Consider the following 72,089-nt stretch of genomic DNA (forward strand, 5'->3'; position numbering starts at 1 on the left):
GACACAGAAGTCACCACATTTGTACTGAAGGGCTTCACAGACAATCGTGAACTGCAGATCATCTTATTTTTTCTATTTCTAGCAATCTACCTCTTTACTCTGATTGGAAATTTAGGACTGGTTGTATTGGTCATTGGGGATTCCCGGCTCCACAACCCCATGTACTATTTTCTGAGTGTGTTATTCTTGGACGCCTGCTATTCATCATCTGTTACCCCAAATATGTTAGTAGATTTTATGTCAAAGACTAAACCCATTTCATTCCTTGGATGTGCAACACAAGTGTTTCTGGATATAACTTTTGGGACCACAGAATGCTTTCTTTTGGCAGCCATGGCTTATGATCGCTATGTAGCCATCTACAACCCACTTCTCTATTCAGTTAACATGTCACCCAGAGTCTATGTGCCGCTTATCATTGCTTCATATGTCAGTGGGATTTCACAAGCTACTTTACACACAGTAGCAACTTTTAGCCTCTCCCTCTGTGCATCCAATGAAATTAGACATATCTTTTGTGATATTCCTCCACTTCTTGCTATCTCCTGTTCTGACACTCACATTAACCAGCTTCTACTGTTCTATGCCGTGGGTTCTATGGAGATATTCGCCATCCTGATTGTCCTAATCTCCTATGGCTTAAATTTGTTGGCCATTCTGAAGATGCATTCTGCTGAAGGAAGGCAAAAAGTGTTTTCCACTTGTGGTTCTCACCCAACTGGAGTGTCAGTTTACCACGGAACAATCCTCTTCATGTATATGAGACCAAGTTCCAGCTATGCTTTGGATCATGACATGATAGTGTCTATATTCTACACTATTGTGATTCCCATGGTAAATCCCATTATCTACAGTTTGAGGAACAAAGATGTAAAAGAAGCAATAAAAAAAAGTGTTTGGGAGAAATTGGTTTATCAATAAAGTATATTTTTAGCACTAAAAATTAAATTAAAAAATCAAGAGTCGTAGCCAGTGTCTCAATATAAAGACATAAAAAATTGAAAACTTCAGTTTTAGTTTGTTAGTGTCTTTTCGTTCTTCTTGAATATTTTGAAATAAAGATAATAGTCAACCTGTAACCTCTGCTATGTTAACACGTACAGAAAAACCATGCCATAAATTTGCTTCTTACTTTGTTCATGCGGATATATGTACATATGTGCAGGTGTGTATGGGTATATATACATGCATATGTATACACATACATACAATGATTCTGTTATATATACATGTGCACATATATATGTATACAATCAGTATTTTTTATATTATAAAAAGTACAATCTGTTCTTCTTATACTTTATTTTATATTATATTTCATTTTTATACTTTTATATTATTTATCTCTTGCTTATATTTTGGGAAATGAAAAATTACTAAAGCAATTATTTAGTACAGTGTAGTTTCAGACATTAGAAAATTTGAGAATCAGTATTAATTATTTTAAAAATATGAATCTGGAGCAGATTAAACAGCACATTTTCCTTTTCCTAATGAATTGTATATATCCAGCAATATCAGTGAACAATGTATAGCTAAATGAATCAACTTGGATAATTCTACAAACATTCATCTGAGTGAAAAAAATTGCAGAATGAGACACAGTATTATAAAAGTAATTAAAGACATCATCAAAATTATCATATATTTTGACAATGAATGAGTGAAAATATAGTTAACTTATAACACAAAGCATGTCAATGAAAAATTGTGGATTAGTGTTACCTCTGGTTAAGAAGACACTGGGTGCATAATGGTAAAAGGTTGGTGGTTCGAATTCACCCAGATGGCCCTCTGAAGATCTTCTGAATGACGACAAGCATAGAAAACCACATGGAGGGCATTTCTACTCTCACACACATAGGGGCCACCATTAGTCAGAATTGGCTGGATGGAGACTTGTACCAGACATTACCAAAAAACCGAAAGAATAGTTGTGTCCTGCCCTAAAGCAGGGGAAATTTTAGAGAATGAGATGAAAGTTGTCATGGTTTCTTTGTCAAAGGTAAAATAACATAAACATTGATTGCAGCACTGGAAATAAAATTCCGATCTTTGATTTCAGATTTTAGGATGGATATTGCATTCATTCATTCATCCCATCAGTCAGTGACTTGGTTACCAAATATCTTGTGGACATGTACTCTACCCTTTATATTGTTTTAGAAGCTTGTAATAAAAAGGTAAGATATTTGGACATATCTCTTCCTCTTACAAAGGTTATAGGCTAGAAAACGTCATAGACAGAATAAGAAAAGATTGTTATTGATATTGAATTTCAAGACTTATACATTATTTGAAAAAGTATTGCAGGCTGATGTGAAAAAATACATTTCCACTCAAATCATTTGAATAAAAAAGCTAGAAATGATACAATGTGTCATCTGTAATTTGATAATTATAATCAAAAGATGATATTCAGTCTCTTCACAAACTTCACATTTTCAATTTGGTGTATATCATCTGTTTTTTACAGTAAACACACCAGGGCTTATTCTTCATTCTACAAGGGAGGCTTTGTGTTAAGCTTTATCCTAAGTATTCACATTAAAAATTTTCATTGGGCCAGAATCCTGTGCTTTCCAACTGTAAGATTTTCTTAATCCAATTGCCAGGGCACTACCCAGATCATATAAAGGTACATTAAAAGAAAAAATATGAGTGAATCATTCGATGTATTTGTTATTTGGTGTGATCATCTAAGCAAGTCCCTAGGCTATCTCCACATTTTTAATCTTTGAGTGAAATTCTGAGTGGAGATTTGCCCAAGAAGCATTCTATTTGTCTTTCTTTCCCAGGGGAATCAGACTTTTACCTAGGAACCCTAGTTCTCATGTTCAGATCTTGGCGCCTAGAAACAAACATGTACTAGTGGGAAGGTCTGCAGGGATTTCGGACCTTTTTAAAACTCTATAGCATGCTTCCTGGAGTAAACTTAGGCTTGGATTTCAGCAGATCTCTCTGCGCAGGTGAGCTAAACCAAATGTTTTACCTATTACTAGGGCTAGTTGTGAGAACTAAGTATCTTGAAAGCTCTATCCAATCGCACTCAGAACTGAAATGATTCCTTCTCTGTCCTCTTTTCCAAGTGACTCCAATCCTTGCCCACTGATTGCTAAGTGGTAGTGACAGCCATGTAATGCCATAAATAACAGTCAAACATTCCTCCTGATAAATGAGACTCAGCATTTTTACAGAAGTTCGAAATAAAGATGTGAAAATTAATGATCAGCTCTGAATATCTAAAAGAATGAAGATTTAGCATATTGCTTTTGATGTATGATAATTTGCTATTTTTGTAGAAGCAAGTATTTAGCAGATAGCCTTAATCCAGGCAGAGTTACTGCTAAAAAATATCAGCTGTAATGATTTGTGATACGATTCTGTAGCATCTGGAACGAAAAAATTGAAAGATATTAAACCTCATCTTCTACCAATGAGACTAATGATAACTGGAGAATTTCATATTGTCTCCATGCAGATGTCAATGTTGAAAAATTTTTTTGAGCATTTTGAAATCTTAGTCTTATTATACCGTATGTTTGGCACATTCTTATATTATTAGTTTGGTGTACAAGAATGGAAGTAATTATGTGCCCTAATTTCTTCCATTGTAAACAAAACCATGGAGATGCAATGATATGGGACAAAAGAAGCATAGATTGATTTTATTCACAATCTAGAGAAGTGAATATGATATTAGATAACACAGCAATGACTTCTTGAAATTAAATATATATATACATATGTATATGTATGCACACACAGATATGTGTGTATGTATATAACAACTTTATATTGTACACAATAACTTGTAGGAATTTTATTTAAATAGTAATGAAATATTGCCTATTAAAACATATCTTTCATATAAAAGTAGTTCAAATTAAGGAAATTAAAGAAGAAATAAGAAAATGATAGTACTATGAACATAAAAATATGGCAGAAAATGTAAAGGCATTATCTAAATATTGTAAGTTTGAGAATCCAAGCTCCAGAACAATATAGAATAATGAATCCTCATTCCAAGGAGTATATGTTGCCTTAGTATGAAGAGAAATGCTTTCTGCTTTAGAACTGGCAGAACCGATGGATGTTTTAGGAGGCACTCTATATCACATAAGTGACACAGTGGCTAAGTTCTTGGCTGCTAACAGTTTGAACCCACCAACCACTCTGCAGGAGAAAGATGTAGCAGTCTCCTTCCATAAAGGTCACAGCCTTGGAAACCCTGTGGGACATTTCTACTCTGTCCCATATGGTCTGTGGTTCAAAATCGACTCAATGGCAATGGTTTTGGTTTAATTTTTAGTCTATACCAGATAGGGAAGTACTTCAGTGCCCCTGAAATTTGAAAGTCTACATTTCTGAGAAACAGCTACAATATTACTTAGCCAGAGATTTTTCCCCTTCTTGATTTTCCCATTGTCCAGGGTGATAAACCGTAGGATGAAAAGATTCCCTGGTGCCAACAGTTAGTCTCTTTGTCGTGGTGGCCACAGAGATATCATACTAAGAAGTAATTTTTGTACTTAATGCAACACATCTCCAAATAAAAATTGCTGCAGAGTCAATTCTGACTCGTGGAGACCATATGGGACAGAGTAGAGCTGCCCCATAGGTTTCCAAGAAGTGAGTGGAAACCATGGTGGCTAGTGGTTAAGAGCTAAGGCTGCTTACCAAAAGGCTGGCAATTTGAATCCACCAGGCACTCCTTGGAAGCCCTATGGGACAGTTCTACTCTGTCCTTCAGGGTCACTATGAGTCAGAAACTACTCAAGGGCCTGTTTTTTGTTGTTGCTGTTGTTGTTTTTTTCATTATGTGAGTAGATCTATAAAATATATGCATTCAAAAATGATTTAAAATCAAGATTATTTGGTAGAAAATTAAAATAACTTTTCAGGGATAAATGTTAAATCAGACAAGGTGCAGGGGGAAAAAACACAGGAGAAATAGGGGGTTATTCTACAGAAACTTTATTTTTCTGACATGTACTCTTTGATCAACCCTCCTTGTTCATCAATTGCATTTCAAGAGAGAAGAGAATTAACAATAAGGATATATACAAACCCTCTCCCTCCTCAAAGCTAATTGCACTAATGCACAGTAGATAATCAGTAATTGGTATTCTTGTTGCTGATATTCTCATTCTTGTTAAAGCAAGGATGTATGTATAAACTATATTTCAGAGTGAACAATGTACTGAATAGCATTATATATAGCAACCTGACAGGAAATATTTTGATCCAATTGAATGTTGCTCTGAGGATTTCCAGGGTAAACTTTCCTTGTTATAAAACTTGACATTCTTTTTGGTTTCATGGCAGGATACAAGAGATATGGGATAGTTGGTGCAACAAAATCAGATCAGCTTATCAGATACATATTTGACATATCTTTAAATGAAAAAACCTTGGAAGAGTTGTATGTGGAAGAGCATGTTTCGTTTTGTGAAAGATATAGCTGAGTATCAGGTGGCCCAATGTCTGCATATACCAAAACCAAAAAAACGAACCCATTGCAGTTGAGTTGATCCCAACTCCTAGGGACCCTAAAGGACAGTGGAACTACCTCATAGGGTTTCCGAGGTTGTAAATCTTTAAGGAAGCAGACAGCCACATCTATCTTCCGCAGAGCAGCTGGTGGCTTTGAACGCCCAATATTTCAGTTAGCGGTGGAGAACTTCACCACTGTGCCACCAGGAGCACTTATTTTGCATATAGAAAATTATAATTTTATTGCTATTTCTTTTTCAACTATAAGAGTCTTCAATCAGGTAGAATGTGACACTGATCTTAAAATTAAAAAAAAGAGAAAAAATATTAACATCATTCAAAATAAGCTAATAATAATAGTAATAACTACAGGTAACATCTATTTTGAAATCATTAAGTGCCAAGCTTTGTGCTTACTAACCTATATATGTGTGTTATGCTAGTTAATTTGCACTACACAAAATATGAATATTTGAGCAAAAGCAAAGAACTAGTGTTTGGTAGAATAAAACAACAATATCAACAAGGGCAAACCAAATTAAAAAAAAAAAAAAGAATAAGCCCTAAGTTTAGCCCATGCCTTTATCCAGTCAATATCCTATGTGGCCTGTGAGTGACTTAACTTCGCTGAGCCTCAGATATCTCATCAGGTATGAAAATATTTACATACATCCCCTAAAGCTCCAATGCAGAATAAGAGATAATTATTTCAAAACATTTAGCTTAGTTCTCGGCACATAATGAGAGGCCCCGGGTGGCACAAAAGGTTAAACTGTTGGATCCTAGCAGAAGTGATGGCGGCTCAAACCCACCCAAGGGACACAGGCTGGGTGACTGGCTTCAGAAAGGTCACGGTCTTGATAGCCCCATGAAATAGTTCTGATCTGCACACGTGGGGTCACCATGAGTCAGAATCTGCTAGATGTCAACCAACAACAGCAACGAGAAGCACATAGTGAACACGACATAAAAGTTAACATTCTGTCCCACTCATTTCTCTGCAGAAGTAGAGTAAAATGATTGAACTTTAAAAATCAAAACCGTAAGTAATAAAACTTAACTATAAAAACAATGACAAAACAGGCTTCAAACAGTTTAAGGAAAAGGAGGCTAAACTGGAAAAGGAAGGGAAGCCTGCTAAAAAGTAAAAATACAAAGTAATCTAGAAAACAAATCCAGTGACAGTTCCGGTGTATTTGGCAGAAAAAAGAAAATGTGATTAAGAAGAAGGATGCAGTCTTCTGGCACCTACAGAAGGAACAGTATCGAGATGCAGGTCTATCTGTGCGTAGCGGAAACAGAGGGGTGTGGTAAAAATTGTTAAGGAAAAAGCCACAGTTCTGGAGGGGTTTCCCACAGAGATACTGAAATTTGTTAAATATCCAAGGAGATGAAGCAGCATGGGCTGGAGAGGAGGCCTGTGGCAGCTAAGCTGAAAGATAACTAGAGATCACTCTGGCTCATCAACTCCAACTCTGTAAAGGCAGTTCTTTTTCATCACTTAAAAACCAGTGCTAAAGAAAATATGTACATCTCACCCAATATCAGTGAAAAATATTCATGCATATCTCCAAAGCAAATCCAGTGCCGTCGAGTCAAAGCCGACTCAGAGCGACCCTATAGGACAGAGTAGAACTGCCCCATAGAGTTTCCAATGAGCGCCTGGTAAATTTGAACTGCTGACCCTTTGGTTACCAGTCGTAGCACTTAACCACTATGCCACCAGGGTTTCCATATATATATAAAAAATTATATTCTGCTGTTAGGTGCCATCGATTTGGTTCAGAATCATAGCAACCCTATGTACAACATATATATAAATATGTATATGAAATTCGTTATATATAATTCAATATTTATCCTTCTATGTACAATATAGAAAAACCTGGTTGTGTAGTGGTTAAGAGGTAAGGTTGCTAACCAAAATTTTGGCAGTTCAAATTCACCAGGCACTCCTTGGAAACCTTATGAGTCAGTTCTACTCTGTCCTATAGGGTCCTATGAGTTGGAATCAACTGGAGGTCAATGGGTTTGTTTTTCTTGGTTTGTTTCATTGTATGTACTATATATATATATAATATATATATATATGTAAATACACATATACAATTCAATATCTGAACTATATCCAACAGTAAAGTAAATTGTTTACAAAAACAATCTTAAGAACCAACTTCAGTTGTTTTCTGATAAGGTTATTTTTTTTTTTTTTTTTGAAACTTCTGAAAATGTGGGAGAAAAAAGATCTGAAACTCCTAAGTGTGAACAAAAGTAATCAGATTTTAAATGAAACTGTAACAAAGAATAATCCTCTAACAGCCAAATTAATTTTACCTTTTATTAATTTCTTTCCACTTTCCCTATTTAAAGGCAGAACAACACAATAAATGGCTCCAGGGAATCTCACACAGGTGAATGAGTTCATTCTCATGGGAATCACAGGCCTTCCCGAGCTCCAGATCCCCCTTTTCTTTGTCTTCCTGGTGATCTATGGGCTGACTGTGGTAGGGAACCTGGGCACCATCATCATCACCAGTGTGGACTCCAGACTTCAAACCCCCATGTACTTTTTCCTTTGACATTTGGCTGTCACTAATCTTGGCAATTCTACCACCATTGCCCCTAAAATGTTGGTCAACTTCTTGGTTAAGAAGAAAACCATCTCATACTACTGTTGTGCAGCTCAACTAGGTGGATTCATAATTTTCATGGTGGCTGAAATATTCATACTGGCCACAATGGCCTATGACCGCTATGTGGCCATTTGCAATCCCCTTCTCTACATAGTGGTGGTACCTCGGCGGATCTGCCTTCTGCTAGTATCCCTCATATACCTCTACAGCCTGAGCACAGCACTGACTGCCTCTTCCTGTGTGTTCTCTGTGTCATACTGTTCTTCCAATGTAATCAACCATTTTTATTGTGATAATGTCCCTTTGCTAGCATTGTCCTGTTCTGATACTTACATTCCAGATACAACAGTGTTTATGTTATCGGGTATCGACCTGTTTTTCTCCATGATCATTGTTCTAATATCCTGCTTCAACATTGTCCTCACCGTTTTGAGGATACAGTCCTCAGAAGGGAGACAAAAAGCTTTTTTCCACCTGTGCTTCTCACATGATGGCTGTCACTGTGTTCTGTGGGACCCTCCTTTTCATGTATATGCAACCAACAACCAACCACTCATTAAAAAAAAAAAAAAAAAACCACTCATTAGATACTGATAAAATGGCCTCAGTCTTTTCCACCCTAGTGATACCAATGGTGAATCCCCCCATTTACAGCCTAAGGAACAAGGACCTGAAGGACGCACTGAAGAGATTCCTTAATAACCCATGCAAACCACTCAAACTAATGTAAATATATAACTACAACTGTCTTCTTTTAAGAGCCTTATTTTGCTCCTGACAAAGATGCTGTTAAGTGAAGAAGTATTCTAAAAGGTTAAAAAAAAAAAAAAAACTATTCATTTCAATGAGAAAACTACTGATGCATTTTTTTTCCCAATTTAAAATATCAGTCTCCCTAGAGGGATAAAGTTTTCAATTATACAATGAAAACAAACTTACATATGTAATAAACAACAACTTGAAAATAAACAAATACATAGTATAAATAAATTACAACTTGTTAAAAGGTTTGTGTCTTATACCCTCTAAATATGGCATCTGTTTTTGTTTGGTGCCGTCAAATCGATTCCTACTCATAGTGACATTATGTGCAACAGAAGGAAACACTGCCTGGTGCTGAGCCATCCTCATGATCAATTGTTATGCTTGAGCCCGTTGTTGCAGCCACTGTGTCAATCCATCTCCTTGGGGGTCTTCCACCTAGGCACTGTATTTGTTTGCAAATGAGAAGAAACAGCTGCAAACAAAGGTGTCTAGGTACTGCAAATTGTTTTCACTAACCTACAGTTTGGAGAATGGGACCCATCCAGTGGTACCAGGAAAGAAAAGGCCTTGTGATTCTCTTCCTTTAAGATTACAGCCATCAAAACACTTTGGAGAGTTTCTACCTTGTAACACTTGGGGTCTTCATGAATTGAAATTGACTTGCCGGCAACTAAAAACAACAATGTAGTCTGTAAACAAGGAAGAGAAAGCCTGATAATGGGTGATGGAAGTATATGAGAGTCATTCCTTGAAAGATGATAGAAAGTCAGATCATTCTACTTGATACACTCACTTTTGCCCAAGGACTAAACATTTTATTATAATTTTATATTTTTTTAATACCATATCCTCCATTAAATACTTTTTGCACCTTTTTCTCCATCTATCACATTTGTGAACCCATTGTTGTCTTACACTTAAAATAACCTTATAACACATGAAAGTAAACATGTAGGGGAAAAGAAAAACTAAGCCCAAGAGTGCTTTGAAACATGACCTGTGCCATAGCAGACTGAAATAAATATAAAAGCATTCTGCATTTTTCCTCCTCTCTCATAGACATGTGCACAAAGCAAAAAAAATTCTGTTGAGCTAGTCATAATTTATAATTAAATTATTTCCAAATGATATTTCATACTAAAATCTGTTGTATACTTTATTATCTTTAATATGAAACTGTCAACATTAAACATCACTTCTTCTCACATTTTTATTTAGTGTGGTGAAAGTGTTATTAGACCAAAAAGGTCGTCTTTTAAATGTGGTAACAATTATCAAAAAACTTACTACAAAAAAGAAAAAAAAGTTAACAGTCATGTGAGTTATTGCTGTGTATGTACAATGCTACTAACATGCAATGGCGTGAGGGAGAGTAGGTGTGGCATGTGACGTAAGGGCAGTCTCTGGACATAAAATAAGCTTATGACAATTTCAGGAAGGTCAGACATGAGGCACAACCAGGAACTCTGAGACTCACATACATGAGTCCATTTCTAACTTTGGTCATAAATAAACAGAATAGCTGAAGGCAGGCAAGATAAAATACGTGATGGACATTTCTGACCTCAAAAGACAAAATCAGCTATAATTTAATCCCATTAGTCTATAAACTTTTCATGTTAATTGCTAATGTGTTTCTTAGCTTTTACTTTATTCAGAGTGTGTTTGGCTTCAGCAGTTTACAGTTACAGAAGTGTTTCCCATTGGAAAACTATTTTCTTTGGGTATGGCTCCATGTACAGAATTAGAGCAAAAGGCTAAACTTACTTTACAACATTTCCAAGGCTGTTTAAAATAAATGAATGGATAAATAAATAAACCTGTTGTCTTAGAGTGATTCCTACACATTGCAAACCCATGTGTATCAGAGTCGAACTTTCCCAGAAGGTTTTCAATGACCTTTCAGAAGTAGATCACCAAGTCTTTCTTCTAAGACACCTCTGGGTGGATTCAAACCACCAAATTTTCAGTTAGCAGTCAAGTACTTAACAAATATACAACATCCAGGGACTCTATTCAATGCAATACACTGAAAAACATATACAGTTTGGTTGATTGCTAAACATTTTGCTAAATGAATAAAGATCAAAAACGGGAAGTTCGCTGTTTTCTACCTTATAATTTGGTTCCCATGTATGTATTTCCTAAAAATAATTTTGCTGTTTTTACATTACTTTCTTATTGCTATAACAAATTACCTCAAATTTAATGCCTAAAACCAACACAAATGTATTATCTCAGTTTTGACAGTAAGAAGTCCATAATGAGTCTAATTGCACTAAAAGCAAGGTGTTAGCTAATTGTATTCTTTCTTAGATGCCCTAGAGGAGAATGTTTCCTGCCTTTTTCACCTTGTAGAGGCAGTAAATATTCCTGGGATAGTGACCCCTTCCAGTTATCAATCCTATCACTCTCACTTCTGCTTCCATTAACTTCTTGGGTTCTCCTGCATGCGTTTTGTCTTCTAAGAACTCTTTGGATTACGTTGGGCCCACCTGGACAATCCTGGAACACATTATATCAGTAAAGTCCCTTTTGTCATGTAATATATTCACAGTTTCTGGGAATTAGGATTTGGACATCTTTGAGGGTTCTTCGTGAAACTGTGTTCTACATCACGTTGGAATATTTTGTGAAATTAGACAATGTAAAATCTTGCACCTGTCTCGTACTAGAGCTCAATAAAATAATCCCACTAAAATGTACACAAAATATATCTGTTTTAAATTGTTCAGACACAAAATTTGTTCTGTACAAACTATACATTAAGACTTCCTTGGATTAAGAATGAACAACAACAACAAAATATTTGGCTCAAAGATTGCAGAAAGTGTGTACCCAGATAAACACACACTCACATATCATTTGTTACACTTCTATTGAGAAATTCTGGATCAGGTAAGTTAACCAACCAGGCATATTGGTCAAGCATATATTTTTAATGAAGTAAGATATGAAAAACAATTTATCTCTCAACTCCAGTCTTCTACGGTCAAAATTTTCCCCATGGGGGCAGTAACACCTCCAAACTTCCAGGTTATGCCTATCTGGGTGCCAAGGTGGCCCCCTGGCATCTTGTGCCTGAACAGGTATAGTAAAACCACTGAGGGGATCAGGCAAGATGGGGTGCATGGAAGTTTTGAAGCAAGTCACCACCTGGGCAAAAGTGTAAAAGGTAGGAAAGGCTTCAAACAGCTGCCACAGGAGCCCACAGCCGGTACTGCAGGAGAGGCTAGAGCTCTCATCCAACTCCATAAGGTAGGGCTGTCTGGTCAGACAGCATGGCAAGTGTGTAACTCCTGGGTGGAGCACGTATTGAATCCCTCCAAGAGCCTGAGATTAAAAAATAAGCTATTGATTTTGTTTTAACACTAAGTGCTTGATCAAATAAAAAAAAATTTTTATATGATACGGAGTAAACGTCTATTTCAACCTCATCTGTAGTTCCAATTATATTACCAGTTAATATAATTTCAATAAATTTTAGAAGAATGATTCAGGAGTTGTTTGAGCAGAACTTGTTTTCTTTTTCTAATGAATTTTTTTACGTGCAGCAAAATCAGTGGACAACATATAGCTAAAGAAATCAACATGGGTAAATCCACAAACATACATTTGAGTGAGTAAAAATATTGCAAAATAAGACACTCAGTACTATGTAAAATAATTAAAGATATCTTCAGATTTATGTTTTGTTGGGTGCATAAATATATAGTTAATAACAACAAGAATATCATTAAAAGTTGTGGGTAAGGGTTACCTCTGGGTAAGGAGACTCTGGGTGGATAATGATAAAAGCTGGTGGTTTGAATCCAAGCAGAGGCACCTCGAAAGATCTATTGAAACTTTATAGCCATTGAAAATGGTATGGAGCACAGTTCTACTCTGACACATATGGGGCCACCCTGAGTCAAAACTGGCTGGAGGGAAACTGGTATTAGGTATTAAAAAAAAAAAAAATTTTTTTAGGAATACCAAAATCAAGAAGGAATAGGTGTATCCTGCACTATAGTAGACAGTATCTTAGAGAATGAGACACAACTTGTCATGGTTTCTTTGTCAAAGTTAAAATAATATTACAGATTGATTACAGCATGGGATACAAAATCCTGATGTTTAATTTCACATTTCAGGATGGGTATTTCATTCATTCATTCCATCAGTCACTGAGTTGGTTAGCAAGTGTCTTTTGGACATCTACTCTATCCTGGGTATTATTGTAGAAGATGGTAATAAAAAGAAAAACTAATCAGACACATCCTCTCCTCTTATAAAGGTTATAGGCTGGAAAATAGCCCAAGAAAGTAAGAAAGAATTGGTGATGACATTAAATTGCAATATTTACTAATTATTTGAAAGAAGATTGCACGCTGATGTGAAAAAATACATTTTTTACTTAAGTTAATTGAATACAAAAGCTGCAAATGATACCAGATATGATTTAGACTTTAATAATTTTAATAAAAAGTTGATATTTAGCCTCTTTACAAACTTCACATTTTGAATTTGGTGTATATCATCTGGTTTTCACAGCAAATATACCAGAGTTTGATATTGGAAGGGAGGTTTTGTGTTATCCCCAATATTCACATTAAATTTATCCATTGGGGTAGAATTCTGTATTTTCCAACTGCTGGATTTTCTTCATCCATAACCCAGGAGCATGGGCCAGAGTATTGAAGGGTATATTAAAAATAATAATAATAACGATACAGAAATGCAGCATGTGTTTCTTATTCAATGTACTCATTTAAACAAGTCCCTAGGCTCTCTCCATATTCTCATTGTTTGGGTGAAATTTTGAGTGGAGCTTTGCTTAATGAACTTTCAATTTGTCTTTCTTTCCCTGGGGAATCAGACCTTTATCCAGGAATTCTAGTCCTCATGTTCAGGGACTGGGGCCTAGACACAAACTTATATTAGTGTTAGCGTCTTCAGGAACTTCAGATCTTTGTAAAACTCTCCAGCATGCTTCGTGGAATAAACTTAGAAGTGGATCTAGGCAGATCTTCATGCACAGGTAGGTTAAACCAAATGTTTCCCTATTACTAGGTCTAGATGTGAGGACTAAGGATCTTAAAAGCTCTATCATTTCAAATCAAACTCAGAACAGAAATGGTTTCTTCTGTCTCTTTTCCAAGTGGAAACCCTGGTGGCATAGTGGTTAAGTGCTATAGTAATTAACCGAGAGGTCAGCAGTTCAAATCCACCAGATGCTCCTTGGAAACTCTATGGGGCAGTTCTACTCTGTCCTCTAGGGTCACTATGAGTTGGAATTGCCTCGATGGCAGTGGGTTTGGTTTGGTTTTTGGTCTTTTCCAAGTGACAGCAATCCTTGCCCACTGATAGCTAAGTGGAAGTGACGGCTGTGTAATGACTGAAGTAACTGTCTTTAATGACTTAAGTAAATATCTTAATAAATTAATAACAGTCTTCATGACTACTGAAAAATGAGACTGAGCATTATTAAAGAAGATGTGAAAAAAATAAAATCAATGGTCAGTGTTGATTATCTAAGAGAATGGAGAAGATTTAGCATATTGCTTTTTACATAGTTACTGCTAAAAGTATCAGCTGTAATGAATTGTAACAGGGTCATGGAGCATTTGGAGCACAAAAATGTAAAGTACTAAACCTTATCATCTTCCAGTGAGATTAACAATAAATTGAGAATTTCACATTTTCTCTATGCAGATGTCAAAGTTGAAGAATTTCTTGAGCATTTTTGAAATTCTAGTTATTGATATCCTACTTTAGCCACAATCTTACACTTCTATTATTAGCAGTTAGGGATACAAAGAATGGAAGTAATTATGTGCCCTTATTTTTTCCATTGTGAATGAAAGCCAGGGAAATATGATGATATGATATAGAAAAAATCATAAACTTGATTCTTATTCACAATCTAAAGCAGTGAATATGATGCCAATTGATAACACAGTGATAACTTTTTGAAATTAAATATATATGTAAATATATGTAAAATCTAATATTGAAACTCTGTTTAACAGTTAAAAAATAAACAATTTAGGCAAACAATTCAAAGAAACAACCTCAGTCCTCAGTTGTTCTCTGATGACTTTGTACTTCTGAAATTTGTGAAAAAACAGGGAGAAAACTAAGATCTGGAACTTTTAACTGTTTTTGAATGGAAGTAAAATGACTTTAAACAAAACTTTGACAAGAAATAACCTTCTAAGAGCAAAATTTTTTTTTGCCATCCATTAATCTCTTTCCATTTTTCCCATTTAAAGACAAAAGCAACACTATACATGGCTCCAGGAAATCTCACATGGGTGACTGAGTTCATTCTCATGGGACTCTCAGACCATCCTGAGCTCCAGGTCCCCCTTTTCTTTGTCTTCCTGGTGATCTATGGGCTGACTCTGGCAGGGAACCTGTGCATCAACACCCTCACCAGTGTCGACTCTCGACTTCAAACCCCAATATACTTTTTCCTCCGACACTTGGCTATTGTCGATCTCAACAGTTCTACTGTCATTGCAGCCAAAATGCTGGCCAACTTCTTGTTTAAGACGAAAACTATCTCTTACTACTGTTGTGCAGCTCAGCTTGGTGGATTTGTAGTTTTCATTGTGGCAGAGATTTTCATACTGGCCACAATGGCCTATGACCGCTATGTGGCCATATGCAACCCCCTTCTCTACATGGTGGTGGTATCTCAGCAAATCTGCCTTCTGCTAGTGTCTCTCATATGCCTCTACAGTCTGACCACAGCACTGACTGTCTCTTCCTGTGTGTTCTCTGTATCATACTGTTCTTGCAACGTAATCAACCATTTTTACTATGATAATGTCCCTTTGCTAGCCTTATCCTGTTCTGACACTTACATTCCAGAAATACCAGCGTTTACCTTTTCAGGGATCAATTTGTTTTTCTCCATGATCATTTTTCTAATATCCTACTTTAACATTATCCTTGCCATTTTGAAAATACAGTCCTCAAAGGAGAGACAAAAAGCTTTTTCCACCTGTGCTTCTCACATGATGGCGGTCACTGTGTTCTATGGGACTCTCCTTTTCATGTATTTACAACCCAGGACCAACCACTCATTAGACACTGATAAAATGGCCTCAGTCTTTTACACCCTCGTGATACCAATGCTGAATCCCCTCATTTACAGCCTAAGGAACGACGATGTGAAGAACGCACTGAAGAGATTCCTTAATAACCCATGCAAATCACTCAAACTAATGTAAATATATAACTACAACTGTCTTCTTTTAACGTCTTAATTTGCTCCTGAAAAATCTGCTGTTAAGTAAAGAGGCATTAAATAGCTAAAAAAAAAAAAAAAAAAAAAACTATTAATTTCAAAGGGGAAAATATTGATGCATTTTTATCCCAATTCAAAATACCCGCTATTCCTAGACAGAAAAATGCTTCAATAATGCAATGAAAAAAAAAAAACTTAAAAGCAGTGCCCACTTTGACAACACATACACTAAAATTGGAATGATAGAGAGAATATTAGCATGGCCCCTGGGCAAGGACGACACTCAAATTTGTGAAGTATTCCATATTTTTTGGATTTGTAAATTTTCATTAGAAGCACAACAAAAATTTTTTTTAAACTTACATTTGTAAAGAACAATTTGAAAGGAAAAAATATGCATTATAAATAGAATACAAGTTATTAAAAGATTTGTTTCTTATTCTGTCTAAATAAGATATCTAGGTGGTGCAAAATGTTTGCCCTAACCTAAAGCTTTCTAGATTGAACCCCCTGTGGTGCCAAGGAAGAAAATGCCTGCTGATTTTTTTCTTTTAAGATTACAGCCATTAAAACCACATGAAAAAGTTCTACTATGTACACATGGGGTTGTCAAGAGTTAGAATTGACTTGATGTCAATTAACAACAACATCATAGTCTCTAAACAAGGAAGAGAAAGCCTGATAAAGGGTGGTGAGATATATAAGAATCATTGCTTGTAAGATGATAGAAAGCCTGATCATTCTCCCTGGTACACCCACCTTTTGTCCAAGGGCTAGACATTTTATTTTAAGTTTACTTTTTTTTTAATACCATATTCTCCATTCATAAACTTTGGCACCATTTTCTCCATCTATCACATTTTTTGTTCATCCATTGTTGTCTTGCACTTAAAATAAATTTATAACCCAGAGAAGTAAACAGGCATTAAGCCTAGGGTGCTTTGAAAGGCCACATGTGCCACAGCAGACAGAAATAAACATAGAAGCATTCTACCATTTTCCTCCTCTCTCTCAACACCAGTACACAAAGCAAAAATTTATGTTCAGCTAATCATGACAAAATTAAGTTTTCCATAGGATGCTCTGATACTAAAAACTATTGTGTAGAGTTTATTATCTTTGTAATAAACCATAACATTAAACACAACTTCCTAGCACATTTTATTTAGTGTGTTTGTGGGTGAAAATATTATTAGATCAAAAACGTCACCTCTTAAAGGTAACAATTCTCGGGAAACCGATAGCAAAAGAAAAAAATTAAAACTCATAGGAGCTGTATCTATATATGTACAATGCTACTAAGATGTGGTGGAGTAAGGCATTGTGGGTAAGACATATGAGGTAAAGACAGGGTCTGGGAATAAAGCTATGACATTTTCAGGAAAGTCAGACATAATTCAAAACCAGGAATTGTGAGATTTACATAAGTAAATCAATTTGTAACCTTAGCCACACATATTCATAATTTGTATTCCTTCTGCATCTTTAAAAAAAAAATTATAAGACAGGTTTAAAGAGTTCTGCCTTCATCATCAGATATAAAACTTGGATTAAGCTGCTGTAGACAATTCTGAATATTACAGCAATTTATGGAAAATTGAAGCATGTACTCAACAAATAGTGTACCTCAATCCAGGTTTTTGAGTGTAGGCAATAAAAAAATTACAGTGAAAGCTGGGGAATTGCACATCCAAGGTTTCCTCAATAGGGAAATCAAACGTATCCTGGAAAATTAACAAACACCCGATGGTATTGCTCCCTGTTCTCAAATACTTCAGGATTGATGAAAATTTGTGTTCAAGCTCCATGGGGAGTATCTCAAGGGGAGAAAAACAACAACAACAAAAAACCCAGTGCTGTTAAGTCAATTCTAAATTCTTCTTATGATTGCAGTAAGATTAGGAAGCACTTGGGGGAACAAGAACTTATTTCTCATCTTAGGCGAGTAGATGGCACTGATCTGCATGTTTATCAATGAGCTCCAGTCATTATTCTTGACCCTTGGTTTCAATTTAAATTATACTCATGAGTATAGTCAGCAAAGTCAGACTCAAGATGCTATACTGTGTCTACTAATAATGTCTTAACTATGTTATCATGTGTTTTTACCACCATTATTATGTTTTTTGAGGAAAGCAAAAAACTTCATTTCTATTTGTTATGATTTCCATATTGATTCTGGAATTTTCTGTGTATGTGTGTTAGTTGCCATCAAATTGGTCCCCACTCATAGAGACTCTATGTAGAACAGAAAGAAACACTGCCCGGTCCTGTACCATCCTCACAATCCTTGCTGTGCTTAAGCCCATCATTGCAGTCACTGTGTCAGTGCATCTCCTTGAGCTTCTTCCTCTCTTTCGTTGACCCTCTGCTTTACCAAACATGATGTCCTTCTCCAGGGACTGATCTGGTCTGATAATATGTCCAAAGTATGTGAGATAAAGCCTAGCCATCTTGCTTCCAAACAGTGAATATTCTGAGGGCAGATAAGCATTGTTTGAAAGCTTCGCCTAGAATGTTGTTTAGACCAAGACTCCATTGGTCAGGTTGAGGATAATGATGCTGAGTGAGTGTTCATGTCTCAAATACTATTAGTTTTATGATAGGGATTCCTGTTATTCAACAATGCAATAGTATCATCATATCCTGTTTTCATCCATTTACACAATTTCCTTTGTGATGAGAATATTTCATTTGTGGTTGCATCCAAAAATATTACACAAGAGACAGAGATTGTCAGGGTTTAAATGTCCCCATAAGCAGATCCTGGGCTGAAGACTAGATTATGTGTTTATTTGGCAGGGGATTCCAGGAATCGTAAATGAGGAAACGGAGAATAAGAGACAGAGAAGGGAGAAAATCTAATGGTGTAAAAAGCAGATTGCTGTTGTAAGCAACTGTGTCAATCGCTTGAGATATTTTGAGATGTTCTACAAAACCCTCCTTGGAATTGTCCTAAGACAGGAAAGCCAGGGATTTGGGGTATTTATTCACTGATTCTTGTAACTTATTAGTTGAGAATTGCTCTTCGACATATGAAATGCTGGGAACTTCCGCATTGCCTTTCGTATGGTCTGAGCAAGCTCCCAAGGCACTGACAAAAGCCCCGCAGGCAAAGGAGTAAAACACTTGAAGTGGAAAACTGCCAGCAAGCCAGAAAATATCTACAAGGGCTACAGTCAGAGGTAGCCAAGGTGATGGGGGTGAGGAAGTACACATTTTTCTCTGTGGTGACATTTGCCATTGAAAGTTGATGGCAAAGCCAAAATAAAATATTAGACATCTTGCCTTAATATACTCATCTTGCTGCAGTAATAGCATGCCTGGCACCTACTGTCTGTCTTTGTATTACAGTCCCAGGTTCTTATTCATAAAGCAGTGAGGCTAAGGCTTAGAAGCATCTCCAAATATATTTTTAATTAAGGCTGAGTTTTAAATCAGCACAATTAAAAGTCCAGGGATTGTCAATCCTTGGAAGAACTATAAATCAGATATATGCATTCAACTTTCAGTATTGTTGACCTTCCAAAACCCCGTGTATCCAGGCTTGGGGATTTCTTTTCTCCTCTCATTCACTGAGGGAAGTTTTCATCCTGATCTGTTCTCATCTCAAAGGTGAATTGGGAAAACTATTTTTGAAGGATGGAAACAGGAGGGTAAGAGACCTTCTCATGCCTCACATTAGTGCCAGTTATAATGCACAGGTATAATGCAAAGCATGAATCTACTCAGTCCATAAGGTTTTTTCCATGTATTTGATTCTCTGGCACGATGGGATAAAATTATATTCAAGAAGTACAGTTTAAAAAAAAACTCAAGGATCATAACAAGCCACAAAATAGAGGTTTGGGGATTGACATTGAAGATCAAATTGGTGAGTACCTTTTCTTAAGTTACGAAAAATTGATACTTGCTAAGTCGGATTCTTCAAGGGCTCATTCTGTCTGATTTCAAAGTTTTAATGAGAAAAGGTTTACGTTGATTTTATTTCATTCATGGGTATCCTTCTATTTCAGAGTGAGTATTTCCCTATTGAGATGGTGCAGTATATTTTACACAGTAAAGTGTGGGAACATAAACAAGGGCTCATGTCCCTGTTAATTGTGTTGGATGAGAGGAATATGAGTATTTGTCCCTTTTGCTTTATTGTTTTAAATAATTGGCATGTGTACATGTCTCTGTTATATTAACTCACCCAAAGACAGCAGGACCTGATGTATTTTTAGAAAAAAAAAAATTCTCCCTTCCTTCTTTTCTTTCTCTTTTTCTTTCCTTCCCTCCCTCCTTTGGATGAGAACAGAATGCTCTCAATTTCACAGACAGACACATTTACCTTAGTTGGGACTAGTTTCTATATTTTATAGAAAACTTAGTTGAAATTGGAGGTTCCATTTGCTTAAGATGGTTTCCTTGGGCTTCGGGTCCATTCCCCGATTCCCAATACTGCCCTGGAATTTGTGCTGCCATGAGATCAGGATCAGCCCTGCTGCTCAGTTTTTCCATTTCTTCCAATCATAACCAGGAAAGAAAAATAAGGACATCAACTCAGAAAGAGAGCCATAGACCTGTGTGTATGACAGAGCTCCATGTTACAACAGGACAGTGAAGGGAGCTGGAAAATATGATTTTCTGTATAAAAGAGGAAGAAAAGTGATAATTAATTCATACCATATAAAATCAGTCCTAGATTGTTTCTTTTACCACATGGAAGGTTTCAGAACTCCAGAAACTTGTAAAATTTCAATAGAATGGATCTTGAGGTGAAGAGGCTTGCCGAACTGTACAAATTTTGGGGATTATTTCTATTTTTGGATATAACTTTTTGTAGCTTAAAGCATTAGGCTTTGCCATTTTCTTTGCTCGGTTGCTGCTAGGTAATTTTTTTTTTTTTACCTTTTCTGCATGTTTTGTTACTTTTATGTAGATCTTTAAATAGAGGGGATTTTTATAAGGTAGGGGTATTCTGCCAATTAACCTAGAATTTTTATTCTGATTTTCTGGAATCTTTTGTATAGGGAAATCCAGAGGTCTAGTTACTGAAGAACTTGTTTTGTTTTGTTTAATAAACGAGAGCAATTAAGTTAAATGTGGTTAGCTCTATTAATTTTTTTATTGTTAATTTTTGGGAGTCTGTTTTAAAAATGTTCATCTCAAGATCTAAAAGATACTGACTTTATGCTCTTTAGAGTTTGAATATTTTGTTTTGACAATAAGTGCTTTGAAAAACTAAAATTGATTTATTTATCTGTGGGAAAAAAATCCATTTTAACCTTCCTTTAGAAATAATTATATTATTCAGCTCCATTTATTGGATAGAATTGTTTCACCTCACTGTCTTAGCACACCACTTCTGGTATGCAGCACAGCTCCGTAAGTATATTGGTTTCTTTCTGGGTTCTCTATTCTGTTACACTGATACACTTGCTTTGTCTTATGCCATTGCCACATTGTATCCATAACTGTAGCTCTGTAAGTCTTGATATCTGACAACACAGGTCATCCTCAAGGGTGTCTTGCTTTTCCTTTACCATTTGCATTTTTTATACACATTTTAGAGCCCAAGCCCAGGCCCGTTGCGGCCAAGTCTATTTCGACATGTAGCGACCCTATAGGACAGAATAGAACTGCCCCATGGTTTCCAAGGAGCACCTGGTGAATACAACCTGATGACCTTTTTGATTAGGAGCGGGAACATTTAACCACTATTCCCCCAGGGTTCCCACACATTTCAGAGGCAGTGTCAAATTCCACAAAATCCTCTGGTAAGACTTTGATTCTATTGACGCTGGAAAAACAGATCAATTTGGGCAGAATTGACATGATTATGACATTGAGTTGTGTAATTTAGGAATGAGAATTTCCATGAGTTTATTTAAGATTTCTATAATTTCTCTTGGTAAAGTTTTAATTTCTCTCATTTTTAGAGTTGGATTATTTGGGCATTTTTTAAAATCATTCTACCAAGTTGTGGAATTTTCCTTCTATTCCTAATTTGTGAGGTTTTTGTCCATTCTAAAGGAAAGTTGGTTATTATGCAGTGTTATTTGCCTATTCAAATGCTGATAATATTTTGTTTTTATTTTAATTAGTTAATACGGTCAATTATATTTATGAATTTTCCAGAATTAAATTATCCAGATCAACCTGGGATCATTCAGTTTGGAAATAAGCCAAAACCCAGACTCCTTGCCATTGAGTCAATTCCAACTCATAGTGACCCTATAGGACAGAGTCAGACTGCCCCGTAAGGTTTCCCAGTCTGTAATCTATACAGGAGCAGACGGCCATGTCTTTCTCACGCAGAGCAGCTGGTGAGTTCCACCAATCTTTCATTAGTGTTCAAGCGCTTTAACCACTGTCCCACCAGGGCTCTTCAGTTTGGTCAGAGGGAGTTACATTCCTCCACACTGTAAAGTCTGTAATATTGTATAGGATTTTTGCACCTACATAATTGAAATTGTGGACCTTTAAATATTTTTAATTATATGTTTAATTTTATTCAGTGTTATAATGACCTTTAACATTAGTTTCGGGGTAGTATTTGTTGTTTGTAATCTGCCTAGTTTCTATGAAATTTGGAGAGATCTCTTCCTTAAAAATACAGAAGTACCTGTCTTTAAAACAATCTGAAATAGAAGTTGGGAAAATAAAGGTCGAGGAAACACAATCCTCAAAATAAAATTTATTAATTCAAAATATTTGATGTATAGTTAATAGAAGAGGATATAAAGATATAAACCTAGTATCCAAACTTAAATTATAACAAACTACTCTACTCCTTTCAGCATTATGTGGTAAAAATAAATTAAGCATCTCGTCCATGCACATTTCGATGAGTAAATCTTGGGTATTTTAGATGAGGCAGGCAATATTCAGTTCTCCTGCTTCCTTGCTGCTTTCTTTACTTCATACCAGGATACTACATACAGTACTATGTCCCCATCCCTGAAGCGTTTCAGATAGCAGTGCCAGCTTTAGAACCTTGTTTTCACTTTGTGGAATATTTATAGCAGTTTACTAGATAATTTTAGCTGTTGCATTAACAAATACATTTTATGAAGGTACATTTGTGTTAGAAAATTCTAACTAGAGATGTTAATATTTAGATCAAAGCATATGTGAGAATGTCTGCTAATCTTTCTTTTTCAGACTGAATACATTACTCATGCAGCACTGACTTGATATTCAGCATAGTGAAAACCAGAAAGGTGGTACCCATTTCCTGAAATGTGGGATACGCTGCTGTAGAGGAAAGGAAAAAAAGTGGTTTAAGTGCATTAGGGTAGGTAGGCATGCTGGAAACTCCTGCAAGCTACCAAACTTCTTATCTATCATCATAGATTTAAGGAAAAAAAGTTTAAAACATATAGATGCTTAGAGGAGTAGGAATACTTCTCTTTTTTTTAACAGAACAAGTTAGCTTCTTACTAAAGGGTGAGTACACATATTGTTTTGTGACATTGGTTACCAAACCCAAGATATGTCAACACTCTCTCTTCTAGGCCTTGTGTTCCCTATTACCAGCTTTCCTGTCTTCTTCTGCCTTATAGTCCTTGCCTTTGGACTGGTGTGCCCCTTCAGTCTCCTTTTGTGTTATGAGTCTGTGTAATCTTTTCCTAAAGTGTGAACTTCAGGAGTGACTTCATCACTGAGCTAAAATGGTGTCCAGAGGCCATACCCTAAGGTGTTTCTCCAATCTCTGCCAGGCCAGTAAGTCTGTTCTTTTTTTGTGAGTTAGAATTTTGTTCTACGTTTTTCTCCAGCTCTGTCTGGGACCCTTTGTGACCCCTGTCAGAGCAGTCAATGGTGGTAGCTGGGCACCACCTAGTTGTACTGGGCTCAGTCTGGTGGAGGTTGTGGTAGTTGTGGTTCATTAGTCCTTTGGACTAATCTTCCCCTTGTGTCTTTAGTTTTCTTCCTTCTCCCTTGCTCCTGATGTGGTGGGCCAGCATAGTACCTTAGATGGATGCTCACAAGCTTTTAAGATCCCCAGGCACTACTCACCAAAGTAGAATGTAGAACATTTTCATATAAACTGTGTCATGACAATTGAGCTAGATGTTCCCCGAGACCACGGTCCCCACAGCCCTCAGCCCAGTAATTTGATCCCTCAGGGAGTTTGAATGTGCCTGTGGAACTTCCATGACCTTGCCTTGTACAAGTTGTGCTGGCTTCCCCAGTATTGTGTACTGTCTTACACTTCATCAAAGTTACCACTTAGCTATTTTCTATTTAGTGTTTTTCCATCCCCACCACTTGTAACCATCAAGGATTGTTTCTTTTTGTGTGTAAAGCTTTTCATGAGTTTTTATAGTAGTGGTCTCATACAATATTTATCCTTTTGTAATTGGCTTATTTCACTCAGCATAATGCCCTCCAGATTGATGCGTGTTGTGAGATGGTTTGCAGATTCATCATTGTTTCTTATGATTGCATAGTACTCCATTGTGTGTATGTACTGTCCTTTATTCATTCATCTGTTGATGGGCATCTAGGCTGTGTCCATCTTTTTGCTATTGTGAACAATGTTGCAATGAACATGGGTGTGCAGGTGTCTATTCACATGACTGTTCTTATTTCTCTAGATATATTCCTAGGAGTGGGGCTGCTGGGTCATGTGGTACTCCTGTCTTTGTAAGGAAGCATCGTATCATTTTCCAAAATGGTTGTACCATTTTGCATTCCCACTAGCAGTGCATAAGAGTTACAATCTCTCCTCAGCTTCTGTAATATTTGTTATCTTCTGTTTTTTTTTTTTGATTCTTGCCAATAATGCCAGGGTGAGATGGTATTTCATCGTGGTTTCAACTTGCATTTCTCTAATGTCTAGTGATCTCGAGCATTTCCTCAGGTGTCTGTTAGCTGCTTGAATGTCTTCTTGAGTGAAGTGTCTCTTCAATTCCTTTGCCCATTTTTTAATTAGATGATTTGTCTTTATTTTGTAGAGGGTTGGATTTTCCTGTAGCTTTTAGAGATTAGATCTTTGTCGTATTTGTAATAATCAAAAATATTTTCCCAGACTGTGGGAAATTCTACTTGGTCATGGTGTATTATTTTTTTGATATGATGCTGAATTCTATTGGCTAGAATTTTGCTGAGAATTTTTGCATCCATATTTATGTGAGATGTTGGTTTGCAATTTGCTTTTTTTGTGGTGTCTTTGCTTGGTTATCCTGGTTTCATAAAATGAATTTGGAAGTATCCCTTCCTTTTCTATGTTCTGAAATAGTAGTACTGGTGTAAGCTCATCTCCGAATGTTTGGTAGAATTCTCCAGTGAAGCCATCTGGGCCAGGGCTTTTTGGTTCAGAGTTTTTTTTTTTTTTTCTTTTTTTACATTTTCAATCTCTTGTTATGGGTCTGTTCAGATTTTCAACATCATTTTGCATTAGTTTGGGTAGGTATTGTGTTTCTAGAAATTTGTCCATTTAATCTAGGCTGTCAAATTTGTTACAGTTTTTCATAATATGCTGTTATAATCCTTTTTATTTCATTTGGGTCTGTTGTATTGTCCCCATTTCATTTCTTATTTGGGTTATTTGAGTCCTCTCCTGTTTTTCCCTTTTTTCCAATTTGGTCAGTGGTTTGTCGATTTTTTTGACCCTTTCAAAGAACCAGCTTTTTGTTTTGCTGATTCTTTCTATTCTTTATTTCATTTATTTCTGCCATGATCTTTACTATTTCTGTTCTTCTGGTGGCTGTGGGCTCTATTTTCTTTTTTTTGCTGTTTTTTTTTCTGGCTGTAAGCCAATATTTTGATTTTGTCCCTTTCTTCTTTTTTTGATGTTTGCATCTATTCCTGTGCATTGACCTCTGAGCACTGCCTTTGCTGTGTCCCAAAAGTTTTGGTAGGATGTGTTTTCATTCTCATTTGATTCTATAAATTTTAGTTCCCATCTTTGCTTTCTGCTATAACCCAGTGGTTTTTAAGCAGGTTGTTATTCAGGATGTTATTCAGTTTCCATGTAATGGATTTTTTTTTCCTTCCTCTCACTGGTTTTAATTTCTACTTTGATGGTATTGTGATTAGAGAAGATACTCTGTATTATCTCATTTTTTTGGAATTTGTTGAGTGTTGCTTTGTGCTCTAAGATGTGGCCTATTCTGAAGAACGTTCAATGTGTCTTTGAAAGGAATGTGTATTTTGCAGCTGTTGGGTGGAGTGTTCTATATATGTCTATATGGTCAAGTTGGCTGATTGTGTCCTTTAGATCTCCTGCCTTTGTTGAGTTTTTTCCTAGATGCTCTGTCCCTTACTGAGAGTGGTGTGTTGAAATGTATAACTATTATTGTGGAACTGTCAATTTCTCTTTTCAGCTCTGTTAGAGTTTGTTTTATGTATTTTGGAGCCCTGTCATTGGGTGCATAGATATTTGTTATGGTTATGTCTTCATGATGGATTGTTCCTTTAATAATTACATAGTGTCATTCTTTCTTTTATGGTGGATTTGTTTTAAAGCCTGTTTTATCTGAGATTAGTATTGCCACTCCAGTTTTCTTTTATTTTTAATTTTCCCGGGGGGGGGGTAACTGTTTGCTTAATATGTTTTTTTCAGTCCTTTGATTTTTAATAAATTTATGTCTTTGTTTCTAAGATAGGTCTCTTTTAGACAGCACGTTGTTCTTTTTTTTTTTTTTTAATCCAGGCTTGCACTCTCTGTCTATTTATGGGTGCATTTAGGTCATATATATTTGAGGGCACTGGGGGTTGTGTATGTTCATTGTAAGTATTGATAGATGTGAGTTTATTGCTCTCATTTTGTAGCTTTTTTTTTGGTGGTGTTGATGTTTTCTTTGTTCCTCTTTCTCTCCTGTGCTGAATTCCTTTTGTGTGTGTGTGTGTTTTTTTATTTCTTTTGTTTTTGTAGATTTTGTGTTTACTGAAGCTTTATGTTTTTCTTCTTTTTTTGATGAATAGGTTTGTTAATTTTCTTTGTGGTTACCTTGAAATTTACCCTTAACTTCCTAAGTTTCAACCAGTCTTTAATAGCTTCATATTGCCTTGCCTTCTTTTCCATTGAAAAGTTCTATACCTACGCCATTTATTCCCTCTTTCATTGTTCTGAAGTTTTGTCATTGTCTCTTGTCCCCTGTTATAAATCTTTTAGGCTTGATGAATCCTCAAGTGTTCATTTCCTAGGTTGGTATCTAGGTCTTGAGTCCTAGATTCATGCTGTCTTCTGATGTTGTTTGTCCTCAAATTGACGGACTCCCTTTAATCATTCTTGTAATTTGATTTGTTTTTTACATATTCCCTTAATTCCTGTTTATCTGGAAATGTCCTAATATCACCATCATATCTGAATGAGAGTTTGGCAGAATTTATTATCCTTGTTGGCATTTATTTTTTCTTTCAAGGATTTATGTATATCATCCAGCTTCCTTCTTCGTTGCATAGTTTCTGCCAAGTAATCAGAGCTTAATCATATTGTCTCCATAGTGTGACTTTTCAGTTATCTCGAGCTGCTTTCTGGATTCATTCTTTGTCTTTCATCTTAGTGAGCATGAGTATGACATGCCTTGGTGATTTTATTTTTGGCTCTCTCCTATATGGGGTTTGTTGAGCTTCCTGAATGGTCAGCTTTTCATCTTTCATGATATTAGGGAAGTTTCTGTCAGCAATTCTTCAATGATCCTCTCTGGGTTTTCTGTTTTCTTCACTTTTTGTGGAACTCTGATCACTCATAAATTTTTGCTTTTTACTGAATCTCACATCATTCTTGTGGTTTCTTCATTTGTCTGATTTTCTTCAAACACAGCAGTATTCAAATATTTCTCTTCAATTTCACTGATCGTATCTCCCACTGTTTCAAACCTCTTCCTCAAACCATCTATGACACTGTCCATTGCTGAAATCTTGTTTTTTATCCTTTAAATTTCTAATTGCTGTTTTTGTATGATTTCTAGTTGTGAATTTATTTGGGCATTTTGGTCCTGTATTATTTTTCTAAATTCTTCCATTGTTTTGTCTGTCTTTTCCATGATCTTGCCTATTTTTTTCCTCATTTTTGTCTGCTTTTCCCTTCAACTCTTGAATAGTCCTGAATATTAGAGATTTGAAGTCCCTATGATGTAGTTCCAGTGCCTTTTCTTCTGCTGAAAGGTAATCTGGTGTTTTATTTTGGACATCTACTGGAACAATTCTGTCCACTTTTTTTTTTTAATGTGTTTTGATATTTTCTGTTGTCTTCAGGGCTTTCAGTAGTTATTTTCCTTCTTTATTAATTGTAGATTTGTTTGTTTTGTTCTGCTTTTTTGTTTTATTTAGTTATATCTGAGCACATAGGCTGTCCTTCTTTGTTGTTTGCTTATCTGCCAGCACAATATTTCTTATCATGTTGTCCAATGGGCATGGCTAGTTGCTCAGCTGTGGTGCAGTTATGGTACTCTGCCTTCTGCTGGGAGCTCCATGAAGCCATTCTCCTGCACTCCCTGTCCACTGATCTTGAAAAGTTGTCCAAGATAGAGAATCTGTAGTGCGTTAGCTGAAACAGATCTCCAATTTATATCTCTCCGTGCTGCTATCTGGCAGTTTCTTATTACGTCTGATGCTTTGTTGAGTTCTTTTTCTCTTCATTTGATGTGTAAGGCTCCAGACTGATGTTTGTCTCTGTTTTACTTAGTTTTTCTGGGTATTTGCTGTTAAGGAATGATGAGGTACTTCTGTCTATAACATCATGTTGGCTCTGCCTCCAAGGATATACTTTTTAAAATCAAATACTTATTGGATAAGAATGTCATTTAGAAATGTTGTTGATCACAAGGAAAAGAAAATCAAATTCTGCTAAATGAATTAATAATGGTTTTCTCTGGGTATTGGGGCTAAAGATGCAGGAGCAAAGAGCAGAGACTTATACATTTTTATTATAATTCCTTCTAAACTTTGATGTTTTTACGAATTATATGTATTTTAAAATTAAAAAAAATTAATAGATTATTAGCTTTTCCAATCTAGTCCAAATGTATCTTATGTTCTACTGCTAACAGAACTGTATACTTTGCAATGATAACCAGTATATAACACAAAAATAAAGTTATTTTAACATGTCAACACTCCTTGCAAACCCTATGGGATAGTTATACTCTCTCTGGTAGGGCCACTAAGAGTTGGAATCAACTCTACAGCAACAGTTTTCTTTATGCTATAATGGTTTCTAAATTTCGTTCTAGCTTCAGTGAAAAAGATGGGTTTTGTTTGAATTACTTCATCTGAAAAAAAGCAATTTATCTCACACATAATGGCTTTGTATACTAAAGTTTTACCTGGTGATAACTTCGGAAACTTGATAACTATTCTGATGGTTCTTCCCACAGTAAGCTTCCTTAATGGCATGGATGGATAAGGAAAACCTAACAGTGATAAAGGAATTCATACTAATGGGGATCACAGACCGCCCTGAGCTCCAGGCTCCATTCTTCGGGTTGTTCCTCATCATCTATGTGATCTCAGTGGTAAGCAACTTGGGCATGATCATCCTTACCAAGATGGACTCCAGGCTAAAAACACCCATGTACTTTTTTCTCAGACATCTGGCTTTTATTGATCTTGGATATTCAACTGCTGTGGGGCCCAAAATTTTGGTAAATTTTGTAGTGAATCAAAATACAATCCCTTATATTTGGTGTGCTATACAGCTAGCTTTCGTCATAATGTTCATCGTTAGTGAACTTTTTGTTCTGTCTGCAATGGCCTATGACCACTATGTGGCCATCTGCAACCCTCTGCTCTACAAAGTCATCATGTCTCAAAGAGTATGCTGGGTCCTGGTGATAGTTCCCTATCTCTACAGTGCCTTTCTCTCTCTTCTGACCACAATAAAGATTTTTTTTTCTTCTTTCTGTGGTTATAACGTCATCAGTCATTTCTACTGTGACAGTCTTCCATTAGTAACATTGCTGTGCTCAAGCACACTTGATGTTGAACTGATATTACTGATCGGTTCAGCATTTAATTTGGTTTCATCCCTTCTGATAGTTCTTGTGTCCTACATGTTGATCCTTGCAGCTATCCTTAGGATGAACTCTGCAGAGGGGAGGTACAAGGCCTTCTGCACGTGTGGATCTCACCTAATAGTAGTATTTGTGTTATATGGGACTCTATTCTTTATGTATGTGCAACCCAAATCCAGCCATTCCTTTGACACCGATAAGATGGCCTCTGTATTTTACACTGTGGTTATACCTATGCTGAAACACTTAATATATAGTTTGAGGAACAAAGAGGTAAAAGGCTCCTTGCATAAAAAAAAAAATAAGATATTGAAAAATTTATGCAAAATTCCTATTTAGAGTTGAACGTAGAGTGCATATTCAACAAAGTAGCTATAGACAGTTGTTTATTAAAGGTTCTAGGTTTTTAGAAATAAAATGTGTAAAAGGCATGGGAAAATAGAAAAATTTCCCTTGTTTTCAATCAAAATATATAATATATGACTTATAGATGCTGGAGTACTGATTATCCTTCTGGTATCAATGTCGGTTTGGGCTCAAGTTCAACACATGTGCCTGAATTTGACATCACTGTTGTCACACTGCCAAATATGTATGTTACCATTAAAGAGAAGCCTTTTGTATCCATCTCTCAGTAACAATCTTTTCTAAAATATTAAATAATAAATTTAAAAATATATATATTTTCTTTGTGTCTTACATATCATTTAAACCACAGTGTTTGTACCTTGCTTATATATAGCAAATATGTTAAAAACATCTTTCTTTACAACACTTCAGTTCTGTCTCCCTTATAATAGATGATACCTCAGATTTCTGATGAAATAAAAGATACATATGTGACAAAGCAGAAACAGAAGTGTAACTGTTTTCAAGTGACATGACTGTGTACATAAAAAATCCAGAATAATGTATCAGCTAAAGAGAAAGAAATAACTTTCTAAGATTGTTGGATATGAGATTAATATATTAGAAAAAATAGATTGTTTTGCTATGTACTAGTAACACATGGAAATGAATTTATAAGTATGATTTGCAATAGCACAAAAATAAGAAAAATATAAGAAATTATCTAATGTAACATTTGAAGACATCAGGGCTAGACTGCAAAATGTTACTGAGTTATTAAAGAAGATATAAAGCAGAGACATACCATGTCTGTGGGTTGAAAGAAATAATTATGAAGATGTCAATTCTTCTTAAATTACCCCATAAATTTAATGCAATTACAATACAAATTCCAATATATGTGTATATTTGAGTGTGTGTGTGTATATATATTTACACATATATATATATATTTATGTATGTCATTGTTAGGTGTTGTCAAGTCAGTTCCAACTCATAATGAATTAAAGAGGCAAGAAGATAGAGCAAAGTATTGTAATGACATGTGCAAAGACCTGGAGTTAAAAAACCATAAAGGAAGAATATTCTTGGCCTTTCTCAAGCTGAAAGAAATGAAGAAAAAATTCAAGGCTCAACTTGCAATATTGAAGAATTTTATGGGAAAATATTAAACAACAGGACACATTGAAAGAAGATGAAAGGAATACACAGAGTCACTGAATCAAAAATAATTGGTTGATGTTCAACCATTTTAGGAGGTTGCATTTGATCAGGAACTGATGGTACTGAAGGAAGAAGTCCAAGCTGCGCTGAAGGTATTGGTGAAAAATAAGGCTCCAGGATTGACAGGACAACAATTGAAATGTCTCAACAAACCGATGCAGGGCTAGAATTGCTTACTTATTCATGCCAAGAAATTTGGACGACAACAACCTGGCCAATTGACTGGAAGAGATCAGTATTTATACCTATTCCCAGGCACAGTAATCCAACCAAATAGAGAAATTATCAAGCAATATCAGTAGTATCACACACAAGAAAGTTTTTCAAAGGTCTTTCAAAAATGACCACAGCAGTTATCAACAGAGAACTGCCTGAAATTGAAGCTGGATTCAAAAGAGGATGTGGAACCAGGTGTATCATTGCTGATGTGAGATATATCCTAGCTGATTCAGAGAATACCAAAAAGTGTTTACCTGTGTTTCACTGACTCTGAAAAAGCATTCGACTCTGTGGATCATAAGAAATTATGGATACCATTGTGAAGAATGGGAATTCCAGAACTCTTAATTGTGCTCATGAGGAATCTGTGCATACACCAACAGGCAGTCATTTGAACAGAACAAGGGGATGATATTGCATAGTTTAAAGTCAGGAAAGGCATGTGGCAGGGTTGCATCTTTTCACCATATCTATTCAGTCTATATGTTGAAGAAATAATCTGAGAATCTGGGCTATATGAGGAAGAATGGGGCATCAAGTTTGGAGGAAGACTCATTAACAACATAGGCTACACAGATGACACAGCCTTTCTTGTTGTAAGTGAAGAGGACTTGAAGCACTTACTGATGAAGATAAAAGACTGTAGCTTTCAGGATGGATTACATGTCAACATAAAGAAAAGAAAAATCTTCACAGTTAGACCTATAAGCAACATCATGATAAGTGGAGAAAGATTGAAGTTTTCAAGAATTTCATTTTACTTGGATCCACAACCAATGCCCATGGAAGTAGCAGTCAAGAAATCAAAAAATGCATTGAATTGGGCAAATCTGTTGAAAAAGATCTCTTTAAAGTGTTGAAAAGCAAAGATGTCACCTTGAAGACTAAGTTGAACCTTACTCAAGTCATGATTTTCAATGGCCTCATGTGCATGTGAAAGTTGGACAATTAATAAGGAATATGGAAGACTGACACCTTTGAATTGTGGTGTTGGTGAAGAATATTAGATATACCACGGACTGCCAAGAGAATGAGCACATCTGCCTTGGAAGAAGTACAACCAGAATGTTCCTTAGAAGCAAGGATGGCATAGAGGGTCAGCAAAAAAGAGGAAGACGCTCAAGAAGATGGAATGACATAGTGGCTGCACCAATGAGCTCGCACATAATGATTGTGAGGATGAAGCAGGACCAGGCAGTGTTCCCTTCTGTTGTACATAAGGTCGCTATGAGTCAGAACTGACTTGATGGTACATAACCACAGCAATACAAATTGGCAAAACTTATCAATGCTGTTCCACCACATGTCTGTCAGTTTGTTTTATTGTGGCGGCTTGCATGTTGCTGTGATACGGAAAGGTTTGCCACTGGTATATCAAACACCAGCAACGTCATCCACGGCGAACTAGTTTCAGTGGAGCTTCCAGACTAAGACAGACTAGAAAGAAGAACCTTGCAGTGTACTTCTGAGAAAATTAGCCACATAGGGTTTTATCTCATGAATAGCAGTGGAACATTGATATAGTGCTAGAAGATGAGCCCCTCCGCTTGGAAGACACAGTAAAGATGACTGGGGAAGAGCTTCCTCCTCAAAGTAGAGTCAACCTTAATGATGTGAATGGAGTCAAGTTTTTGGGGCCCTTCGTTTGCTGATGTGGCATGACTCAAAATGAGTAGAAATAACTACAAAAATGCAGTAATAATCAGTGTGGAATGTATGAATTATGAATCTAGACAAATTGGAAGTCATCAAAAATGAAATGGAATGCATGAACATTGATTTCTGAGACATTAGTGAGCTGAAATGGACTGGTACTGGCCATTTTGAATCAGAAAATAATAAGGCCTATTATACCAGGAAGGAAAGTTTGAAGAGGCGTATCGTTCCATTCATTGTCAAAAAGGACATTTCAAGATGAATCCTGAAGCTCGATGCTGTCAGTGATAGGATAATATCCGTATACCTACAAGGACAGCCAGTTAAGACCACTATTATTTAATTTTACCTCCTGTTGTACATGGGGTCACTACGAGTCGGAACTGACTTGATGATACCTGACGACTACAACCATCTATTCTGTTAGAAGTCAGCATAGTGGTTATATTTCTGCGGTGCTGCTAATGATATTTGTTGCTGTTATTAAATGCGGATTCTTTTTTAAAAGATGTGTTAAGTTTTTAGAAATGTATTTATACTGTGTACATTTTCATTTAATTTTTAATTAAATTTAATTAATTATTTAATTTTTTAGTAAAAATGTACACAGTATAAATACATTATTAATGTATGTTATACTTTATTAATAAATTAATATCACCATACCAAAAACAAAACCAAACCAGTTCTCATCAAGTCAATTCCGAACCAGGGAGATCCACGTGTTTCCAAGTAGACATGTGTGTCACGGGGTTTTCAATGGCCGTCACCAGGCCTTACTTCTGAAGTGTCTCTGGATAGGTTTGAACCACCAACCTATCTGTTAATAGCCCAGTGCTTAATGGGTGCCCCACCCAGGGACTCCCTAAAAACACCATGAAAATGGAGAAAACAGCTAAATATATAGATCTATAATTTTCCCTTGTGAATTTTTTTAAAATTATGCACTAGGTAGAATTTGTACATGTCTCTGTTGTGTCCTCACAGGTACAATATTTTGATTTTAGATTCCTAGATGGCAGCAGAGTAGGCTCAACCCAGAGAAGTTGTGTAAAGTTACCTAAAATAATCTCCCTCCTATGGGAATATAAAGGTATTTTGTATAATTAGCAGATATCTCATCGGCTTTCTTTGAACCTTTCAAATGCTTTAGGAGTAATTAACAAACTGTATTCCTTCCCCTCAGAGGGAGCCTCAAAGGAAGAAAGAAGCCCATAAATTCTCCTTAGTGGGCTATGTTAGCTATGCAAGGGAAGCACACACAGATTCTTCATCAGTGGTGAGTAAGGTAGGCGGCACAGATTCCTGTGACTACCCCTCAGAGTTCCAGTGTTTTTTCATGACCCCAACTGCCATTTAACCTCAAACCCACACTAGAGGACTTAGTCACAGGAATTAACAATTCCCTTTGATAACCATAATTTCTGAGGTAGTATGATGTTGCAACCACCTTTATAGTCCTTGAGGAAAATTAGACATATAATTCCATTTCTTCCATGATTAGCTGATATTCTTCAGACTGTAAAAAATGGCAGCTCAGAAGGCACAGTTAATATTGTTAACTCCCCTTCCAAATCCCTAAGATTTTCATGATCCTTTTGGTGTAGTGGTTAAAGGGGTCCACTGCTAACGGAAAGGATGGCAGTTCCAAACCCCATTAGTAATATTTTCCATGATCCTAGCATTTGCTGTTTTTCAAATATATCATGAATATTTCGTATATTTCCTGAATTTACCAATATCACCAAGGGATCAAAGACACCATTTTAGTTGGAGGCATGGCCAAAGCAAAATATTAAAGTATCCGTTTTACTACATCATGCGTCTCTCAGGCCACGTCTGATCAGTAAGAGGACTGCCCCTCCCCCATCCTTCAAAGGCTGGATGGAGTCTTTGAAATGTCATCAAATTATTCCTTGAATGAGTAAGTAAATATACAACTAATGCAGATGAGAAATAAGATTAAACTCTGCACAACTATAGTTTTAAGAAAATAAGGGACCTTGCAAAATTAAAATCAGCAAAATGTGTTATGCTTTAAATCAAGGTGTCTTTCATTTATTAGTAGCTCTTGTTCTTTTTTTCTCCATCAAAAGTTACTTGCATATTTAAGTAAATATATTTCAATGCATATTTTCCTTGATACTTGCATTGTGGAAAGCCATTCATATTCACCTAACTTAGTGTTGGTAGCCCTCGTATGATGCAAAGGAATTAGTCATTGAAAACCCTATGTGGTACAGCTGTATCGTGACACCCATGGGGTCTCCATGAGAGACAGTCTACTCCTCAGCAAATGGCTGGTCACCAAAACACCCTGTATAATTCGAAGCACTCTCCATGAGATGTTCTTCCATGTTTTGAGAATCTGGCAAAATGAAGATATATTAAATAATGATGATAATAATAATAATACAGCTTAAAATGTCAGAATCACATTATCCTCAATAATCATATAAAATAATGTAAATAGTCATATAAAATCATGTAAAAAAGATTTCAGTGCTTTACACAGAACTCGAGATATACGACAGAAATGTCATGTGTCTTTTCTCACGTATAGGAAAATGTGTACACTAGCATGGTTTGGGGAATTAAATCACTTTTTCAGTATGTCATTGATTGTTCCAGATAAAAGTTATACTGCTTTTTTATTATACTCATTAGGATAATGTCCTAAATGCATTGTCCCTTGAGAATTATTTTAATGTTACTGAAACAAGCCAGGAGTCTTGGTGGTTCAGTGGTTAAGAAGTCAGCTGCTAACTAAAAGGTTGGCAGTTCACATCCACCAGTCGCTCCTCGGAAACCCTGTGGGGCGGTTCTACTCTATCCTGTAGGGTTCGTATGAGTCAGAATGGACAGCCTCTGGTTTTTTTGTTTGTTCGTTTGTTTTGATTTTTGGATATAAGCCATGAAGCATTATATATATAAATAGAAGGATATATATTTATTATATATAAAACCCAAACCTGTTACCATAGAGTAGATTCCGACTCATGGCAACCTCGTGTATTACAGAGTAGAATTGCTTCATAGGGTTTTCTTGCCTGTAATCTTTACAGAAGCAGATTGCTTGACCTTGTCATGTGGTGCCACTGGATGGTTCAAAGAGGCAAACTTTAGGTGAGTAGTCCATCTCAAACCACTTGCACCACCCGGGAATCCCATAAAGGTCAGGAAAGTGTATCAGAAGGTCATGGTCTTGTAACCATTCTCGATGTGAGATAATTGGTTGCCACCTATTAGCTTAATAAATTTGTTACAGAACTGTATGTTTCGAAATGCAAAGAAGAAGAAACACTTGAGACAGGAAGCTGCTAACATGCCAGAAAAAGTCTACCAGGACTACCATCAGAGGTATTCCAAGGTGATTCCAGGTGGGGAAACAGATGTTCTCTGCAGTGATTTTTGAAGTAGATAGTTGACGACAGAGCCAAAATAAAATATTAGGCATCTTGACTTAAGATAATATACCCATCTCACTGCAATAATAGCATGCCTGGCCCCTACGATCTCTGTATTACATGTTTCCATAGAGAAGTGAGCCTCAAGGCTTAGAAGTATCTCCAAGTATATTTTTAGTGAAGGCAAGACAGAGTTTAAAATCAGCACAATTCAAAGTTCAGGGAGTGTCAACCCTTGGAACCTTTAAATCAAGTAAATGCATTCTACTTTCAGTGCTGTTGAACTTCCAACACTCCGTAACTCCAGGCTTGGGGATTACTTTTCTCCTCTCATTCACTGAGGGAAGCCTTCATCCTGATCTGTTCTCATCTCAAAGGTGAATTGGGAAAACTATTTCCCAAGGATGGAAACAGGAGGGTAAGAGATCTTCTTATACCTCACATTAGTGCCAGTTACAATGCACAGGTATAACGCAAAGCATGAATCTATCAGTCCATAAGGTTTTTTCCATGTATTTGATTCTCTGACGCAATGGGATAAAATTATATTCAAGAAGTACAGTTAAAAAAAAAATTCAAAGATCATAACAAGCCACATAATAGAGGTTTGGGGATTAACATTGAACATCAAATTGGTGAGTACCTTTTCTTAAGTTACAAAAAATTGATGCTTGCTAAGTAGGACTCTTCAAGGGCTCATTCTGTCTGATTTCAAAGTTTTAATGAGAAAAGGTTTACGTTGATTTTATTTCATTCATGGGTATCCCTCTATTTCAGAGTTAGTATTTCCCTATCGAGATGGTGCAGGATATTTTACGCAGTAAAGTCTGGGAACATAAACAAGGGTTCATGTCCCTGTTAACTGTATTGGATGAGAGGAATATGAGTATTTGTCCCTTTTGCTTTATTGTTTTAAATAATTAGTATGTGTACATGTCTCTGTCATATTAACTCACCCAAAGACAGCAAGACCTGATATATTTTTAGGGCCATTCAAAATTCTTCCTTCCTTCCTTTTTTTCTCTTTTTCTTTCCTTCCCTGCCTCCTTTGGATGAGAACAGAATGCTCTCAATTTCATAGAGAGACACATTTACCTTAGTTGAGACTATTTTCTACATTTTATAGAAAACTTAGTTGAAATTGGAGGTTCCATTTGCTTAAGATGGTTTCCTTGGGCTTCAGGTCCATTCCCCAATTCCCAGTACTGCCCTGGAATTTGTGCTGCCATGAGATCAGAGTCAGGCCTGCTGCTCAGTTTCTCCATTTCTTCCAATCATAACCAGGGAGGAAAAATAAGGACATCAACTCAGAGAGCCATAGACCGGTGTATATGACAGAGCTCCATGTTACAACAGGGAAGTGAAGGGAGCTGGAAATATGATTATCCCTATAAAAGAGGATGAAAATGATAGTTAATTCATACCATATGAAATCAATCCTAGATTGTTTCTTTTACCACATGGAAGGCTTCAGAAATCCAGAAATTTGTAAAATTTCAATAGAATGGATCTTGAGGTGAAGAGGCTTGCCTAACTGTACAAATTTTGGGGATTATTTCTGTTTTTAGCTATAACTTTTTGTAGCTTAAAGCATTAGGCTTTGCCATTTTCCTTGCTGGGTTGCTGCTAGGTAATTTTTTTTTTTTTTTTTTTACTTTTTTTACATGTTTTGTTACTTTTATGTAGATCTTTAAACAGAGTGGATTTTATAAGGTAGGGTTATTCTGCCAGCTAACCTAGAAGTTTTATTCTGATTTTCTGGAATTTTTTGTTTAGGGAAATCCAGAGGTCTAGTTACTAAAGAAGTTTTTTTTTTTTTTTTTTTAAATAAATGAGAGTACTTAAGTTAAATGTGGTTAGCTCTATTAATTTTTTATTTTTAATTTTTGGGGATCTGTTTTAAAAATGTTTATCTCAAGATCTAAAAGACACTGACATCTATGCTCTTTAGAGTTTGAATATTTTGTTTTGACAATAAGTGCCTTGAAAAACTAAAATTTATTTATCTGTGGAAAAAAATCCATTTTAACCTTTCTTTAGAAATAATTATATTATCTAGCTCCATTTATTGAATAGAATTGTTTCACCTCACTGCCTTAACACACTACTTCTGGTATGCAGCACAGCTCCATAAGTATATTGGTTTCTTTCTGGGTTCTTTATTCTGTTACATTGATACAATTGCTTTGTCTTATGCCATTGCCACATTGTATCCATAACTGTAGCTCTGTAAGTCTTGATATCTGACAACGCAGGTCATCCTCAAGAGTGTCTTGCTTTTCCTTTACCATTTGCACTTTCTATACACATTTTAGAGCCTAAGCCCAGGCCTATTGCGGTCAAGTCTTTTTCAACTCATAGTGACTTATAGGACACAATAGAACTACCCCATAGTTTCCAAGGAGCACCTGGCGAATACAACCTGACAACCCTTTTGGTTAGGAGCCGGAGCATTTAACCACTATTCCCCCAGGGTTCCCACACATTTCAGAGGCAGTGTCAAAGTCCACAAAATCCCCTGGTAAGTCTTTGATTGTATTGACATTGGAAAAATAGATGAATTTGGGCAGAATTGACATGATTATTACATTGAGTTGTGTAATTTAGGAAAGAGAATTTCCATCTGTTTATTTAAGATTTCGATAATTTCTCTTGGTAAAGTTTTAATTTCTCTCATTTTTAGAGTTGGATTATTTGGGCATTTTTCAAAATCATTCTACCAAGTTGTAGAATTTTCCTTCTATTCCAAATTTGTGAAGTTTTTGTCCATTCTAAATGAGTGTTGGTTATTGTGCAGTGTTATTTGTCTATTCAAATGCTCATATTTTGTTTTTAATTTTAATTAGTTAATACAGTCAATTATATTTATGAAATTTCCAGAGTTAAACCATCCAGATCAACCTGGGATCATTCAGTTTGGTCATAAGCCAAAACCCAGACTCCTTGCCATTGAGTCAATTCCAACTCATAGTGACCCTATAGGACAGAGTCAGACTGCCCCATAGGGTTTCCCAGGCTGTAAATCTATACAGGAGCAGACGGCCATGTCTTTCTCCCACAGAGCAGCTGGTGAGTTCCACCAATCTTTCATTAGTGTTCAAGCGCTTTAACCACTGTACCACCAGGGCTCTTCAGTTTGGTCAGAGGGAGTTACATTCCTCCACACTGTAAAGTCTGTAATATTGTATAGGATTTTTGCACCTACATAATTGAAATTGTGGACCTTTAATATTTTTAATTTTATATTTAATTTTATTCAGTGTTATAATGACCTTTTAACATTAGTTTCAGAGTAGTGTTTGGTTTTTTGTAATCTGCAGAGTTTCTACCAAATTTGGATAGACCTCTTCCTTAAAAACACAGAAGTACCTGTCTTTAAAACAATCTGAAATAGAAGTTGGGAAAATAAAAGTCGAGGAAACACAATCCTCAAACTAAAATTTATTAATTCAAAATATTTGATGTATAGTTAATAGAAGAAGATATAAAGATATAAACCTAATATCCAAAATTAAATTATAACAAAATACTCCTTTCAGCATTATGTGGTAAAAATAAATTATTCATCTCGTCCATGTACATTTAAATGAGTAAACCTTGGGTATTTTAGATGAAAAACCTTGGGTATTTTAGATGAAAAACCTTGGGTATTTTAGATGAAAAACCTTGGGTATTTTAGATGAGGCAGGCAATATTCAGTTCCCCTGCTTCCTTGCTGCTTTCTTTACTTCATACCAGGATACTACATACAGTACTATGTCCCAATCCCTGAAACATTTCAGATAGCAGTGCCAGCTTTAGAACCTTGTTTTCACTTTGTGGTATATTTATAGCAGTTTACTAGATAATTTTAGCTGTTGCATTAACAAATACATTTTATGAAGTTGTATTCGTGTTAGAAAATTCTAACTAGAAATGTTAATATTTAGATCAAAGCAAACGTGAGAATGTCTGCTAATCTTTCTTTTTCAGACTGAATACATTACTCATGCAGCACTGATTTGATATTCAGCATAGTGAAAACCAGAAAGGTGGTACCCATTTCCTGAAGTGTGGGATACGCTGCTGTAGAGGAAAGGAAAAACGAAAAAAAAGTGGTTTAAGTGCATTAGGGTAGGCATCCTGGAGACTCCTGCAAGCTAGCAAACTTCTTATCTACCATTGTAGATACAAGTTAAAAAAAAGTTTAAAACGCATAGAAGCTTAGAGGAGTAAGAATACTTTTTTTTTTTTTTTTTTAACAGAACAATTTAGCTTCTTACTAAAGGGTGAGTACACATATTGTTTTGTGACATTGGTTACCAAACCCAAGATATGTCAACACTCTCTCTTCTAGGCCTTGTGTTCCCTATTACCAGCTTTCCTGTCTTCTTCTGCCTCATAGTCCTTGCCTCTGGGCTAGCGTGCCCCTTTAGTCTCCTTTTGTATTATGAGTGTGTCTAATCATCTGCTAAAGGGTGAACTTCAGGAGTGACTTCATCACTGAGCTAAAATGGTGTCCAGAGGCCATACCCTAAGGTGTTTCTCCAATCTCTGCCAGGCCAGTAAGCCTGTTCTTTTTTTGTGAGTTAGAATTTTGTTCTACGTTTTTCTCCAGCTCTGTCTGGGACCCTTTGTGACCCCTGTCAGAGCAGTCAGTGGTGGTAGCTGGGCACCACCTAGTTGTACTGGGCTCAGTCTGGTGGAGGTTGTGGTAGTTGTGGTTCATTAGTCCTTTGGACTAATCTTCCCCTTGTGTCTTTAGTTTTCTTCCTTCTCCCTTGCTCCCGATGGGGTGGACCAGCATAGTACCTTAGATGGCCGCTCACAAGCTTTTAAGATCCCCAGACGCTACTCACCAAAGGAGAATGCAGAATATTTTCTTTATAAACTGTGTCATGACAATTGAACTAGACGTTTCCTGAGACCACGGTCCCCACAGCCCTCAGCCCAGTAATTTGATCCCTCACGGAGTTTGAATGTGCCTATGGAGCTTCCATGACCTTGCCTTGTACAAGTTGTGCTGGCTTCCCCAGTATTGTGTACTGTCTTACCCTTCACCAAAGTTACCACTTAGCTATTTTCTATTTAGTGTTTTTTCCATCCCCACCACTCGTAACCATCAAGGATTGTTTCTTTTTGGGTGTAAAGCTTTTCATGAGTTTTTATAGTAGTGGTCTCATACAATATTTGTCCTTTTGTAATTGACTGATTTCACTCAGCATAATGCCCTCCAGATTCATGCATGTTGTGAGATGCTTTACGGATTCATCATTGTTTCTTATCATTGCATAGTACTCCATTGTGTGTATGTACTGCACTTTATTCATTCATGTGTTGATGGGCATCTAGGCTGTTTCCATCTTTTTGCTATTGTGAACAACGTTGCAATGAACATGGGTGTGCATGTGTCTATTCATATGACTGCTCTTATTTCTCTAGACATATTCCTAGGAGTGGGATTGCTGGACCATGTGGTACTCCTGTCTTTGTAAGGAAGCATCATATCTTTTTCCAAAATGGTTGTAACATTTTGTATTCCCACCAGCAGTGCTTAAGAGTTACAATCTCTCCTCAGCTTCCCTAATATTTGTTATTTTCTGTTTTTTTGGTTCTTGCCAGTAATGTCAGGGTGACATGGTATTTCATTGTGGTTTCAATTTCCATTTCTCTAATGTCTAGTGATCTCGAGCATTTCCTCATGTGTCTGTTAGCTGCTTGAATGTCTTCTTGAGTGAAGTGTCTCTTCAATTCCTTTGCCCATTTTTTAAATTAGATGATTTATCTTTGTGTTGTAGAGGTGTTGGATTTTCCTGTGGCTTTTAGAGATTAGACCTTTGTCGTATTTGTAATAATCAAAAAAGTATTTTTCCAGGCTGTGGGAAATTCCACTTGGTCATGGTGTATTATTTTTTTGATATGATGTTGAATTCTATCAGCTAGAATTTTTGCATCTATATTAATGTGAGATGTTTGTTTGTAATTTGCTTTTTTGTGTGGTGTCTTTGCTTGGTTTTGGTATCAGGGTTATCCTGGTTTCATAAAATGAATTTGAAAGTATCCCTTCCTTTTCTATGTTCTGAAATAGTAGTACTGGTGTAAGCTCATCTCTGAATGTTTGGTAGAATTCTCCAGTGCAGCTGGGCCAGGACTTTTGGTTGAGAGTTTTTTTGGTGTTGTTTTGTTTTTTACCTTTTCAATCTCTTGTTATGGGTCTGTTTAGATTTTCCACATCATTTTGCATTATTTTGGGTAGGTATTGTGTTTCTAGAAATTTGTCCATTTACTCTGGGTTTTCAAATTTGTTAGAGTATAGTTTTTCATAATACACTGCTATAATCCTTTTTATTTCAGTTGGATCTGTTGTAATGTCCCCATTTCATTTCTTATTTGGGTTATTTGAGTCCTCTCCTATTTTTCCCTTTTTTCCAATTTGGTCAATGGTTTGTTGTTTTTTTTTAACCCTTTCAGAGAACCAAATTTTGGTTTTGCTGATTCTTTCTATTCTTTATTTCATGTATTTCTGCTATGATCTTTATTATTTCTGTTCTTCTGGTGGCTGTGGGCTCTTTTTTTTTTTTTTTTTTTTGCTTTTCTCTTTCTATTTTTTCAAGTTGTATAGCTAATATTTTGATTTTGCCTGTTTCTTCTTTTATTGATGTTTGCATCTATTCCTGTACATTGACCTCTGAGTACTGCCTTTGCTGTGTCCCAAAAGTTTTGGTAGGATGTGTTTTCATTCTCATTTGATTCTATAAATTTTAGTTCCCATCTTTGCTTTCTTCTATAACCTGGTGGCTTTTAAGCAGGTTGTTATCCAGGATGTTATTCAGTTTCCATGTAATTGATTTTTTTTTTTTTCCTTCCTCTCACTGGTTTTAATTTCTACTTTGATGGCATTGTGATCAGAGAAGATACTCTGTATTATCTCAATTTTTTGGAATTTGTTGAGTGTTACTTTGTGCCCTAAGATGTGGCCTATTCTGAAGAATGTTCCATGTGTCTTTGAAAGGAATGTGTATTTTGCAGCTGTTGGGTGGAGTGTTCTATATATATCTATATGGTCAAGTTGGCTGATTGTGTCCTTTAGATCTCCTGCCTTTGTTGAGTTTTTTCCTAGATGTTCTGTCCTTTACTGAGAGTGGTGTGTTGAAATGTATAACTATTATTGTGGAACTGTCAATTTCTCTTTTCAGCTCTGTTAGAGTTTGTTTTATGTATTTTGGAGCCCTGTCATTGGGTGCATAGATATTTGTTATGGTTATGTCTTCATGATGGATTGTTCCTTTAATCATTACATAGTGCCATTCTTTCTTTTATGGTGGATTTGTTTTAAAGCCTGTTTTTTCTGAGATTAGTATTGCCACTCCAGTTTTTTTTTTTTTTAATTTTTCCGGGGGGGGGGGGTGGTAAATGTTTGCTTAATATGTTTTTTTCAGTCCTTTGATTTTTAATAAGTTTATGTCTTTGTTTCTAAGACAGGTCTCTTTTAGACAGCACATTGTTCTTTTTTTTTTTTTTTTTTTAACCCACGCTTGCACTCTCTGTCTCTTTATGGGTGCATTTAGGCCATATATATTTGAGGGCACTGGGGGTTGTGTATGTTCATTGTAAGTATTGCTAGATGTGAGTATATTGCTGTCATTTTGTAGCTTTTTTTTTTTTTTTTTTTGGTGGTGCTGATGTTTTCTTTGTTCCTCTTTCTCTCCTGTGCTGAATTCCTTTTTTCTGTGTCTGAGTGTTTTTTTTTTATTTCTTTTGTTTTTGTAGATTTTGTGTTTACTGAAGCTTTATGTTTTTCTTCTCTTTTTGATGAATAGGTTTGTTAATTTTCTTTGTGGTTACCTTGAAATTTACCCTTAACTTCCTAAGTTTCAATCAGTCTTTAATAACTTGGTATTGCCTTGCCTTCTTCTCCATTTAAAAATTCTATACCTACTTCCTTTATTTCCACTTTCATTGTTCTGAAGTTTTTGTCATTGTCTCTTGTTCCCTGTTATAAATATTCTGGGTTTGATGAATCCTCAAGTGTTCATTTCCTAGGTTGGTTTCTAGGTCTTGAGTCCTAGGTTCATGCTGTCTTCTGATGTTGATTGTCCTCAAACTGAAGGATTCCCTTTAATCATTCTTGCAATTTGATTTGTTTTTTACATATTCCCTTAATTCCTGTTTATCTGGAAATGTCCTAATATCACCATCATATCTGAATGAGAGTTTGGCAGAATGTATTATTCTTGTTGGCATTTATTTTTTTCTTTCAAGGATTTATGTATATCATCCAGCTCTCTTCTTCATTGCATAGTTTCTGCCGAGTAATCAGAACTTAATCATATTGTCTCCATAGTGTGACTTTTCAGTTATCTCGGGCTGCTTTCAGGATTCTTTCTTTGTCTTTCATTTTAGTGAGTGTGATTATGATATGCCTTGGTGATTTTATTTTTCGCTGTATCCTATATGGTGTTTGTTGAGCTTCCTGAATGGTCAGCTTTTCATCTTTCGTGATATTAGGGAAGTTTCTGTCAGTAATTCTTAATGATCCTTTCTGGGTTTTCTGCCTCTTCACCTTTTGTGGAACTCCAATCACTCATAAATTTTTGCTTTTTACTGAATCTCACATCATTCTTGTGGTTTCTCATTTTTCTTTGTTCTTTTTTTCTGATTTTCTTCAAACACAGTGGTATCCAAATATTTGTCTTCAGTTTCACTGATCATATCTTCCATTGTTTCAAACCTATTCCTCAGACCATCTATGACACTGTCCATTGCTGAAATCTTGTTTTTTATCTTTTAAATTTCTAATTGCTGTTTTTGTATGATTTTTAGTTTGAATTTATTTTGGCATTTTGGTCCTGTATTATTTTTCTAAATTCTTCTATTGTTTTGTCTGTCTTTTCCATAATTTTGTCTATTTTTTTCCTCATTTTTCTCTGCTTTTGACTTCAACTCTCAGATAGCTCTGAATATGAGAGATTTGAAGTCCCTATGATGTAGTTTATGATGTAGTTCCAGTGCCTTTTCTTCTGCTGAAAGATAATCTGGTGTTTTATTTTGGACACTTACTGGAACAATTCTGTCCATTTTTTTAAAATGTGTTTGATATTTTCTGTTGTCTTCAGAGCTTTCAGTAGTTATTTTCCTTCTTTACTAATTGTAGATTTGTTTGTTTTTTTCCACTTTTCTTTTTATTTAGTTATATCTGAGCACACAGGCTGTCCTTCTTTGTTGTTTGCTTATCTGTGGGCATGATATTTCTTACGATGTTGTCCAAAGGGCACGGCTCAGCTGTGTTCCAGATATGGTTTTCTGCCTTCTACTGGGAGCTCCGTGAAGCTGTTCTCCTGTACTCCCTGTTCACAGATCTCCAGAATGTGTCCAAGATAGAAAATCTGTGTTGCATTAGCTGAAAGCAGATCTCCATTTTATATCTCTCCTTGCTGTTATCTGGCAGTTTCTTATTACATCTGGTGCTTTGTTGAGTTCTTTGACACTTCATTTGATGCATAGGGCTCTGGATTGATGTTTGTCTCTGTTTTACTTAGTTTTCTTGGGGTTTTGATGTTAAGGGATGATGTGGTGCTTCTGTCTATAGCATCGTGTTGGCTCCGCCTCCAAGGATATATTTTTCAAAATCAAATATTTATAGGATAAGAATGTCATTTAGAAATATTGTTTGATCACAAGGAAAAGGTATCAAATTCTACTAAATGGATTAATAATGGTTTTCTCTGGGTATTGGGACTAAAAATGCAGGAGCAAAGAGCAGAGGCCTATACATTTTTATTATAATTCCTTCTAAACTTTGATGTTTTTACTAATTATATGTATTTTAAAATTAAAAAAAAATTAATAGATTATTAGCTTTCCCAATCTAGTCCAAATGTATCTTATGTTCTATTGCTAAAAGAACTGTATACCTTGCAATGATAACCAGTATATATGGTAGGACCACTATGAGGTGGAATCAACTCTACAGCAACAGTTTTCTTTATGTTATAATGGTTTCTAAATTTGGTTCTAGGTTCAATGACAAAGATGGGTTTGTTTGAATTACTTCATCTGAAAAAATCAATTTATCTCACACGTAATGGCTTTGTATACTTCTGAAACTTAATAACTATTCTGATGGTTCTTCCCACAGTGCGTTTCCTCAATGGCATGGATGGATAAGGAAAACCTAACAGCGTTAAAGGAATTCATACTAATGGGGATCACAGACCGCCCTGAGCTCCAGGCTCCATTTTTTGGGTAGTTCCTCATCATCTATGTGATCTCAGTGGTAAGCAACTTGGGCATGATCATCCTCACCAAGATGGACTCCAGGCTAAAAACACCCATGTACTTTTTTCTCAGACATCTGGCTTTTATTGATCTTGGATATTCAACTGCTGTGGGGCCCAAAATGTTGGTAAATTTTGTAGAGAATCAAAATACAATCCCCTATAATTGGTGTGCTATACAGCTAGCTTTTGTTATAATGTTCCTCATTAGTGAACTTTTTGTTCTGTCTGCAATGGCCTATGACCGCTACGTGGCCATCTGTAACCCTCTGCTCTACAAAGTCATCATGTCTCAGAGTATGCTGGGGTCTGGTGATAGTTCCCTATCTCTGCAGTGCCTTTCTCTCTCTTCTGACCACAATAAAGATTTTTATTTCTTCCTTCTGCGGTTATAATGTCATCAGTCATTTCTACTGTGACAGTCTTCCATTAGTAACATTGCTGTGTTCAAGCACACTTGATGTTGAACTGATGATACTGATTGGTTCAGCATTTACTTTGGTTTCATCCCTTCTGATAGTTCTTGTGTCCTACATGTTGATCCTTGCAGCTATCCTTAGGATGATCTCTGCACAGGGGAGGTACAAGGCCTTCTGCACGTGTGGATCTCACCTGATAGTAGTATTTGTGTTATATGGGACTCTGTTCTTTATGTACGTACAACCCAAATCCAGCCATTCCTTTGATACCGATAAGATGGCCTCTGTATTTTACACTGTGGTAACACCTATGCTGAATCCCTTAATATATAGTTTGAGGAACAAAGAGGTAAAAGGTGCCTTGCATAGGATATGGAAGAATTTGTGCAAAAGTCCTATTTAAAGTTCTCAGTGTAGAGTGCATATTCAACAAATTAGTTATTGACAGTTGTTTATTAAAGGTTCTAGGTTTTTTAGAAATAAAATGTTCAAAAGGCATGGTAAACTAGAATAATTTTCCTTGTTTTCAATCAAAACATCTAACTTATAGATGTTCAAGTACTGATTATTCTTCTGTTATCAACGTTGGTTTGGACTCGACTTAGAACATTGCCTGAATTCCATATCACTGTTCTTGCATTGCCACTAATATATGTTATCTTTAAAGAGAATCCTTTTTTATGCATCTCTTAGTAAACAATCTTTTTTTTAATTTAAATTAAAAATATATATTTTTTCTTTGTGTCTTACATGTCATTTAAACCACAGTGTTTGTACCATGCTTATATATTAAAAAAAAAATTTTTGTTTTGATTATAGCAATGAGAAATATTTAAAAAATGTTTTTCTTCACACTTCAAATCTGTCTCCCTTTATAGTGGGTGATAACTGAGATTTCTTTTGAAATAAAAGGTGTATGTTCAATAAATCAGAAATAGAGTTGTAAATGTTTTCAAGTGACATGGCTCTACATAAAGAATCCAGAATAATGTATCAACTGAAGAGAAAGAAATAACTTTTCAAGGTTGAAGGATATGAGATTAATGTATTAGAAAAAATCAATTGTTTTGCTATGTACTAGTAACATGTGGAAACGAATTTAAAAGTTTTATTTGCAATAGCACAAAAATAAAAAAGAGCATAAGAAATTATCTAACGTAAGATTTAGAAGACATGAAGGCTACAAACTACAAAATGTTACTTTGTTCTTAAAGATGACATAAAGTTAGAGAAATACTATGTCCATGGGTGAAAGCAATAAATGCCATGAAGATGTCAAGTCTTCCTAAATTACCCCGTAAAATTAATGCAATTACAATACAAATTCCAATATATGTGTATGTTTGTGTGTGTGTATATATATATAGATACATATATATCTACATGTGCAAAGACCTGGTGTTAGAAAACCAAAAAGGAAGAACATGCTTGGCCTTTCTCAAGCTGAAAGAAATAAAGAAAAAATTCAAGCCTTGAGTTGCAATATTGAAGAATTCTGTAGGAAAAGTATTAAACAACAGAAACTTCCAAAGAAGATGGAAGGAATACACAGAGTCACCATCAAAAATAATTGGTGGATGTTCAGCCATTTCAGGAGGTAACATTTGATCAGGGCCTGATGGTACTAAAGGAAGAATTCCAAGCTGCACTGAAGGGACTGGCGAACAACAAGGTTCCAGGACTGATAAGACACCAGTTGAGATGTCTCAACAAACAGATGTAGCATTAGAATTGCTCATTCATGTATGTCAAGAAATTTGGAAGACAACTACCTGGCCAATTGACTGGAAGAGATCTATATTTATGCCTATTCCCAAGAAAGGTGGTCCAACCAAATAGAGAAATATCAAGCAATATCATAAATATCACACACGAGTAAAATTTTGCTGAAGACCATTCAAAAAGACCACAGCGGCTGCCTGAAATTGAAGCTGGATACAGGAGAGGACATGGACCCAGGTATATCATTGCTGACATGAGCTATATCCTGGCTGAAAGCAGAGAATACTAAAAAGACGTTCACCTGTGTTTCATCGACTCTGCGAAATCATTCTACTGTGTGGATCATAACAAATTATGGATAATATTGTGAAGAACAGGAATTCTAGAACACTTAATTGTGCTCATGAGGAACCTATGAATACACCAAGAGGCAGTCATTTGTACAGAACAAGGGGATGATATTGCATGGTTTAAAATCAAGAAAGATGTGTATCAGGGTTGCGTCTTTTCACCATACTTATTCAATCTGCATGTTGAGCAAATAATCTGAGAAGATGGACTATATGAAGAAGAATGGGGCATCAAGATTGGAGGAAGACTCATTAACAACATAGGGTGCGCAAATGACACAGCCTTGCTTGCTGTAAGTGAAGAGGACTTGAAGCACTTAGTGATGAAGATAAAAGACTACAGCTTTCAGTATGGATTACGCGTCAACATAAAGAAAAATCCTCACAGCTATACCAATAAGCAACAGTATGATAAGCAGAGAAAAGATTGACGTTTTCAGGAATTTAATTTTACTTGGATTCACAACCAATGCCCATGGAAGTAGCAGTCAGTAAATCAAAAGATGCATTGAATTGGGCAAATTTTTTTTCAAAAGATCTCTTTAAAATGTTGAAAGAAGGACTTTTTATGGCTGAAATATTACACAACAGGAAACATCCAAAGAAGACAGAAGGAATATACAGAGTCACTGTATTGAAAATAATTGGTGGGTGTTCAACCATTTTAGGAGGTAGCATTTGACCAGGAACTGATGGTACTGAAGGAAGAAGTCCAAGCTGCACTGAAGGCATTGGTAAAAAAAACAAGGCTCCAGGATTGACAGGACACCAACTGAGATGTCTCAACAAACAGATGCAGGGCTAGAATTGCTTACTTATCCATGCCAGGAAATTTTGAAGACAACAACCTGGCCAATTGACTGGAAGAGATCAGTATGCCTATTCCCAGGAAAGGTAATCCAACCAAATAGAGAAATTATCAAGCAATATCATTAGTATCACACACAAGTAAAATTTTTCAAAGGTCTTTCAAAAATGATCACAGCAGTTATCAACAGGGAACTGCCTGAAATTGAAGCTGGACTCAAAAGAGGATATGGAATCAGGTACACCATTCCTGATGTGAGAAATATCCTGGCTGAAATCAGAGAACACCAAAAAGTGTTTACCTGTGTTTCATTGACTCTGAAAAAGCATTCGACTCTGTGGATCGTAAGAAATTATGGATACCATTGTGAAGAATGGGAATTCCAGAACTCTTAATTGTGCTCATGAGGAATCTGTGCATACACCAACAGGCAGTCATTTGAACAGAACAAGGGGATTATACTGCATGGTTTAAAGTCAGGAAAGGTGTGTGGCAGGGTTGTATCTTTTCACCATACCTATTCAGCCTATATGTTGAAGAAATAATCTGAGAATCTGGGCTATATGAGGAAGAATGGGGCATCAAGTTTGGAGGAAGACTCATTAACAACATAGGCTACACAGATGACACAGCCTTTCTTGTTGTAAGTGAAGAGGACTTGAAGCACTTACTGATGAAGATAAAAGACTGTAGCTTTCAGGATGGATTACATGTCAACATAAAGAAAAGAAAAATCTTCACAGTTAGACCTATAAGCAACATCATGATAAGTGGAGAAAGATTGAAGTTTTCAAGAATTTCATTTTACTTGGATCCACAACCAATGCCCATGGAAGTAGCCAGTCAAGAAATCAAAAGATGCATTGAATTGGGCAAATCTGTTGAAAAAGATCTCTTTAAAGTGTTGAAAAGCAAAGATGTCACCTTGAAGACTAAGGTGAACCTTACCCAAGCCTCGATTTTTCATTGGCCTCATATGCATGTGAAGTTTGGCTGATGAATAAGGAATACCAAAGAAGAATTGATGCCTTTGAATTGTGGTGTTGGTGAAGAATACTGGATGCACCATGGGCTGACAAAAAAATGAACACATATGCCTTTGAAGAAGCACAATGAGAATGCTCCTCAAAGCAAGGGAGGAAAGAGTGCTTCTCACATATTTTGAACATGCTATCAGGAGGGATCAGTCCCTGGAGAAGGACATCATGCTTGGTAAAGTAGAGAGGAAGACCCTCAAGGAGATGAAATGACATAGTGGCTGCAACAATGAGCTCACACACAACGGTTGTGAGGATGAGGCAGGACCAGGCAGTGTTCCCTTCTGTTGTACATAAGGTCGCTATGAGTCAGAACTGACTTGATGGTACAAAACCACAACAGCAATACATATTGGCAAAACTTATCAATGCTGTTCCACCACTTGTCTGTCAGTTTGTTGTATTGTGGTGGCTTGCATGTTGCTGTGATACGGGAAGGTTTGCCACTGGTATATCAAACACCAGCAACGTCATCCACGGCGAACTAGTTTCAGTGGGCTTTCAGACTAAGACAGACTAGAAAGAAGGACCTTGCAGTGTACTTCTGAGAAAATTAGCCACATAGGGTTTTATCTTATGAATAGCAGTGGAACATTGACTGATACAGTGCCAGAAGATGAGCCCCTCAGCTTGGAAGGCACACGAAAGATGACTGGGGAAGAGCTGCCTCCTCAAAGTTGAGTTGACCTTAATGATGTGGATGCAGTCAAGTTTTTGGGGCCCTTCACTTGCTGATGTGGCATGACTCAAAATGAGTAGAAATAGTTGCAAATATTCATTAATCATCAGAGTGTGGAATGTACAAAGTATAAATCTAGGAAAATTGGAAGTCATCAAAATGAAATGGAACACATGAACATTGATATCTGAGGCATTAGAGAGCTAAAATGAACCGGTACTGGCCATTTTGAATCAAATAGTCATATAGTCTTTTACATCAGGAATGAAACATTGAAGAGGCATGGTGTCCCATTCATTGTCAAAAAGAACATTTCAAGATGAATCCTTAAGTACAGTGCTGTCAGTGATAGGATAATATCCGTTGCCTACAAGGAGAACCAATTAAAACGACTATTGTTCAAATTTACCTTCTGTCATACATAGGGTCACTATGAGTCAGAACTGACTTGATGGCACCTAACAACAACAACATGTCAGCATGGTGGTTGTATTTCTGGGATCTTACTGATGATTTTTGTTGCTGTTGTTAAATGTGGATTCTGGTTAAAAAGATGTATTAAGTTTTTAAAAATATATTTATAGTGAGTGCATCTTTATACGTATGTTATATTTCAATAATAAATTAATACCACCATACTAAAAACAAAAACAAACCAGTTTTCATCAACTCAGTTCCGACTCAGGGAGATCTCATGCATTTCGAAGACGAGACTCATTTCACAGGGTTTTCAATGGCTGTCGCCTTTCAGGAGCAGATCACCAGGCCTTACTTCTGAAGTGTCTCTGGATAGGTTTGAACCACCAGCCTATCAGTTAATAGCCCGGTGCTTAATGGTTTGCCCCACCCAGGGACTCCCTCAAAACACCACGAAAATGGAGAAAACAGCTGCACGTACAGATCTATAATTTTTCCTTGTGAAATTTTTACAATTATGCAGTGGGTAGAATTTATACATGTCTCCATTGTGTCCTCACAGGTACAATATTTTGATTTTAGATTCCTAGATGGCAGCAGAGTAGGCTCAACCCAGAGAAGTTGTGAAAAGTTACCTAAAATAAAGGTATTTTGCATAATTAGCAGATATCCCATTGGCTTTGTTTGAAACTTTCAAATGCTTTAGGCATAATTAACAAATTGCCTTCCTTCTCCTCAGGGAGAGTCTCAAAGGAAGAAAGAAGCCCATAAATTCTCCTTTTGGGTTATGTTAGGGATGCAAGGGAAGCACACACAGATTCTTCATTAGTGGTGAGTAGGTGACACATTTTCCTGCGACTACCCCTCAGAGTTCCAGTGTTTTTTTATGACCCCAACTGCCATTTAACCTAATACCCACACTAGAGGACTTAATTACAGGAATTAACGATCTTCTTTGATTCTGAGGTAGCTCGCTATTGCAGCCACCTTTATAGTCTTTGAGGAAAATTAGACATAATTCCATTACTTTAATGGTTAGTTGATATTCTTTAGATAGTAAAACAAATGCAGTTAATGCTGTTAGGAAACATCCCATTCAAATCCTTAAGGTTTTTATGATCTTTTTGGCATAGTGGTTAAAGGGATCGACTGCTAACAGAAAGGTCGGAGGGTCGAAACCACTAGAGGATCCATGAGAGAAAGATGTGGCAGTCTGCTTCTGTAGAGCGTTACAGCCTTGGAAACCCTATGGGGTCACTATTAGTCAGAGTCAACTCAATGGCAGTGGGTTTTTCTATCATTTGGGCCCTGAACTAAATATCAAATATGATATTGTCATTGGTAGGTAAACAGATCTGTTTCAGAATTTGTCACCTCAATTCATAATAGATTCCCATAGTGTTTTCGGGTTTCATGTAACTTAAAAAAAAAAGTAATATTTTCTATGATCCTAACATTTGCTTATTTCATATATTTCCTGAATTTACCAATATCACTAAGGGATCAAAGTCATGTGCAATATACAAATTTTAGTTGGAGGCATGGCCAAAGTAAAATATTAAAGTATTTGTTTTACTACATCATGCCTCCCTCACATCATGTTTAACCAGTAGGAGGGCTGCCCCACCCCTATCCTCCAAAAGCTGGATGGAGTCTTTGAAATGTCATTAAATTACGCTTTGAATGAGTAAATACACACCTAATGCAGATCAGAAATAAGATTAAACTCTGCACAACTACAGGTTTAAGAAAATAAGATACCTTGCAAAATTAAAAAGCAGCAAACTATGCTATGCTTTAAATCAAGGTGTCTTTTTCTCTCATTTATTTGTAGCTCTTGGTCTTAGTTCTCTTATTTCCTCCTCAAAAATTACTTGCATATTTAAGTGGGTATACTTAAATGCATATTTTTCTTGATATCTCATTGCAGAAATACATTTGTTGTCACCTAACTTAGTGTTGGGAGTCTTCGGGTGGTGCAGAGAAATTAGTCATTGAAAATCCTATGTGTTGTTGTTGTCGTTAGCAACCTTATGTACAACAGAATGAAACACTGCCTGGGCCTGCACAGTCCTGACAATCGTTGTTATACTTGACCACATTGTTGCAGCCACTGTGTCAATCCATCTCCTTGAGGGTCTTCCTCTTTTCCTCTGACCCCGGGACTTTACCAAGAATGATGTCATTCTCCAGGGACTGATCCCTGCTGACAACATGTCCAAAGTATGTAAGATGCAGCCTCACCATGCTTGCATCTAAGGAGCATTCTGGTTGTACTTCTTCCAAGACAGATTTTTTCATTCTTTTGCCAGTCCATGGTATATTCAATATTCTTCCCTGATACCACAATTCAAAGGCATCAATTCTTCCTCAGTCTTCCTTTTTCATTGTCCTGCTTTTGCGTGCATATGATGCAATTGAAAATACCATGGCTTGGGTCAGACACACTTTAGTCTTCAGGTGACATCCTTGCTTTTCAACACTTTAAAGATGTCCTTTGCAGCAGATGTGCCCAATGTATTGCATCTTTGATTTCTTGACTGCTGCTTCTGTGGGGGTTGATTGTGGATCCAAGTAAAATGAAATCATTGATAACTTCAATTTTTTCTCCTATGTAGTACAGCTGTATTATGACACACTTGGGGTCTCCATGAATGCTAGTCTACTCGACAGCAACTGCTTGGTCATCGAAACACTGTAAATGGAGAAGTGGTGGTTCAGTGGTGGAATGTTGGACTTCATGCGAGTGATCTGGTTTCAGTTCCTATCCAATGGACCTCATGCACAGCTACCAACCAACTGTCCCTCTGTAGAGGCTTGAAAGTTACTATGATACTGAACACTTTTCAGCAGAGCTTCCAGACTAAGACTGACTAGGAAGAGAGGCCTGGCAACCTACTTCTGAAAACCAGCCAATAGGAACACTGTAGATCACAATTGTCCAGTCCACAATGGTGCACGTGTGGCAGTGTTTCATTCCTTTGTGTGTGGAATCCATGCACAATCCATGGCAGCTAACACCAACAGTTCTACCCATGGCCTGGTTTTATAATAAAGGTACAATTCTAAGTGCTCCCTGCAGGGTCTTTTTTTTTTTTTCCATGTTTTGAGAGTGTGACAAAATAAAGATTAAAAAAAAAAAAATCAGGTTTAAAATATCAGAACCAGATTATCTTCTATAATCATATAAAGTAATGTAAATAATCATATAACACCATGTAAAAATACTTCAGTGCTTCACTTAGAACTTTAAAGATGTGACAGAAATGTCATATATCTTTTCTCACTTATAGGAAAATTTGTATACTAGCATGGATTTAAAAAAGAGCACACTTTTTTTTTAATTAACTTTTATTGAGCTTCAAGTGAACGTTTACAAATCAAGTCAGACTGTCACATATAAGTTTACATACATCTTACTCCGTACTCCCACTTGCTCTCCCCCTAATGAGTCAGCCCTTCCAGTCTCTCCTTTCATGACAATTTTGCCAGCTTCCCACTCTCTCTATCCTCCCATCCCCTCTCCAGACAGGAGATGCCAACACAATCTCAAGTGTCCACCTGATATAATTAGCTCACTCTTCATCAGCATCTCTCTCCCACCCACTGTCCAGTCCCTTTCATGTCTGATGAATTGTCTTCGGGGATGGTTCCCGTCCTGTGCCAACAGAAGGTTTGGGGACCATGGCCGCCGGGATTCCTCTAGTCTCAGTCAGACCATTAAGTCTGGTCTTTTTATGAGAATTTGGGGTCTGCATCTCACTGATCTCCTGCTCCCTCAGGGGTTCTCTGTTGAAAAAGAGCACACTTTTTCAGTATCTCATTGATAGGACCAGATAAAAGTTTTTTTTTTTTATATTATATTCACTGAGACTATGTCCTAAATGTATTGTCCCTTGAGAATTATTTTAATGTTACTGATACAAGCCAGTACCCCTGGTGGTGCAGTGGTTAAGAGCTCAGCTGTTAATCAAAAGGTCAGCAGTTCATATTCACCAGCCACTTCTTGGTAACCCTATGAGGCAGTTCTACTCTGGTCTATATTATCCCTATGACTCACAATCAACTTGATGGCAACAGGTAAAATGAAATGCTATTCATAAGGTTTTCATGGGCCAGTTTTTTTTAGAATTAGATTGCCAGGTCCTTTTTCCTAGTATTTCTTAGTCTGGAAGCTCTGCTGAAACCTCTTAAACATGGGTGACTGGCTGGTATTTGAAATGCTGGTGGCGTAGCTTCCAGCATCACAGCAATACACAAGCCACCATTGCAAGACAAAATGACAGATGAGTGGTGAAAGACAATTGTTACATTGATTGATTTTTGTATGTTGAACCACCCTTGGATTCCGGGGGTAAATTCCATCTGTTCACAGTACATAATTCTTCCTTTTATTTGGAAGAAGTGGAGCGAAAATTCTCCTTAGAAACAAGGATGGCGAGACTTCTTATTACTTACTTTGGACATGTTATCCGAAGGGATCAGTCCCTGGAGAAGGACATCATACTTGGTAAACCGAAGGGTCAGCAAAAAAGAAGACCCTCAATGAGATGGATTGACACAGTGGCTTCAACAGGGGGCTCAAAGATAGCAATGATTATGAGGATGGAGAAGGACCTGGTAGTGTTTCCTTCTGTTGTAAGTAGGGTTGCTATGAGTCAGAAGTGACTTGACCAGACCTAGCAACAACAAGGATAGTGACTAATGATGTTGAAAAATTTTTCACTTGCTGTTGGTCATTTATAGAGCTTCTTGGAGAAATACTTGTTCAAATACTTTTTTTGTTTATTTGTTTGTTTGTTTTAATTGGGTTGCTTGTCTCTGTTGTTGCGCTGTAATAGTCCTTTGTACATTCTGGACATTAGATCCTTGTCATATATATGATTTGCAAATACTTTCTTCCATTCTGTGGGGTTTTTTTACTGTCTTGATAGTGTCGCATCATGCAAAAAAGCTTTTAATTTGGATGGAGTTCAATTTACTGTTTTTGTTGTTATTGTTGCTTGGTCTTCTGGCTTTAAATCTAAGAAACTATTGACAAATCCGAGGTCATAAATATTTACCTATACGTTTTCTGTTAAGATTTTTGTGGTTTGGGCTCTTATATTTTGGCCTTTGGTACATTTGGAGTTAAATGTGGTATATGATTTGAAGTAAAGGAACAATTTTATTCTTTTGTACTCAGGTGTCCTCTTGTCTCAGCATCATTTCTTAAAGAGACTAATTTTTACCCATTAAATGGTTTTGCTGTCCTTGTCCAAGTTCCACTGACTGTAGAAGTATGGATTTATTTCTAGAATCTAATTCTAATCCATTAATCTATATGTCTATCATATGACAGGACCATAATATTTTGAGGACTGTATATGCATGGTGAGTTTTGAAGGATAGTTTTGCCTGATACACTATTCTTGGTTACATTTTTTTTTTTTTTTTTTTTGGTCATCATTTTCAGTATGTCTTCTCACTCTCTCCTAGCTTCCATGCTTTCTGATGAGAAATTATCTGTTAATCTTATTGGGAATCTCTTGTTTATGACAAGTCACTTCTCTCAATTCTTTCTTTCTTCTTTCAAGAGTCTTTCAGCACTATGATTACAATATGCCTTGGAATGTATATCTTTTAGTTTACTTGGAGTTTCTAGAATGTGTATATTCGTGTCTTTCATCAAAATTGTGACTTTTTGAGCCATTACAATCATGAGTCGCATAATATCCCTTCAGGCAACATGTCGTCATCCATGTAACCATGGTCCCACAAGGTTATAATAGAGTTCAGAACTCCTGATTGGAGAACAGGACTTAGAGGATATGGCCAGATAGAGTGATTTTTTTTTTTTTTTAGTGAATACAATAGCTTCCCGCATGCAACTCATGTGTTTCATGTCCCTTGTATACAAAGTGATTGCACTGTCAGGTGTATAATTGTACAGTACATATATAACCTATAATACATAAAAAAAAAAAAAAAACATATGTCTTAATAATCACAATAAACACCCATGTTACTGGCTTATGTACTGTACTATACAGTACTTTCTACTGTCTCCAGGTTCAAACATCTGACTTACATATAACCTGTAGTTACAAATCAATCCCCTTAAAGCCTATCATATTAAAAATTCTAGAAAAATACAATGGTTCATAAAAACAAAGGGGTGCTTCTTTGTGAGGCACATCAAAACATTATTATTATTATTACTGAATTATTATGCTAAAGTAGTACCTATGGAAGTGTTTCTTTAATGTTTTTCTATATAGAAAGGTACACCGTATACTCTATACTAAGATGAAAATTTGACTGACATTAGACGGGAACTATATCTAACTGTTCCAACTTACAAATTCGACTTAGAGACTTAGCAAATGTACTTGTTCATAATTCAGTGACTGAGTGTATATAATATGGTGTGACTGCGTGGATATGATATGGTATGGCACAAAGTCCAAGTCACATAACATCCTATTACACAGAATGTATCCTGGACATTAGCAATGCATGACTGTATTTCTTCCAATAATCTATCTGCTGCTTTCTCTCTCTCCTTCCTTCTAGAACTTCTATTTGCTTATGTTAGTACAGTTAGGCTTTGTTCATTTTATTTAATTATTTTCTGCCTGTTAGACTAGATGATCTCAATTGACCTGTTTTCTTGTTCACTGATTGCTCCTTCCTGCTCAAATCTGCTGTTGAAAGCTTTTAGTTGTTATTTCAATTTTTGTACATTTATGCCTTTGAATTTCTTTTCATTGCTTTTTTATAATTTATATCTCCATACTGATATTTACTATTAGTGTGACATAATTTTCCAGTTTACTCTGTGTGTTGATGTTTTCAATTTACAAAAAGATGGTTTCATTTTCTCTACCTTCAAGATTAGAGGGGAAATTTATGTCAAACTCTGGAGCTAGAAATATAGATTGACCTTATGTAAATATGTATATTCAGAAATATCTCTTGAAAGTTAGTGATTATTTTTATACATTTTCATCTGTAGGTTTCCTGAGTGACCTGATGGACAAACACAATCTAACGGTGCTGAATGAGTTTATTCTAATGGGAATCACAGATCGCCCTGAGCTGCGGGCTCCGTTATTTGGATTCTTCCTCATTGTTTACATGGTCTCAGTGATGGGTAACCTGGGCTTGATCATCCTCACCATGGTAGACTCTAGGCTACATACACCCATGTACTTTTTCCTCAGACATTTGGCTTTCACTGATCTTGGTTATTCAACAGCTGTCGGGCCCAAAATGCTAACAAATTTTATTGTAGGTCAACATACAATTTCCTATAATTGGTGTGCTACACAGCTAGCTTTCTTTTGTATATTTATAGTGAGTGAAATTTTCGTTCTTTCAACAATGGCTTATGACCGCTATGTGGCCATCTGTAACCCTCTGCTTTACGCAGTCATCATGTCACCAAGAGTATGCCAGGTGCTGGTGGTCATACCTTATGTCTACAGTCTCCTTTTGTCTCTTCTGATGACCATAAAAATTTTTATTTCACCTTTTTGTGGCTTTAATGTCATCAGACATTTCTACTGTGATAGTCTGCCCTTGATATCTTTGATCTGTTCAAGCACATATGATATTAAATTGATAATACTGGCTTTTTCAGGATTCAATTTAGTTTTATCTCTTCTGATAATCCTTGTGTCTTACATGATGATCCTTGTGGCCATCCTCAAGATGAAATCTGTAGAGGGTAGGCTCAAGGCTTTTTCTACTTGTGGATCTCACTTGACAGTGGTAGTTGTATTCTATGGAACTCTATTCTTTATGTATGTGCATCCCAAATCCAGCCATTCCTTTGATACCAATAAAACGGCCTCTGTCTTTTACACTCTGGTTATACCTATGTTAAATCCCATCATCTATAGTTTGAGGAACAAAGAGGTAAAAAATGCCGTAGATAGAACGTGGAAAGAGTGTTCAAATATTCTACTTAAAATTAACTGTAAGGTATAAAAAAAAAAAAAGTAGGGTATAGTAACAATAAATTATGTAATAGGCAATATATACTACATCAGACCTTCTTTTTGCCTTGTACTGTTTGTCTCCATGGCAAGTCAAAAATCAATTAGTGATAAGTATAGAAATGATTTTTTTTTCCTTATTTTACAGCTAGATTTTATTACTTAGAGGTATCTAACTCCTGCTTATACTTCAGATGTCAACTTATATTTGGGTTTAAGTTTAGATTGTGTACATCCCCATATGCTTGTTCACATGATTCTTTCACTGAGCATGTATCTTTAGGACACTGGGGACTCTGTATATTCTACTCACTATTTTAATCCGTTGTACTTAGCACAGTAAAAGGCCCCATCAGAAAAAGATGACTGGTGAATATTATGTTAATGGGTTCGTTATATTTAATAAAGAAATATTTAAATTGAACATTTAATATCTCTGACTGCATAAGGCCTACATTCCTATAGGAGAATGAAGAAAGTGGACATAATGAAGAAGTAAGTTTTATCATGTGATAGAAGGTATTAAGTAATATGAAAATGATTTAGGACAGTAGGCAGCAAGGGGATTAGAATTTAACGAAGGTTTTCAAGAAAAGTCTGTGAGGAGATGACATTTAATGAAACACTTGAGAAGTTGAGTGATTTGAGCTATGTGGTTATCTATGGGAAGACTGTCCCAAGGCTTTTACATTGAAAACGAGAAAACATCATTAAATAAATTAAAGACCTAAATAAATGAATGATAAGCCATGTTTATGAGTCAGAAGACTCAATATTGTTAAACCTATAACCCACTGCTGTTGAGTCGATTCCAACTCATAAGATGTCAAATTTCTCCAGTGTATTTGTAGATTCAATGCAATCACATGAAAATTCATCTGGCTTTTTTTTTTTTTTTTCCATAAATTGACAAACTAAAATCCTTAACTGAGTGCAAAGAACCCAGAATAGCTGAATTAACTTTGAAAAAGGATACCAAAGTTAGAAGACAAACAATAACTGATTTCAAGACATCATAAACTATCATAGTGAAGACAGAGTGTTATTGGCATAAAAATTACCAAATAGGCCAATGAAACAGTATCAAAAGTCCAAATATAGATCCAAGGATAAGAGAGCAGCAATCTTTTTACAAAGGTGCAAAGATTATTCAGTGGTGAAAGGAGAGCCTTTCAACACGTGGTGGTAGAACAATTATATATTATATACAAATTAATAAATGTTGATCTATAACTCATGGGAGGGTCAGGAAAGAGGGATCTAATGGGGGCATTAGAAAACTTTTAGGGTAATAGGTTCATTATCTTTAATGCTGTAATAGTTTCTCAAGTGCATACATATGTTAAAACTTATCAAATGGTACACTTTAAATATGTGGAGTTTATCATTGTCCATTATAACTCAATAGTGTTGATAGGAAGATTCCCATTTGCGCCAAGATATCAAACCCAACGATCAAAAGCAAGAGTAAAATGCAGAGGTAGAAATCAACTCACAGATAACACATATATAAATTATGAGCCATTCTTTGTACAACACAAACAGGAAATGGAAAAGGCAATAGTATAAGAGTTGAAAGCTATATTTCATACAATTAATGCCCAATAACAATGTCTGCTAACTGGCTGCTAACCAAAAGGTCGTCAATACGAATCCACCAGCTGCTTCTTGAAAGCCCTATGGGGCAGTTCTACTGTGCCCTACAGGGTCACTATGAGTTGAAAGCAACTCAAAGGCAACTTTTTTTTTTTTTGTACCAAGGATACAAGGATCCAGGAAACAGCATGCATTTAATGAAGAAAGTACATACTTCCACAAGAAAATTGAGCTGCTTAGCAAAATTAATTGGACTATTATATTTCATCTTAAAAGAATTTTCACCACTTTGTATGTGTCTGTGTGTGTATCTATATATACACACATAAACTCAACACATATTGTATAGACATTTTTTAATAGCAGTTTAAAGAGATAATCTAATCGCAAGACTGTTCATTGCAGTGCCATTGAGAATACGTGGGAGTTGGAGAAAAACATAATATATGCCATTAGGGGACTAGACATGTGAAATGCATTAGATGTAATATATATTGCTATGTAGCAAGAAGCAGAGAAATGTGTGCGTGTGTACGATAAGGACAGCAAAGGGAAGAGGCAATAGAATAATACATGTGTCTGTCCTAAAGGTAAGATATCTTAACCCTGGGTGGGACAAATAGAAATGTAATTTAAAATAAAGGAAAAAATGTGTCTAAAAGGATCTTATTCACTGGTGAATACAAAATGTACAGATACACCAGGCATTTTGTTAGAGGTTCATATGCTTCAGAGAATAGGAAGTCAACAAACTTCCCAGATTCAGAAGAATAGTAAGTGTCGCTATACAAATTTATACACCAAATTCATCTTATTGAAAGTCTGTGGATTCACTAACGATTCACTGAGAAACTCATTTTATTTTGAAGGACTGTAATCATGAATCTCAATATTTTACATCCATCCCAATTCTCTGGTTTTAAGGACTCTTCTGCTGCATCAAAAACTAAAGAGAGAAAGATACCAATTACCATGACTCAAGCTCAGCATTATTTTAATTTGAAAGCAAGATTAAGGAATTTTAAGGTCTCATAATTTCTACCCAGAACAAAATGGAGATTTTCTTGTCCCTTAAGGTCTGGAAGTATTACATTAGGCAAATCTGCAAAAGATCTCTTTAAAATGTTAAAAAGCAAAGATGTCACTTTGACAAGTAAGGTGCACCTGATCCAAGCCATGCATGTGAAAGCTGGACACTAAGTAAAAAAGACAAAAAAGAATAGATGTCTTTGATTTATGATGCTGTGAAGAATATTGAATGTATCACAGATGACTAGAAAAACAAGCAAATCTGTCCTGGAAGAAGTACAGCCAGAGTGCTTCTTAGAAGCGAGGATGTTGAGACTTGTCTGACACGCTTTGGACATGTTATCAGGAGGACCAGTCCCTGGTGAAAAACAACATGCTTTGTAACATATAGTGTCAACGAAAAAGAGGAAGACTCTCAATGAGATGGATTGACACAGTGGCTGCAACAATGGGCTCAAACATAGCAATGATTGTGAGAATGGGCAAGGTAGGGCAGTGTTCCGTTCTGTTGTACACAGGGTCACTATGAGTCAGAACCATCTAGATGGCACCTGAAAACAAAAAGAAGGTCTAGGTAAGCTTGGCTTAAGCAGTATATCCTTGTCTCTGAAAGGTCACACACCTTTTTGCAGACATCTGGTTTGTCATAGGCCTTTCTGTTATGTCTGTTTCCCAAAGTGTTTTGTTCCACAAGCCACCTGCACAAAAAAAAAAAAAAAAAAATTTTGTCAAATAAATCCAGGAAGGAAATAAACTTATCCAAAAATTGTCCATGTGGCTGGAAGAAAGCAAAGTAGAGTTTTATGTCATAACATCAACCCTCCTTATTCTTCAACTGTCTTTCTGTCTCTATGGATTTGTCTGTTTGGATATCTCATATAAATGGAATCATACAAGTGTGTGGCCTTTTGTGGCTGCCTTCTGTGATTTAGTATTATGTTTTCAAGATTCATCTTTGCCTTAGCATGTATCAGTACTTCATTTTTTTACGGCCAAAAAATATTCCATTATATGTAGCACATTTTATTTATCTGTTCATTGACGGACATTTGTGTTGTTTACATGTTCTGGCTATTGTGAATAATGCTGCTATGAACATATGTGTACAAGTTTCTTTTTATTTTATTTTATCGTGCTTTAAGTGAAAGTATAAAGTGAAAATTAGTTTTTCACTAAAAACTTTATACACGAATTGTCTTGTGACACTCGTTGCTGCCCTAACAATGGGTCAACACCCTCCGTTTTTCCCCTTCCTCTCTGGGCTCTCCATGTCCATTCGTCCAGTTTTCCTGTCCCTTCCAGCCTTCTCATCTTTGCTTTTGGGCAGGTGTTGCCCATTTGGTCTCATATACTTGGTTGAAATAAGACACATGTGCCTTATGTGTGTTAGTGTTTGTTTTATAAGCCTATGTAATCTTTGGTTGAAAGGTGGACTTCCGGAGTGGCTTCAGTTAAGAGTTAAATGGGTGTCCGAAGGTCATAGTTTCAGGGCTTCCTCCAGTCTCTGTCACACCAGTAATTCTGGTCTTTTTTTGTGAATTTGAATTTTGTCCTACATTTTTCTCCCATTTTGTCTAGGATCCTCTGTTGCAATCCCTCCCAGAGCAGTTGGTGCTGGTACCTGGACACCATCTAGTTCTTATGGAATCTGGCTGGTAGAGGCTGTGGTTCATATGGTCCATTAGTCTTTTGGACAAATCTTTTCCTTGTGCCTTTGGTTTTCTTCATTTTCCTTTGCTCCAAACATGATGGGACTGATAGAAATGTCTTAGGCTGCTGTTCACAAGCTTTTAAGACTCCATATGCCCCTCAACAAAGTAGAAATGTATGACATTTTCTTTATGAACTATGTTATGACAATTTACCTAGCTGTCCCCCAAGATCATGCTTTCTAGCCCTCAGCCCCAGTAACTCGGTCCCTCAAGGTGTTTGGATGTGTCTAGGAAGCTTCTATGACTTTGCCTTGGTCAAGTTGTGCTTCCATCTCATATATTGTGTGTTGTCTTTCCCTTCACCAAACTTGTCTATTATGTAGTTAGTGATTTCCCCTCCCATCACTACATTTCCCCTCTTTCATTACCATCAAAGATTGTTACTTTCTGTGTGTAAACCTTTTCTTCGTTTTTTATAGTAGTGGTCTCATACAATATTTGTTCTTTTGTGAGTGACTGACTTCACTCAGCATAATGCCCTCTGAATTCATCCATGTTGTGAGATGTTACTCAGATTCATCTCATTGTTCTTTATCATCATGTAGCATTCCATTGTGTGTATGTACCATAATTTGTTTATCCATTCCTCTGTTGATGAGCACTTAGGTTGTTTCCATCCTTTTGCTATTGTTTTTTTGCTTAATGCTTCAAAGAACATGGATGTGCACATGTCAATTTGTGTGCTGGCTTTTATGTCTCTAGGATATATTCCTAGGAGTGGGATTACAAGATCATAGGGTATTCTATTTCTAAATTATTAGGAAACATTGTATCATTTTCCATAGTGGTTGCACCATTTTACGTTTCCACCAGCAGTGCCTAAGAGTTTCAATCTCCCTGCAACCTCTCCAACCTTTGTTATTTTCTGTTTTTTTTTTTTCTTTTCTTTTTTTAGTTAGTGTCAGTAATGGAGTGAGCTGTTAACTTACGGTATTTTTGATTTGCATTCTCTAATGGCTAATGATTGGGAGCATTTCCTCCTGTGTCTGCTCATATTCTTTGCTCATTTTTTAATTGGATTATTTTTATTTTTTGCTGTTGAGGTGTTGAAGTATTCTATAGATTTTAGAGATTAAACCCTTATCGGACATGTTGTAGTCAATTTTTTTTTTTTCCAGTCTGCAGGTTCTCTTTTTACTCTTTTTGTGAAGACTTTTTACTAGTATAAGTGCTTAATTTTTAGGAGCCCCCAGTTATCTAGTTTATCTTCTGGTGTTTGTGCCTTGTTAATTATGATTTGTATTCTCTTTATGTCATGTATTGGGCCCCTAGGGCTGTCTCTATTTTTTCCTTCCATGATCTTTATCATTTTAGGATTTTGTGTACATGTTTTTGATTGACACCTGTTTTCAAATGTATTGGGTATATACCTAGGAGCTGAATTGTTGGATCATGTGGTAATTCTATGTTTAAATTATTGAAGAACTTTCAAAATCTTTTCCACAGAGACGGTACCATTTTATATTCCCAAGAGCATTCACAAGGTTTCGAATTTCTCCACATCCTGGACAGTACTTGTTATTTTTCCTGTTGTTGCTTGTTTATTTTTGTTTGTTATACCATCGTGCTGGCTGTGAATTGACATCGCATTGTGGTTTTAATTTGCATGTCGCTAATGACTAATGATGTTGAACATCTTTTCATTTGCTTGTTGGACATTTATGTAGCTTCTTGGGGAAATATTTATTCAAATCCTTTTTTCATTTTTTTTTTTTAATTGGATTGCTTGTCTTTTTGTTGTTAAGCTGTAAGAGCTCTTTTTATGTTCTGGACATATGATTTCAAATCTTTTCTTCCATTCCGTGGTTATCTGTTCATTGTCAGATAGTGTCCTATCATGCACAAAAGCTTTTAATTTAGGTGAAGTTCAATTTACTGGTTTTTTTTTCTTTTGCTGCTTGGTATTCTGGTTTTGTAGCTAAGAAACCATTGCTAAATCCAAGGTCACAAACATTTATTCATACATTTTCTTTTAAGAATTTTATGATTTTAGCTCTTATATTTAGGCCTTTGATTCATTTCGAGTTAAATTTGGTGTATGATGTAAGGTAAGGACAAGAATTCATTATTTTGTGTCTGGGTGTTCATTTGTCTCAGCACCATTTCTTGAAGAGAGTGTTTTTTTACCTATTAAATAGCCTTGGCACCTTGTCAAAAATCCATTGACTGAGAGGCGGAGCCAAGATGGCGGACTAGGCAGACGCTACCTCGGATCCCTCTTACAACAAAGACACGGAAAAACAAGTGAATCGATCACATACATAACAATCTACGAACCCTGAACAACAAACACAGATTTAGAGACGGAGAACGAACTAATACGGGGAAGCAGCGATTGTTTCCAGAGCCTGGAGCCAGCGTACCAGTCAGGTACGGCACAAGCACAGAGACCTGCTCCACCCCCCTGAACTAACCCCGGGAGGGGGACTAGCCGGTTCCACGGGCGGCGTGGGACGCAGCCGTTAGGAGAAGTCCCCGGGAGGCAGTGACTGATCTTGGAGCAGAAAGAGCAGCATCCGAGCCGGGGAACCGTCCCACAGGGATTTGGACTGCACGCAGGTACGCCATAAACACGGAGAGTTGCTCCACCCCCTGAACTAACCCCGGGAAGGTGACCATCCGGGTCGCGCGGGCGGCGTGGGACGCAGCCGGTAGGAGAAGTCCCCGGGAGGCAGCGACTGGTATTGGAGCGGGGAGAACAGCGTTCCAGCCGGGACACTCGGTCGCGGCACAAGCACGGGGAGCTACTCCACCCATCTGAACTAACCCCGGGAGGGGGCCCACCTGGTTCACGGGGGCGGCACGGCCACGCGGCTGGAGGGACGAGAAGTCCCCGGGAGGCAGCGACTGATTTTGGAGTCGAGAGTGCACCGTCCCAGTAGGGGAGCCTTGACGCTGGGCGTGGGGCTGGAAGCGGAGGATCTGACCGTGACTCCAGCGGGCCAGACCCCCCCGGGGCAATCTCCACACAGAAGGCACACATAGGCGACGCGCCCGTGGGAATCTCAGATATAATAGTCATTCCAAGCAAGACAAGCAACTCTGGCTATATTCTGAGGTGCTACTCTCCTATCTCTCTGTTCCCTCCCCCACCCTCCCCAGGCGGCTTCATTAACATCTGAATAGCCTGAGCCAGAGGGAGAACTCTGATAGGGATCTGACTGCAGTTTTTTTTTAGCGGATTTTCTGGAAAAACTAGTTTCCCAGTGATGGCTCGGAGACAACAATCCATATCAAACCACTTAAAGAAGCAGACCGTGACAGCTTCTCCAACTCCCCAAACAAAAGAATCAAAATCTTTCCCAAATGAAGATACAATTTTGGAATTATCAGATACAGAATATAAAAAACTAATTTACAGAATGCTTAATGATATCACAAATGAAATTAGGATATCTGCAGAAAAAGCCAAGGAACACACTGATAAAACTGTTGAAGAACTCAAAAAGATTATTCAAGAACATACTGGAAAAATTAATAAGTTGCAAGAATCCATAGAGAGACAACATGTAGAAATCCAAAAGATTAACAATAAAATAACAGAATTAGACAACACACTAGGAAGTCAGAGGAGCAGACTCGAGCAATTAGAATGCAGACTGGGACATCTGGAGGACCAGGGAATCAACACCAACATAGCTGAAAAAAAATCAGATAAAAGAATTAAAAAAAATGAAGAAACCCTAAGAATTATGTGGGACTCTATCAAGAAGGATAACCTGCGGGTGATTGGAGTCCCAGAACAGGGAGGGGGGACAGAAAACACAGAGAAAATAGTTGAAGAACTTCTGACACAAAACTTCCCTGACATCATGAAAGACGAAAGGATATCTATCCAAGATGCTCATCGAACCCCATTTAAGATTGATCCAAAAAGAAAAACACCAAGACATATTATCATCAAACTCACCAAAACCAAAGATAAACAGAAAATTTTAAAAGCAGCCAGGGAGAAAAGAAAGGTTTCTTTCAAGGGAGAATCAATAAGAATATGTTCTGACTACTCAGCAGAAACCATGCAGGCAAGAAGGGAATGGGACGACATATACAGAACACTGAAGGAGAAAAACTGCCAACCAAGGATCATATATCCAGCAAAACTCTCTCTGAAATATGAAGGCGAAATTAAGATATTTACAGACAAACACAAGTTTAGAGAATTTGCAAAAACCAAACCAAAGCTACAAGAAATACTAAAGGTTATTGTTTGGTCAGAGAACCAATAATATCAGATATCAGCACAACACAAGGTCACAAAACAGAACGTCCTGATATCAACTCAAATAGGGAAATCACAAAAACAAACAAATTAAGATTAATTAAAAAAAAAATACACATAACAGGGAATCATGGAAGTCAATAGGTAAAAGATCACAATAATCAAAAAGAGGGACTAAATACAGGAGGCATTGAACTGCCATATGGAGAGTGATACAAGGCGATATAGAACAATACAAGTTAGGTTTTTACTTAGAAAAATAGGGGTATATAATGAGGTAACCACAAAAAGGTATAACAACTCTATAACTCAAGACAAAAACCAAGAAAAACATAACGACTCAACTAACATAAAGTCAAACACTATGAAAGTGAGGATCTCACAATTTACTAAGAAAAACGCCTCAGCACAAAAAAGTATGTGGAAAAATGAAATTGTCAACAACACACATAAAAAGGCATCAAAATGACAGCACTAAAAACTTATTTATCTATAATTACCCTGAATGTAAATGGACTAAATGCACCAATAAAGAGACAGAGAGTCACAGACTGGATAAAGAAACACGATCCATCTATATGCTGCCTACAAGAGACACACCTTAGACTTAGAGACACAAACAAACTAAAACTCAAAGGATGGAAAAAAGTATATCAAGCAAACAATAAGCAAAAAAGAAGAGGAGTAGCAATATTAATTTCTGACAAAATAGACTTTAGACTTAAATCCACCACAAAGGATAAAGAAGGACACTATATAATGATAAAAGGTACAATTGATCAGGAAGACATAACCATATTAAATATTTACGCACCCAATGACAGGGCTGCAAGATATATAAATCAAATTTTAACAGAACTGAAAAGCGAGATAGATACCTCCACAATTATAGTAGGAGACTTCAACACACCCCTTTCGGAGAAGGACAGGACATCCAGTAAGAAGCTCAACAGAGACACGGAAGATCTAATTACAACAATCAACCAACTTGACCTCATTGACTTATACAGAACTCTCCACCCAACTGCTGCAAAATATACTTTTTTTTCTAGCGCACATGGAACATTCTCTAGAATAGACCACATATTAGGTCATAAAACAAACCTTTGCAGAGTCCAAAACATCGAAATATTACAAAGCATCTTCTCAGACCACAAGGCAATAAAACTAGAGATCAATAACAGAAGAACGAGGGAAAAGAAATCAAATACTTGGAAAATGAACAATACCCTCCTGAAAAAAGACTGGGTTATAGAAGACATCAAGGAGGGAATAAGGAAATTCATAGAAAGCAACGAGAATGAAAATACTTCCTATCAAAACCTCTGGGACACAGCAAAAGCAGTGCTCAGAGGTCAATTTATATCAATAAATGCACACATACAAAAAGAAGAAAGAGCCAAAATCAGAGAACTGTCCCTACAACTTGAACAAATAGAAACTGAGCAACAAAAGAATCCATCAGGCACCAGAAGAAAACAAATAATAAAAATTAGAGCTGAACTAAATGAATTAGAGAACAGAAAAACAATTGAAAGAATTAACAAAGCCAAAAGCTGGTTCTTTGAAAAAATTAACAAAATTGATAAACCATTGGCTAGACTGACTAAAGAAATACAGGAAAGGAAACAAATAACCCGAATAAGAAATGAGAAGGACCACATCACAACAGAACCAAATGAAATTAAAAGAATCATTTCAGATTATTATGAAAAATTGTACTCTAACAAATTTGAAAACCTAGAAGAAATGGATGAATTCCTTGAAAAACACTACCTACCTAAACTAACACATTCAGAAGCAGAACAACTAAATAGACCCATAACAAAAAAAGAGATTGAAACGGTAATCAAAAAACTCCCAACAAAAAAAAGTCCTGGCCCGGACGGCTTCACTGCAGAGTTCTACCAAATTTTCAGAGAAGAGTTAACACCACTACTACTAAAGGTATTCCAAAGCATAGAAAATGACGGAATACTACCCAACTCATTCTATGAAGCCACCATCTCCCTGATACCAAAACCAGGTAAAGACATTACAAAAAAAGAAAATTATAGACCTATATCCCTCATGAACATTGATGCAAAAATCCTCAACAAAATTCTAGCCAATAGAATCCAACAACACATCAAAAAAATAATTCACCCTGATCAAGTGGGATTTATACCAGGTATGCAAGGCTGGTTTAATATCAGAAAAACCATTAATGTAATCCATCACATAAATAAAACAAAAGACAAAAACCACATGATCTTATCAATTGATGCAGAAAAGGCATTTGACAAAGTCCAACACCCATTTATGATAAAAACTCTTACCAAAATAGGAATTGAAGGAAAATTCCTCAACATAATAAAGGGCATCTATGCAAAGCCAACAGCCAATATCACTCTAAATGGAGAGAACCTGAAAGCATTTCCCTTGAGAACGGGAACCAGACAAGGATGCCCTTTATCACCGCTCTTATTCAACATCGTGTTGGAAGTCTTAGCCAGGGCAATCAGGCTAGACAAAGAAATAAAAGGTATCCGGATTGGCAAGGAAGAAGTAAAGTTATCACTATTTGCAGATGACATGATTATATACACAGAAAACCCTAAGGAATCCTCCAGAAAACTACTGAAACTAATAGAAGAGTTTGGCAGAGTCTCAGGTTATAAAATAAACATACAAAAATCACTTGGATTCCTCTACATCAACAAAAAGAACACCGAAGAGGAAATAACCAAATCAATACCATTCACAGTAGCCCCCAAGAAGATAAGATACTTAGGAATAAATCTTACCAAGGATGTAAAAGACCTATACAAAGAAAACTACAAAGCTCTACTACAAGAAATTCAAAAGGACATACTTAAGTGGAAAAACATACCTTGCTCATGGATAGGAAGACTTAACATAGTAAAAATGTCTATTCTACCAAAAGCCA

At 36.4% G+C, this 72,089-nt stretch overlaps 3 protein-coding genes, 1 non-coding gene and 3 pseudogenes across 4 annotated transcripts; all 7 read left to right on the top strand.

Annotated features, from left to right (window-relative positions):
- LOC126064301 (olfactory receptor 5T2-like) overlaps positions 1-934 on the top strand; it is a 985-nt pseudogene extending 51 nt beyond the window's left edge.
- Positions 935-8,123: 7,189 nt separating this feature from the next.
- On the top strand, positions 8,124-8,859 carry LOC126064170 (olfactory receptor 8J2-like; annotated as a pseudogene).
- Positions 8,860-15,166: 6,307 nt separating this feature from the next.
- On the top strand, positions 15,167-16,114 carry LOC126064320 (olfactory receptor 8J2-like). The gene has a single exon (XM_049863219.1). The coding sequence runs from the start codon at positions 15,167-15,169 to the stop codon at positions 16,112-16,114; it is 948 nt and encodes a 315-aa protein (XP_049719176.1).
- Positions 16,115-16,335: 221 nt separating this feature from the next.
- Positions 16,336-16,442, top strand: LOC126064449 (U6 spliceosomal RNA). Its single transcript, XR_007514525.1, has one exon. It is a non-coding gene; the product is annotated as a U6 spliceosomal RNA (small nuclear RNA).
- Positions 16,443-29,465: 13,023 nt separating this feature from the next.
- On the top strand, positions 29,466-30,419 carry LOC126064440 (olfactory receptor 8K3-like). Its single transcript, XM_049863569.1, has one exon. It carries the CDS (start codon positions 29,466-29,468, stop codon positions 30,417-30,419), a length of 954 nt encoding a protein of 317 aa, XP_049719526.1.
- Positions 30,420-47,072: 16,653 nt separating this feature from the next.
- On the top strand, positions 47,073-48,012 carry LOC126063524 (olfactory receptor 8K3-like; annotated as a pseudogene).
- Positions 48,013-59,636: 11,624 nt separating this feature from the next.
- Positions 59,637-60,596, top strand: LOC126063741 (olfactory receptor 8K3-like). Its single transcript, XM_049862135.1, has one exon. It carries the CDS (start codon positions 59,637-59,639, stop codon positions 60,594-60,596), a length of 960 nt encoding a protein of 319 aa, XP_049718092.1.
- Positions 60,597-72,089: the final 11,493 nt, after the last annotated feature.

This window comes from Elephas maximus, chromosome 20, assembly GCF_024166365.1.
Source record: "Elephas maximus indicus isolate mEleMax1 chromosome 20, mEleMax1 primary haplotype, whole genome shotgun sequence".
NCBI lineage: Eukaryota > Metazoa > Chordata > Mammalia > Proboscidea > Elephantidae > Elephas > Elephas maximus.

What these genes read in the sequence shown, in the direction of transcription:
- LOC126064320 (XM_049863219.1), top strand. Translation starts at nt 15,167, where the DNA reads ATGGCTCCAGGAAATCTCACATGGGTGACTGAGTTCATTCTCATGGGA.
- LOC126064440 (XM_049863569.1), top strand. Translation starts at nt 29,466, where the DNA reads ATGGATAAGGAAAACCTAACAGTGATAAAGGAATTCATACTAATGGGG.
- LOC126063741 (XM_049862135.1), top strand. Translation starts at nt 59,637, where the DNA reads ATGGACAAACACAATCTAACGGTGCTGAATGAGTTTATTCTAATGGGA.